This window comes from Magnolia sinica, chromosome 17, assembly GCF_029962835.1.
Source record: "Magnolia sinica isolate HGM2019 chromosome 17, MsV1, whole genome shotgun sequence".
NCBI classification, from domain to species: domain Eukaryota; kingdom Viridiplantae; phylum Streptophyta; class Magnoliopsida; order Magnoliales; family Magnoliaceae; genus Magnolia; species Magnolia sinica.
The window spans coordinates 50,888,694-50,960,782 of NC_080589.1; the positions used below are offsets into that span (position 1 = coordinate 50,888,694).

At 41.6% G+C, this 72,089-nt stretch overlaps 1 protein-coding gene across 1 annotated transcript; it reads left to right on the top strand.

Annotated features, from left to right (window-relative positions):
* Window positions 1-41,274: 41,274 nt before the first annotated feature.
* On the top strand, window positions 41,275-48,002 carry LOC131230506 (MDIS1-interacting receptor like kinase 2-like). The gene is made up of 3 exons (XM_058226420.1): window positions 41,275-41,926; window positions 43,151-44,947; window positions 47,644-48,002. The coding sequence occupies exons 1-3, from the start codon at window positions 41,290-41,292 to the stop codon at window positions 48,000-48,002; spliced, it is 2,793 nt and encodes a 930-aa protein (XP_058082403.1). The 5' UTR covers window positions 41,275-41,289.
* The last annotated feature ends 24,087 nt before the right edge of the window (window positions 48,003-72,089 follow it).

Sequence of the window (72,089 nt, forward strand, 5' to 3'; positions counted from 1 at the left end):
CACCTGAGCAACAATATGACCAGCTCACTACCCACTACTACCGCAAGTATACAATGAGATGAAGCTGCTAATTTAGGCTGAAGATGAAGCTGCAAGGGGCTGAGATCCTCATCAAAGCTATTGTAGCTGAAACTTAGGCTGATTTGTTGCTTTTGGAGATGGAAAAGTTATTGCTTCTTCAGACAAAACACCCCGTACCACCGGGGACTAGTAGCATCTAGTAGCATTGGATTTCCACCTTTTATTAAAATTAAAAAGAAAAAAGAAAAAAAAATTAAAACTAAAATTAAGAAGAAGAAGAAGAAGAAGAAGATACAAGGAGCATTCCATTCTGCACACCATACAAACAAACATGCCCCCATCTAAAATTCTATCCAATCAACTGGGCCTTCTTCTTACCACCCCATGTTCCCGCGTAATCTAGATTAACCAAGCCCCTGATCTCCCAAGGGAGTTCTTCTGTTTTTTTTTTTTTTTTTTTTCTTTTGGTCTACTCCCCCGAGATATTTTCTCCCTAATTCACAAGATCTTGGAGGTACTTCTCATCTGAGTTTATAGCATATGAGCAAGCTGGTTTTCATCGTGTGCTTCTTAAAGAGCTGTCTTATCCTCTTAATTTTAGAAAACTGTGACCAGGGAATCAGTTGTTATTTCTGGTGAATGTTTGAGACTTATATTTCAGAAAGCTGGTTTAACTGGTTTTCTTTAAGAAAACTATGGTTACAAAGGATTTTCTCTCTAGCAAAATTTTCCAATTTCAGTTTAATTTCAAGAACTCATTAAATTATATTAAAGATATCCCGACCCCTAGTGAACAATATCTTGTGTTAAAATAAATGATACAAGAATTGTGCTCATGTTCTTTCCTCTCTCCTCAAGAGCAATCTAGGGAGTTATCTCAGAGGTTGACATGCATGGGCTCGGAGATAAAAGCATAAAAATCTTTTTTGTTTGCATCTCCAAATTAAATATCATCTATAATTTAGATGCTCTTATTGAAATTTATAACTAGGTGTAGAAGTGACGACCGGATTTCTGCATCAACAAGTCTATTAGCTAGTGTACTCTTATATCTCTCCTCTTGGATTATTAGAAAATGCTAGAAAGCACTTATTTTAAGATTGTCTAGGACTCCCTTAGGTGCTACTTTTCGAATTTTTCTTGCTAGTGAGTTAACTTTTCATTTGATTTTCTTTTCTTTAATTTCTTCCATGGCCCAGGGCGTGGGCTCTCCATCCCTAGCCCTGGGCTTAGGCTCTTTACCTTTTCTTTTTCTTTCTTCTTTTTTGTCCTAGGGTGTGAGTGCTTGTTTCAAGCCCAATAGCTTCTTTTTTTTGTTAACTTTTCTTTAAGGGCTTTGCCCCTTGTTTTTTGTTTGTATTCAATTAGGTCCTAGCACTTGGTAATAAGAGAGTCTATTCTTGTCTTCCTTCTGAAAAAAAAAAAAAAACCTTAAACCATCTCTCTTAGATAAATAAACTCATTCTTTTACTTTTCATATATAATACATTAGTATACATATGGAAAATGATTACGATTCCTAGAAGGTATATTTTTTATTTGGCTTGAAACCCTTCAGTTAGAAGATAAACGTCACACAAGAAAACATCTTTATTCTTTCAAATACTTTATTATGTATGGATTTCAATCACCAACACTAAAATACTACATTTCTATAAACATTGATTCTACACACTGAATTATGTAAATATCATAACAAGAAAAACACCTTCTCCATGGTCGATGATTTTCATACAACAAACACAGTAATAATGTTCATGCCACCACATGTCCACAAACTTCATCCACCCAACTATACCTTCAGATCCATCAGTTGACGTAATGTAACTGCATCTCGAATCCACGAGGAAAAAAAGCAGGAAATAGAAAGAAATTCTAATAAATTCGAATTTGATTAATCAATGAATAAAAATGAGTTCACAACCCTTTAAATAGGGGTACCAAGCAATGGGAAAGAAATCAGAATCAAACTACAACTAAAACTCCTAGAATTTGTGACTTACTATAAATAGTAAACTTACTATTTATAGACGGTCGTGATGTCTACTAGTGCGCAAGGTTTTCGGCCAAAAATAGTAAGTGTCCTATTTGGCTTCACCAAATTGTTCTCCTAATTATTATAGCACAAGGTTTTCACGTTGGGCGCAACTCCTAAAGCCCAATGGATGAAGAGTTATAATCAAACTAAAACTTACTATTTATAGTAAAAACGGAATTAAAACAGGGAAACGACCGTCGATCTAGCGGTATTTCGCAAATCTGTCTTGGGTAACCTGACGTAGCAGGGTTGGTTGGCTAAAGTAGCTCGTTCTACCCCAAAATCATATATTTTACGTCTGATAACTCATTCCGGATTGCAAGATACGCCCAATTTAAGGTCTGATGGTCTAGATCATTTCCGTCATCGATCGGTCTTTTCTCGATCTATCTTGGCCATGAAATTGTCTGCGACCAGCTCTACATCAGTCTCCTCCACTTCAAAAGAACTTGTTCATGAGTTCTCGTCTTGCTTTGGTTCATGATACTCGGTCAGGTCCGCAACGTTGAAAGTCCATGAGATCGCCATGTCATCTGGAAGATCAACAACATAAGCATTGTCATTGATCTTTCGGATGATTGGGACCGGTCTAATCTTTTTATTCTTCAACTTTTTATACATTCCGGTCGAAAATCTTTCTTTGCACAAATGGACCATTACTTGGTCGCCCACCTCGAACATTTTTTGTCGCTGATGCTTGTCCGCTTGCTCCTTGTACTTTTCGTTCGAGGCATGTTGCATGGTCTATACCTTCGCATGAATGCCCATGATCCTGTCTGTCATATGTTCTGCTGCAATGCTCATGCTTGGGAGCTTGGGTAGAGGGACCAAGTCTAGTGTGTGGCGAGGTACTCGTCCATAAATAACCTGGAATGGGGATTTCCTTGTCGAGTGGTTCACCATGTTGTTGAATGCAAACTCTGCGTGAGATAAGATCAAATCTCACTACTTTGATTTTTCTCTTGAAATACATCAAAGGAGGTTTCCCAACGTGCGATTCACAACCTCAGTCTACCTGTCAGTCTGTGGGTGGTAGGCGCCGCTGAACTGATGTCGTGTATCGAATCGAGTCCACAGAGTCCAATAAAGTGGCTTATGAACTTCGTATCACGATCGAAGTAATAGTCTTGGGAACCCCGTGTAGCCATACAATTTCTTTGAAGAATAGATTCGCCACGTGTATTGCATCGAGAGTCTTCTTGCATAGAATAAAGTGCACCATCTTGAAAAACGATCTACTACCACGAACACCGAATCCATACGCATTGTGTTCGTGGGAGACCAAGCACAAAGTCCATAGATAAATCCTTCCAAGGGCCGTCAAGCACGGGTAATGGGGTGTAGAGGCCCGTATTATGAGATTGTCCCTTAGAGGTCTGATAAATATAACAACGTTGTACGACTTTTCCATATTACGTACCAAATGCAGCCAGTAATACCATTTTTTCACAAGAGCTTGCATCTTGTCTCGCCCAAGGTGTCCACTGAGGCCACCTCCATGTAGCTCTTGGATTCTCTATTCCCTTAACGAACTGTTTGGGATGCACAGTCAATTTTCCTTGAAAAGGAACCCATCTTGCATATGTAAGTCGCCCGGGTGACCTTCTTGGCATCTAACTCATACGTCCTTGGAGTCGTCGTCATCAGCATATATGTCTTTGAGGCACTTGAACCTGACAACCTCATTGCTCATAGTGACTAACAAAGTTGCACGGCGACTCAGTGCATCAGTTACTTTGTTCTGTTGCCCCGACTTGTGTTTTAGTACGAACGTGAATTCCTACAAAAATGAGATCCATCTAGCATGCACACGGTTAATGTTAGCTTGACTATTAATGAATTTGAGAGCTTGATGGTCCGTGTAAAGTATGAATTCCCTTTGAATCAAATAATGTCACCAGTGTCGCAGTGCCTGGACCACCGCGTATAATTCAATCTCATATGTAGACCACTTCTTGCGTGCATCGCTAAGTTTCTCACTGTAAAAGGTACCGGCCTACCTTCTTGAGATAAAACTCCCCCAATTCCGACATATGAGGCATCACATTTGACTTCAAACAGTTTGTCGAATTTGAGAAATACAAGAACCGGGGTCATGGATAATCTGCGCTTGATTTCGGTAAAGCTCATGTCGGCTTCGTCAGTCCATTGAAACTGCCCTTTCTTCATGCAATCTGTGGTTGGTGACATAATGGTACTAAAATTTTTCACGAACCGACGATAGAATGTCGCCAGTCCATGAAAACTTCGCACTTCGTGAATATTTGTGGGAACCGGCCATTCTCTGATTGCTTTTACCTTTTCCTCATCTACTCGAATGCCCGTGGATGTTACGACAAAACCCAGAAACAACAGACTATCAGTCATGAAGCTGCACTTTTTTTAATTGAGATATAGTTTATTTTTATTGAGTACTTAAAGGACCTTCTTGAGGTGTTCCATATGGGTGGTTTCGTCTTCACCGTATATCAAAATATCATCGAAATAAACCACAACGAACCGCCCAATGAAAGGTTTCAAAACTTGGTTCATCAATCTCATAAATGTGTTAGGCGCGTTCGAAAAACCGAAGGGCATGACCATCCATTCGTACACAATCCTTCCTTAGTCTTAAAGGCCGTTTTCCACTCATCACCCGGTCGTATTCGAATCTGATGGTAGCCGCTCCTTAGGTCCAATTTAGAGAATATTTTTGCGTCGTCCAACATGTCTAGCATATCGTCCAACCGTAGTATAGGAAACCTGTATTTTATGGTGATTTTATTGATGGCTCGGATGTCGACACATATGCGCCAACTCTCATCTTTCTTTGGAGTTAATAAAGCTGGTACAACACATGGACTCATGCTTTCTCGAATAAGACCCTTACAGATCAACTCTTCTACTTGTTCCTGCAGAATTTCACACTCATTCGAACTCATTCGATAATGAAGACGATTAGGTAAACTAGACCTAGGGACAAAGTCGATATGGTGTTGGATATCCCGCATGGGTGGTAACCCATCGGGAAGGTCATTAGGCCGAATTTCTTTGAATTCATGTAGCAGGGGCCTTAGTCTTTCAGGGATGATAGTAGGCTCTAGTTCTTCCCCTTTTACAATTAATGCATAAGTCTGTCCTAATTCTTTGGATTCTTCCACGAAGTCCCGTATGGTTAAGAGAAAATGGCCCTCTACTTTAGAAGTTTCAGGTGGTCCCTCTGGATCCATAGGGGTCAATATGGTCTTCCGGCTATCCTTGACGAAGATATATATGTTATCTCACCCTTTATGAGTGGCGTCACGGTCAGATTGCCAAAGCTGACCGAGTAGTATGTAACATGCTTCCATGTCAACCACATCGCATACTACTTCATCCTTATAATGTTTGTCAATTGAAAAGGATATGGTGCACCGTTCAGTTACCTTTGTTTCGCTAACCTTCTTGATCTAACCGATTGTATATGGAGAGGGATGACGCTTCGTTTTCAATTGTAATTTTTCCACCATGACCTTGGAGACGATGTTCTCGCTGCTCCCACTGTCAATGATCACGTCACAAACCTTTCGATTCACCGTACACCTAGTGCGGAAGATGTTATGCCGCTGTGGATGCACTTCTTTTCTTGGCGCATATAATAGTTGCCTCACGATGAGCGACTCGCCGTGATCTTTTTGAACCCAACCTTAATCATTTGCCTCGTCCTCGGTGGTATGCTCTTGTTTTTCAATATCTCGATCTTTATAAGCGTTATCAACACTATCATCATTGATGGTGAGATTTGCTACTTTTCTGAGGATAAGTATTTGATAGGTGGCCCGGTTGGCCAAACGATAGCAGTTATCGGGCCTTGGCCGAACATAGGGGTTCGAAATTTTACTTGGACCAGCAGTCGATACGCCTCTTTGGGGTCTAGCTTGCCCTCTTCTCTGATATCGGTTTTCAGACATTAGGAGGTTGAGTGCGTGCTCCTATGGGCTCCTTCCCCTTGGGCTCTGGGGCGGACCTGCCACATGGATCCTTGCAGGGAGGATAGGTCCGTGTGTTAGGGCGTTCAAGTTGCGCTTCTACCCGAGTAGCCAACTTGATTGCATCATTCATCGTCCAGACGGACTGCATTTGACCCGATCCTGGATAGCCATACGCAATCCACCGTTGAATTGGGTGACTTACTATGATATTCAATCTCGACCAAATCGTTACGCGCCGTCAGGCGATAAATTCTTTTGTGTATTCTCTTACCGACCGACTACCCTGCCGACAATTTTGGTATTATTGGAATAATACCTGATCGTAATCGCTATGGAGGAACGGGCACGTAGTAGCTGCTTCATCCACTGCCAGGTGCGGATTGGTGCTTTCATCTGCCTGGTTCGCGTGAGTTGCAGTTGTTCCCACCAAGCTGAAGCTCCTCCTTTCAACTTGTAGGCCACAAGCTTGACCTTCTTTGCTTCAGGGATGTCCATATAATCAAAAAATCGCTCAACTTCAGAAAGCCAATCGAGAAAATCCTCAATGTATAGTTGGCCATTAGAGCTAGGAATATCAACCCGCATCTTGAATTCTCGATCCATTCGATCTACTCGATCGCCGCCATGTCTGGGGTGTTGGAAGATGATGTTGTCAATTTTCTCATCACTGGAGCCCCCTTCCTCAGGAATGACCCTTGGATGTACTGCAGGTACTATCCTGCGATCAGGGTGATTAATTAGCGGTGGAGGATTACCACCAGGAACACAGAGTTGCCTTAGGTTTTCCGCCAAGAGATCTGCTATGCGGTCGATGGAAGCCTGCAGCCCTTACATGGCTTACTGATTCTCTCGTTGCGCTACTTCGAAAGCTGCCGCCGTTAAAGGTAAATTTCCTAGAGCACCGCCCATGGGATTGTTGCCCGACCTGTCATTAGAAGCCATCGATCCGAGGAGAAACCTCGCTTTGATACCAAACTGACGCAAGGGAGGACGTGAGGTCGAGCACCGTCTTCCTCAAGAGGATAACTATTCCGAATCCACGGAACTTCTCTGGACTCCTCACAGAGACTTCTTGAATCCACGAGGAAAGAAAGCAGGAAATAGAAATAAATTCTAATAAATTCGAATTTGATTAATGAATGAATAAAAACGAGTTCACAACCCTTTAAATAGGGGTACCAAGCAATGGGAAAGAAATCAGAATCAAACTACAACTAAAACTCCTAGAATTTGCGACTTACTATAAATAGTAAACTTACTATTTATAGACGGTCGTGATGTCTACTAGTGCGCAAGGTTTTCGGCCAAAAATAGTAAGTGTCCTATTTGGCTTCACCAAACCGTTCTCCTAATTATTCTAAGCTCTTTTCACGTTGGGCGCAACTCCTAAAGCCCGACGGATGAAGAGTTATAATCAAACTAAAACTTACTATTTATAATATCAAAACGAAATTAAAACAGGGAAATAACCGTCGATCCAGGGTTTTTCGCAATTCCGGGCGCAACCCAGCCTAGCAGGTTGGTTGGCTAAAGTAGCTCGTTCTACCCCAAAATCATATATTTTACTTCGATTCCACACACTGAATTATGTACATATCATAACAAGAAATGCAACTTATCTATGCTCGATGATTTTCATACAATAAACACAGTAATAATGTACATGCCACCACATGCCCACAAACTTGGTGATTTTTCATCCATCCAACTATACCTTTAGATCCATCAGCTGACGTAATGTAACTGCATGGAATGGCTGTAGAGAGAAAGAAGGCCCTCTAATAGAAAGCTCCTGAGCCACATGTCGCATGGTTGGCCGAGTGTCTGGATCTGTCCGAATGCATGCAAGAGCCATGGATACCACAAATAAGACTTCCTGTGCAACATCAGCCATCGGATCTGGGAGACGTTGGTCCAACGTCTCTTTTAGCAGTGTATCTTGTCCACTTGATGATGACAAAGAGGAGATGAGCTCCCCAGGATGACTTCCCATCATCACTTCAAGTGCCACAACACCAAAGCTATATACGTCGCATTTTTCAGTCACCCTCATTGTATATGCAAGCTCTACAAGGAAGCATATTGTTAGTCATGTTCTTTTCTCTTTCTAAGCATCAATAGCTAAACTCTTAATCATATATCAAAACTCACTTGGGTTTCTCGAGTTAGGTTTCATATCTTGTAGGTTTTTGTGCTTGCTAAACCTAAGGCATCTCTACAAAGATGTGTTTGAAAGATTTGGGAGGTGAATAAGATGGGACAGGCTTTCGGATGATCATCCTAGGAAAGTCGAGATGGTCAACTCACCAGGCATGCCACATATATACATTAAGTACGTACTTTGTTATTTATTTATTTATTTTTTCTCTCGGAACTATCAATTGTTTTCATGTGGTGGTTCGTATACCTGCACAGAAAGAGGACAAAGGAGACCCTGGCTTGAGCAGGGGACCCTCCGATGCCAAAGTCAGGCCTGGATTCTGGGTCTAAGAGTATTGAGGAGCTTTTTAGAGAGAATTTGTTTCGTACCTCTCAAGGTGACAGGGGTCCTTCTTTTATAGCTGCTGGGGCATTTGTCGCACAAGGATTCTCTTCCTGATATTGAGCGCGGGATCTTCTCCTGGTATCACGGAGATAGGATCGTGCCCATCTTGAGCCTTCATCCGATCCCGTGAGCTTCGGGGTCGGAGATCTTATCCCAAGATATCCGGGATGAGGCCCGACCTAGCGATGGTCGGTCTGGCAAGGTGGTCCGCCCGACGCATGCCTGGAACGCTGATGAGTCGTCCGAGCCGACTCAACCTTTGTCTCGGTTTAGCGAATCATGCCTCGGATTTGACACATCCTTCGGTGACCCGAGGCATTAAGTCCGAGTCTTCGGACTTGTATTTTTTGCCCCCAACAGTAAGCCCCCCCTACTCCGTGTGTTTCATATGACACTTAGGAGTAGCGAGTTTTGAGTCGGTTCATAACCCAGTCCGAGACAGTAGGTGGTCATTTAATGCGTTCCATGTCGCCTCTGACGGGAGGCGGTTCGGTTCCTGACATCGCATGCGCCGTCAGCCGTCAAGTCGCTCATCCCGCCAATGAGGGTTGGACACGTAGCAAGGACATTATTGTCGTCAGTCGACGAGCGCCACGTGTCGAGTGGGGGAATCGATGCAGGCGTCGAATCATTTCCTCATTAATTACTCCCGCCGTATGGCAATCTTATAAATTGGTGGGGGTCCCGCATTTTGAACTTCTATTGCCATTCCTACTTTTCATTCCCTTTGGAGCCTTCTCAGTCTTTCATCTTCTTCCTTTCCTCTCTCTTAACCGTCAGCGCTTCCTTCCGCCATTTTCGTTTTCCTTTCTCCCTCCGGTGAGTTTCTCCTTCCTCTTTATTAGATAATAATGGCGGATAGGGGTTCTCGAAGTCCCCAGGGGGGAGCTTCCGGAGACGAAGGCGAAGCGCAACGTTTTTGGAATGTTGCGGAATCGCCTTCCTTACTGACGGAGATAGCAGTGGATGCCAACGCTGCTTTTCTATCTGAGAGAGTCACTGAAGCTCCGGCGGAGCGCCCTGCTTCTGTTGTTCCTTCTCGTGGTGGGTCGTCTTTATTAACCCGCCCGGGAAGGCCTAACTTCCCAAGGGGCATGGAGGAAGATGAGGAGGAAGAAGATGAAATGTTGATTGCCGAGGGAACCTCCGATCCAGTTCCTGTCGATGAACCGGCGCATGCCGAGTCTGAAGGAGAAGGATCGGGGGAAGATTTAAGCGGTCCGGTTCCCTCAGTTTTAACTGAGGCGGACTTAGACAGAATCCGAATCGGGTATCACATCCCCGAGTCGGTCATCACCTATCTCCCCCGTCCGAATGACTTGCCGGATCACCCTCCTGCTGGGGCGGTCGCCATTTACCAAGTGTCAATGCAATGCGGCTTGCGTCTGCCCCTTCAGGCCATCGTCCGGGGAGTATTGTCTCGCATTCAGATTGCCCCGGGGCAGATAGTCCCGAATGGGTGGAGGAACTTATTCGGGTGTGCGGTGTTGTGGGCCGAGATGGAACAGCCACCGCTTACAGTCGACGAATTTCTCCACCTGTACCAAGTGCGGGTGAATCCGAACTACCCTGGCTTCTACGTCTTCGCTGCTTGGCGAGGCGGAGGCGGTTCCCTGATCACTGACCCTCCCACTTCCAACAAACATTGGAGAGAGCGTTGGTTTTGGGCATGTGGTCGCTGGGAGATGGATGAGTCCGGGCCCTGCGAGGCTCGTGTTCCTCGGACATTCCAGAGGGCAGGTGACTTGGGTTTTCTCTCTCTCCCCTTTTCATTTTTTGTAATATTCTGAGTCTGAAGGACTTGTGTCTGGCAGATATCCCGAAGAAGCGGCCGAAGCTCGGCTCCAGTGCCTCGGCTCGGATCAAAGAGTTGAGGACGTTGGATCCGGCAGATAGGTCTTGGAAGGTGCTTCTACAGCCAGAACGCCTTCATCTTGCAGGTCTAGATTCGGAAGTCACAGGTAATTGAAAATGTATCTTCTGAATTTTTCGAATTTCCCCTGACTTACTTCGTTTTTTTTTTTTTTTTTTTTAGATCTGCCCGAAGCCCGTCCCAATCTCAGGATTGTTCACGAACCGGCTCCCTCAGAAATGACTGGAGCTCGTCCTCCCCTTAGGGCAGTCACGAAGTTGAAGGCTCCTCCGCGGTCAGTTCTTTTGTCGGAGCCTCGGCTGCCGAAGAGGCAAAGGGTGGTGCGGAAGGAGAAAGAGCCAGCGAGTTCTTCTGCCCCTCCCGTCGTCGTAATTCCCGACCCAGAAGAAAGGGCTGATGAGACGGCGGTTGCTGCCTCAGAACCTCAGGCGGCACCCGACTCGGCAAACGTTGAAACGGACGTTCCGAGACGGGAGGAAGAGACCAGGGCCGCGTCTTCCAGAGGGGAAGGTGAGACGAGGACCGCATCCTCCCGAGGGGAGGAGACGAACCAGGAAGGGCCGTCTGTCCTGCAGCAAGTGGTATCGGGGATGGTTCCCTGGGCCTTAGCCCACGGGGGCGAAAGAGAGTTCGTGAGGCTCTATAACGCCCCGTCATCGCAGACCGTCAGACATGCAGCGAGGATGCTTTTCGAACTCGCTTCATGCTAGATTAAGGCCAGCAAGGAGCTATCCTCAACTCACCGGCTGCAGGCCCTTCTGTCAGAAGCCGAAGGGCGACGCGAGGAGGCCGAGATCCGCGTCGGCATCCTGACAGGCGAGGCGGCCCTTGCCCGGCAGGCTGCCGAAGATGCGGGAGCAGAGGCGGCTTCCTCCAGAAGAGCCTTGGATGAAGCGAGAGCGGAGGTTGCTCGGGTACTGGCTCTGCTCTCCGAAGCTGAAGAAGAGAATCGGCGAATTCTCGCAGTTCATGCTTCGTGCGCAGATGACTTAGCTCAGGCTAAGCTTGAGGCGGCAGAGCATATTCGGCAGGCCGACGAGAAGACTCGGGAGGCTGAGAAGGCCAGGGACCAAGCCGTCCAAGCTTTCCTTGAGTCGGCGGAGTTCGAGGACGAGAGGGACCGCTTGTTCCAAAGCGGATATCTGGAATGCGTCAAGGATATAAAGGAATCTTTTCCTGACCTTGACCTTTCAGAAATCGAGGGTGGAGCAGCCTCGGAATCCGAGAACCCGGACGCCGCTGCTGAAGACACTGCTGCTGGGGACGAGGCCGGTGCATGAGGACAGTTATCAGGGCCCTTTGATTTTTTATTTTTATTTTTTACACATTGTATTTGTATGTGCTTTGATGAATGAAAGAAAAACGCTTAGCTTTATTCATTTGACTTGGCTTTAATCTTTCTTAGTTCAGAGTCTTTAAACATTGAGTACCGAGCTAAGGATAGTAGACCTTGAGGTGTTCAGCGTTCCAAGGGTGAGGCAATGGTTGTCCGTTTAGGTCTTCTAGCCGATACGTTCCTGGTCGGATGGTGCCCGAGACGATATAGGGTCCTTCCCAATTGGGTCCCAGCGTACCCGACCCAAATTCCTTGGTGTTGGAAAAAACTTTCCGGAGAACCATATCTCCCATTCGAAACTTTCTAATCTTAACTCGGGTATTGTAGAACCGAGCCACTTGTCGTTGCCGCGCCTCCGTGCGCAGCCGCGCCACTTCCCTTTGTTCGTCCAAAAGGTCGAGTCCGAGTGCAAGGAGTTCTTCATTCTCTTCTGCATTGAATGAGGTGATTCGAGCCGAAGGTAATCCGACTTCAACGGGAGTGACGGCTTCCGAGCCATAAGCTAGTGAAAAGGAAGTTTCTCCTATGGCGGTTCGAGCCGTAGTTCGGTAAGCCCAAAGAATTTTCGGGAGCTCTTCGGCCCATGCTCCTTTGGCCCGCCAAGCTTGGTCCGAAGATGTTGCTTGATAATCTTGTTAACCGCCTCAACTTGTCCGTTGGTTTGAGGGTGATGAGGTGAAGAATAAACGTTTCTGATTCCGAGGTTGTCGCACATCTCGCGAAAGCTCCTATTATCAAATTGCCTTCCATTGTCTGTGACAATGGTACGGGGTACTCCGAATCGGCAGATAATATTTTTCCACACAAACTCGGTGATCTTCTGCTCGGTTATTTTAGCTAATGGCTCCGCCTCGACCCACTTCGTGAAATAGTCCACTGCTACCACAGCAAACTTGGTCCGACCTTTTCCCATAGGGAGCGGGCCTATGATGTCGACACCCCACTGTGCGAAGGGCCAGGGACCAGTCATCGGCGTCAGTGCCTCGGGGGCTTGCCTCGGAATTGCCGCGAATCGTTGACATTTGTCACATTTTTGGACGAGCTGGCGAGCGTCGTGTTGGATAGTGGGCCAGTAATATCCCTGTCGTAGGACCTTATGGGCGAGAGATCGCCCTCCAGAGTGGTTTCCGCAGATTCCTTCATGGATTTCCCGTAATACATAGTTTGCCTCGCTGGGTTTGAGGCACCGCAGCAACGGGGCGTAGTAACCTTTCTTATAGAGGGTTCCGTTGAGTATGGTGTAACGGGAGGCTCGGATCTTAATTCGTCGAGCCTCGGCGCGATCCTCAGGCAACTTTCCTTCGTCAAGGTATTGGCGGATTGGATCGATCCAGGATGGTTCCGAGTTGATTGTATTGACGGCCTCGCTAATTGGTTCATCTATACTCGGCTTATCGACGTATTCGACAGGGACGGACCTGGGTATTTCATCTTCATCGGCTGAGGCGAGCTTTGCTAACAAATCGGCTTTGCTGTTTTCCGTACGAGGGATCCGAGTGACACGACAGAGCTGAAATCCATTGACAAGTTCTTTCGCTTTCTCCATGTATGCTCGTAATTGGTCTTTCCGTGTTTGGTATACACCGGTAACTTGATTGACAACCAACTGAGAGTCGCTGAAAACACTGAGGTGCGTGACCTCCATGCTAGCGGCGAGACGGAGGCCGAGTAACAACGCTTCATATTCCGCCGTATTGTTCGACGCTTGGAATCCAAGTCGTAAGGCATACTGTATATAGGTATGATCGGGGGTTTCCAGCACAACCCCAGCCCCACTTGCCTTCGAGTTGGAAGAACCGTCGACAAACAGTTTCCAGGGAATAGGGCAGGTAAGGGTCGGGGGAGCGGATGTTGTTGGAGCTGCAACATCCTTTGGCATATCGTTGACCGGGAGCTTGGATGGTGGTGTTCCCTCGGCGATAAAATCGGCTACTGCTTGCCCTTTGATTGCTGCCTTCGGTCTGTATTGAATGTCAAATTCACTCAATTCGATGGCCCATTTCGTGAGTCGGCCGGAAGCTTCTGGTTTCTGCAATACCTGGCGAAGCGGAAGATCGGTCATTACGATGATGGTATGGGCATGGAAGTATGGCCTGAGTCGGCGAGAGGAAGTAATTAAAGCCAAGGCCATTTTTTTCAGGCTTGGGTATCTTGTTTCTGCCGGCAATAATGCTTTGCTGACGTAGTAAACCGGCAGTTGCTTTCCTTCGGATTCTCGTATCAAGGCCGAGCTAACCGCTGCCTCGGACACCGCTAGGTAAAGGAGCAAAGACTCCCCCGATTCGGGCTTTGATAAGAGAGGTGCAGAACCGAGACATGATTTTAATTGTTGGAATGCCGCTTCACATTCTTCCGTCCAGTCCATTGTTTGTCTTCCTTTCAACTGTCTGAAGAAAGGGAGACATTTATCCGTGGCTCTGGACAGGAACCGATTAAGTGCTGCGACTCGTCCAGTCAACCTTTGGATGTCCTTTATGGTTTTAGGGGATTCCATATCAATCAAAGCATTTATCTTCTCAGGGTTTGCCTCTATTCCTCGCTGACTAACCAAGAAACCGAGGAACTTTCCAGAGCGCACCCCAAAAGCGCATTTATTCGGATTCAGCTTCATCCGAAACTTTCGTAGGGTGAGAAACATTTCTTCCAAATCATTCACATGATCTGCCGCGTGTATACTTTTGACGAGCATGTCATCAATATATACTTCCATGGTTCGGCCTATCAGCCGAGCAAAGATTTTATTAACTAATCTTTGATAGGTTGCGCCGGCATTCTTCAGACCAAATGGCATCACTCGGTAACAATAAAGGCCTTTGTCGGTGACAAAGGTAGTTTTTGATTTATCTGTCTTATGCATTACAATTTGATTATATCTTGAATAAGCATCCATAAAGCTAAGGAGCTCATGTCCGGCGGTGCTATCCACTAGCTGGTCTATCCTTGGAAGCGGAAAGCTATCCTTTGGGCAGGCTTTATTTAAGTCGGTATAGTCAATACAGACCCGCCACTTCCCGTTGGATTTCTTTACGAGCACGACATTCGCGACCCACTCTGGATAGTATACTTCTTCTATGAAATTAGCCTGGAGGAGTTTGTTGACTTCTTCTCCAATGATAGCGTATCGTTCAGGGCCGAGCGGTCGCCGCTTCTGTCGGATCGATCGATACAATGGATCGATGTTGAGTCGGTGAGTCACCACAGAGGGGTCGATCCCGGGCATATCTTCATGACTCCAAGCGAAGACGTCGGCGTACCTACGGAGCAGGGCTATCAGCTTTTCTTTCAAAGGGGACTGCAGAGACGAGCCAATTCGTACCGTCTTGGATCCATCTGTCTCGACCAAGGGGACCGAGACAAGATCCTCGACCGGCTGTCCTCGTTCATAATTCTCGCCCCGAGGGTCCAATGATTCGATCGTTAATATGTTGGTCGGACTTTTGTCGGCGGCTCCTTTTACAGCTATCATGTAACATCGCCTCGCATCCTGCTGGTCTCCTTTGACAATTCCGACTCCCGACTCGGTCGGGAATTTCATTGAAAGATGGTATGTGGATACCACGGCCTGGAGGAGACTCAATGAAGGTCGGCCGAGTATTGCGTTGTATACTGAGGGTTGATCGACGACCAAGAAGTCAACCATCATCGTCGTCTGACATGGGGCACTACCAGCAGTGAGTGGTAACGAGACAATCCCTTCAGGCAGTACCTGTCCTCCGGAAAAACCGATCAACGGGGTCCGAACTGGGCGTAGTGTGGACCGTTCGATCCCCATTTTGTCGAACGCCTGGGTAAACAACACGTCTGCAGATGACCCCGTATCGACAAGTATCCGGAACACTTTTCGATTAGCGATAGTCAGGGTGACAATCAATGCGTCATCGTGGGGGAGATAGATGCCACGGTCATATTCCTTTGTGAACGAGATTCAATATCTTTCTCTTTTCTACTCCTTTGGTGGTCGATCTATGATCATGAGCTCGGACTGAGGCTGACTAAGTTTTATTGCATGATTCCTTCGTGCATTGTTTGAGTCGCCCCCACCTTGTGGACCGCCGATAATCGTCCGGATTTCTTCCATAGGCTGGCTCTCGGTCGGGCGTGCCTCAGCCGCCCTAGCTTTAACCATATGTTCTCTGAGTCGGCCGTCTTTTATGAGTCGTTCGATCTCTTCTTTTAGGTGACGGCAATCACTTGTGTTATGCCCGTGATCACGGTGATAATGGCAGTATTTATCCTTGTCCCGCCGATTAGGATTACTCCTGAGCTTACTGGGCCAGTTAACAAAGCCTTCGTTTTTTATTTCCATCAATACCTCTTCCCGAGTTTTGTTCAGGGGAGTATATGTGGAAAATCTTCGATCCGGCCGTTTGCCTGACCTTCGCTCATCACGCGCTTGATCATCCTTGCGCTTCCTTCCTCCGGCCGAGTCGGCTTCCTTTTTGGGCGACTCTTTGGCCAAAGTTTTAGTTTCACGCAGGATTCGCGCTTCCTCGGCATTCGCATACTTATCCGACCGTGCCATAAATTCTGCCAGAGTATCGGGCGGGGTTTTGTCTAGAGATGCCAGGAATGACTTATCTCTAACTCCTTGCATGAGCGCATTGAGAGCCATTTCTTCTGAATGTTTTCGAACCTGAAGGGATTCGAAATTAAAACGCTTGATATAATCTTTCAGTAGCTCTCCCTGCTTTTGAACTACGTTGTTCAGATGTGCAGGGGGCTTCAATTTCTTCTTTCCGCCGATGAAGTTGGTGAGGAAGGCGTCGCTCAGCTCAGCGAATGAACTGATGGACTTTGGTTTCAACTGTTTGAACCACAGTCGAGCTACATCGGTCAATGTAAGAGAAAAGGCCCGACACATTACTGCATCCGAGGCATCGTGGAGCTCCATATAGGTTCTGAAGCATTCAATATGCTCGGTCGGGTCGGTCTTGCCGGTGAAAGGAGTGATTTGAGGTAATCGAAACCTCTCGGGCAACCGGGCCTTCAGTACCGAGTCCACAAAGGGGGACGCCTTCGCTTCGGACCCGGTTGAATATACATTCCGGTCGTGCTTCATGTCCGCCATCTCTTTCGCCATCTCTTCCCGCACTTCTCTTTTAAAATTCTGAATATCGGCTTTCCAAGGTTCACTGCTCTCTGCCGTGCCTTCCATGGAAGGGCGATTGCGCCTTCTTCGCTCTATCTCGTGACGAAGATCAGTCGGGGGTAGGGAAGCGTTGGCTGACTGCGCCGGAGATGGTTCCGGTCCGCCTTGGGGTTGGCTCGACCGGAGAGATTGCGGCGCGGAAGGTTGAGGATCAACCGCCGTAATTGGTACGTGCGCTGTCTCCCCTTGAGGATGCGGGAGCGGATGCATCTGTTGCTGATACATTCGTTTCAACATTTGCTTCATCATATTCATATCGGAGCGAATTTCTTGAACCTCCTTGTCCAACCGCCCATCGTCGCGACCCCGTTGATTGTTGCTTGTTCCGGTCGCCCCTCGTCGGCGGTTGTTAGGTGCGTTCTGGGCTGGGGGACCGGCGATTGTAATCGCATTCTCATTCAAATCTTCTTCTGGGACCGTCCTTCTAGTCATCACCATTGAAATCAGTATAGAAATACGAGATGGCTTTTTGTACAGTTCCCACAGACGGCGCCAAACTGTTGATGCAAATGTTTGGTTCCTCCTCTTGGACCTTCGTGTACCTGCACAAAAAGGGGACAAAGGAGACCCTGGCTTGAGCAGGGGACCCTCCGATGCCAAAGTCAGGCCTGGATTCTGGGTCTAAGAGTATTGAGGAGCTTTTTAGAAAAGATTTTTTCCATCCCTCTCAAGGTGACCGGGGTCCTTCTTTTATAGCTGCTGGGGCATTCTGTCGCACAAGGATTCTCTTCCTGATATTGAGCGCGGGATCTTCTCCTGGTATCACGGAGATAGGATCGTGCCCATCTTGAGCCTTCATCCGATCCCGTGAGCTTCGGGGTCGGAGATCTTATCCCAAGATATCCGGGATGAGGCTCGTCCTAGCGATGGTCGGTCTGGCAAGGTGGTCCGCCCGACACATGCCCGGGACGCTGATGAGTCGTCCGAACCGACTCAACCTTTGTCTCGGTTTAGCCAATCATGCCTCGGACTTGACACATCCTTTTGTGACCCGAGGCATTAAGTCCGAGTTTGCGGACTTGTATTTTTTATCCCCAACAATTACCATTGAAACCTTCCTAAGGTACACATCTATTCATGGTTTTTTGTTTTTTTTTTTGGTTTTTTTCTCTCTTGGAACTATCTATTGTTTTCATGTGGTGGTGGCCTGCCCGATAAGCAGACTGGTATAATCATAGTGTCGGGTCATCTAAATGGTTGAGCCGACCTCTATGTATGCCTCAAATGTCCTAAATACATGAGAAGTTGGCATGTATGAACCAGATTATAATGGTGCGCATATAGGCATCATTGCAGCTACACATTTCATCAGCATGGGTGATATGTGAATTGTTTGACAATATTAAAATGGATTTGGCATAATTACTTGTATCAATATTCTGGACCCACAAACCAAATCTCTCTCTCTCTCTCTCTCTCTCTCTCTCTCTCTCTCTCTCTCTCTAAAAATATGGGAAGCAAAGAAACAACCAATAAACATGTTTCACCAAAGAGTTTCTATGATATTCTTACGAGGTTTTAAGTCTGTAATGGTGGGACTCATAGTTCTAAGATACAAACTACTGATAGGCCCAATTTGGATGGCTCATGCATTAATAATTCTCCTAATTAGAAATACTAACCTTTTTGGTGGCTAGAAGAAAGACGATCAAGGGAAAAAAAGGTAGCGAACCAATTGTGCATATTCAACAAAGAAAGCCGGTAAATTCGATGACTAAGATTTTCCAATCTTAGAACTTTTGTTGTGAGGGGCATTTAGTGTGTCAGTGATCACATTGATGGCTTGGATTGTAAAGCTGTGAAACCCTTCCAAAAAACTCATAGTCCACTATGTACTTTGATATATATCCTAGCTATCCACCATTCTAGGATTTTCCATTCTTAGAACTTCTTTTGTTGTGTGGGGCATTTAGTGTGTAAGACATCACATTGATGGCTTGAATTGTAAAGCTGTGAAACCCCTCCAAAAAACGCCTATCTTTTGCACCATAGTCATTTTACCGTTGATATCGTTTAATACAATCACATATTAGATACTCCTTTTAAAATGTTTGTTGTTTTTTTTCATCCGAGCCCTGTGTCTTTGGGGGAAAACTGTTTATCAACTGATGCCCCGTGTCACTATCACACTGACTTCCTTGTGAGTCTTGCTGCAGATGGTTTTCATGATCATTCACAAGTTTGACTATGTGATTTTATATAGTAGACCGAAAGATGATGTCGATCAAGCACTCGAGTGGCCCAAAAACCAACAAAAAGTTGACCATTAATGGCCATTTGCAACATTTTCTTGTTTTGAGACCCACATGTGGGTTCGATCAGACTCGATTTTTGAGCCTGTACCTTAATATTAGATGGCCAAACTAGTAAATGAGTTGAATTTGTCACAAACATCATAAAAGTAGGCCTCACCTAGATTTGATAACAATTAATACCCTATCACATCTCTCACTCCGCGTTAGATTCATTGGGAGATGATTGTTGTGATCATAAGGTCCACTATGTTCTTTGATATATATATCCTAGCTATTCACCATTTCCCTCATGAATTTAAGGCAAGGCTAAAAAATTATCCAGATACGAAGCTCCGTTGGACCACAGGTTAGGTAAAAGTGCATATTAAATTGAAGATTCTTCAAACAGTCATGGGGCAATAAAATTTTTGGATCAGGGGCAAAATCCAATAGTTAGGTGCAATCCAGTAGGAATAACCTTCTAAATAGTTGGGAATGCCATTTCAACGGTTTGGATGGCCAAAAAAAATATGAAATGTACCATTGATAGTTTCAATGATGATAAGCTACCAAATACTTTTTCTTATCATGGGACTCACCTGTACATTTGATCCACCTGGATTTTGGGCTTACACCCTAATATAAGACGGCAAAGTGGTGGACGGTTTAGATTTGCAACAAGCATCACGAAAGTGTGCTCCACCGAAATTCAATGCATGGAAAGTGACAAACATTGTTGCCTTGTGTCACATCTCACGACTTCATGATATTGAAGAGAAATCTATGCCGTATACAAGTTTGGCCATGTTTTTTTTGCTTAGCTGCCTAAAGATGAGGGAGATCAAGTGCTCAAGTGAGTCACAAAGCCAAAAAGAGTGGATTGTTAAAGGCCACTGTCCAACATTTTGCTGTTGTGAGACCCTCCTGGGCATTGGATGAACCTCAATTTTGAGCCCACACCCTAAAATTAAATGGCCAAACAGGAAGGAGGTTGAATTTATCACGAGCATCACGAAAGTGGGTCCTGTCAAGATTTGATTACAACTGATGTCTTGTCACATATCTGACTCCACCTCAGATTTCAGTGGCAGATGGTCATGGTGATCATGGAGCCCAACATGTTGTTTGAGAAAAATCCAAGCCGTCCACCATTTCCCTCATATGATTTTACAGCTTGGGCTATAAAATGATCCGACTCAAAAGCTCAAGTGGGCCACATGGCATGTAAAAGTGCATATTAAACGTACACCTTTCAAATTGTCATGGGCCATAGAAATATTAGATTATGGACAAAATCAAGTGGTTACATTCGACCCATTGTGAATGCCCTTTTGAATAGTTGGAAATGTCATTTTAACAATTTGTATGGACTAAAACCATAATAAATAAATAAATAAATTAATTAATTAACTATTGATAGTTTCAATGATGGTAAGCTAGTGACTACTTCTTTCTATTGTGGGACTCACTTGTGTATTCAATCTACTTAGATTTTAGACTTACGCCCTAAAATAAGATGCTGAACTGGTGGACGGTTTGGATTTATGACAAGCATCACAAAAGTGGGCCCCACTAAGATTTAACAGATCATGATAACCACTGATGCCTCACCTCGGTGTAACATTTCATTGGACTTGAATTGCATAATGTAGAACACAACATCCTAGTAATGAAGGTATTCGCATGATGGTAGATGTTTGCCGTTCTTTGCAAGAAATTCGAGCCACCTACCATTTCCCTCATATGATTTTAGGGCTTCGTCTTAGAAATGATTTAGATGCAAAGCTCAGGTGGGCAGAATAGCAAATAAAGGTATATTTTGAACATGCGTCATGGGGCTAAAGAAATTTTAGATCAAGTATAAAAATTCAGTGGTTACATTCAGCCCACTGGGAATAACTTTCTGAACATTTGGAAATATCGTTTCAACAGTTTGGATGGCTTAAAAAATGAATCATTAATAATTTCAATGGTAATAAACTACCAACCTACTTTTTCCTGTCATGGGACCTAATTGTGCATCATAACTGCTTGATTTTGGGCCCATGGCTTAAAATGAGATGGTGAAAATGGTGGACCTTTTCCAATCATGCGACTTACCTATGCTTTGAATTTGAGACAAGCATGATTGTGGCATCCACAGCATAGTTCATTGTTAGCATGAAATATCGAGGCTGTCATCGAGAGTGGTTCGATATCATCGATAATTGTCAGGATTTTTCACCGCTGGTCATTGAACAGTTTTGGTCCTGTTTCGATATCATCGAAGGACCTTAGATGATATCGAAGGCTGTCATCGAAGGTTGCTCGATGACATCGATAATTGTCGGAATGTTTCACCCCTGGTCGCTGGACAGTTTTGGTCCTGTTTCGATACCATCGAAGGACTTTAGATGATATCGAAGGCTCTCATCGAGAGACCTTTGATATCATCGAAGAGTTACACACATGCGATTGCGAAAACGCAGATTCTGTGGAAATTGTTTCCTATTTTGATTCTACCTTTTTCTATTCTTATATAAAGGGGTGTATGCGGGATTGAGGGTATTCTAAGGTTTCCTAAAGGTTTTCTAAGAGGGCTTAGGGCTATCAAAAGTGTGTGTGAGAGAAAAAAAAAAAGCTTGTGGAAGGGAGATTCTGCTCGTAGAAGTAATCTACTTCGTAGTCCACGTTTCAGTGCTTCTACGTCCTCGTGATCGGTGAGATCTCTTTATTTTTCATTATTCTCTTATTGTTCATCCACTCCTGTGTGAGTGAAGAAGGTTTGATCCAAGTAGTGTGTGCTTGTTATTGGTTGTAACATTCTACTTTATAGTGGATTGTTGATCTTGATGAGGTCCCGTGGTTTTTACCTCTTTGAGGGTTTTCCATGTAAAATTCCCTGGTGTCGTGTGGTTTATGCTTTAATTTATTTTATTGCTTTATTATCCCATAATTCTGGTTTGTTTTAGGAGGCTAGATCCTAAGGTTTTGTGCAAGGCCCGTAACAAAGTGGTATCAGAGCTAAGTTCATTGAACGGAGTGGGATTGGTTTTGAATTATGGAAGGTGGCTCATCAAGGATGATCAGCCTAAATGGTTTTAACTGGACCATATGGAAGGCTAAGATGAAATTTTTCTTTAAGGGGAGTAAATTGTAACGTCTCGAAAAAAATTCGTACAAGGACCCAAGTACCACCTCAGACAAAAATCACCCAGGACCGAAACCTTTAGAAATTAGGTTAATATTAGCAAGTATTAAACTAGAGTACTTATGAAATTAACACTAATCACTTTAAATATGATCTGTAAGACCCAAAACGTGCGAGAATCATTGACGCTACATTACCCGAAATCTAGAATTCATCCTTAAACCTGGTTGCTCTGGGAGCACACCAAAACTCCGTATCGGACTGCCGTGCGTCGAAAGTCCGATTACCCCAAAACTATACGATTATGACCACATTCTGGACTTGACAACCTCCTCGGAAATCAAGTCCTTGATTGTGTCTAGAAATACACAACTTGAGCCCGAAGCAAAGAGGGTGAGAAACGTGAAAATATTAGAAATAAAATCCAAATTTAAGTAATCTGAGTCGTGTCACTTGCGGGCCAAATATAAGGATTCAAACCGTCAGAATCTGACCCAAATACACCCTCGGATCAGGAGAAATGTCCCTCACATGTCGATGTACTTGTGGCCCTGATCGAGTGACCGTGACCGCTGAACTGAAACTTGTTCGCTACTGCTGATCTGTAAATCCAACCGGGATGAAAACTCAGGCTGACCTAGATCCATGGTCAGGGAGCTTAAGTCTGATCGCACATGGAAAAAGGGCCACCAGAAGTGCTCCGTTTGGACCGGAACGGACCTAAGTATACCTTAGCCCTGGGGCCATTTCCATCAAACCTGGGCCTATATATGGACCTTAAACCCTCTCTCATTCACTCCATACGAATTTGAGAAAAATTCTAGGAGAGAGAAGAGAGTAAAGAGAGAGAAAGTGAGAAAGAACTTGGGAAAGATTCCTGGTATTCTACCCTGCCTCATCCCGTGCTTATTCATCGCTACCGGATCGCTATTCCAGCGAATTTCATTCCACTATTGGGTAAGAAAACCTAACCCTAATCCGTTTTAAGGTTTCTGATAATGTAAGCTATCAAATAGCTAACCTAATTTATCCTATAGGTTGCCAAATCTTCCGTAGACAAAGACTTAGCTTAAAACTGAGTTTGTTACAAGTCTACCGGCGAAAGGTGTGGACTATAAATGTATAGGTTAAGGTTTTCAAGGCTTTCAATGTCGGTTAATGGTTTACTATTGATGTGGGTGCAATTTCACATGCAAAATGCGATGTTTGTGTTGCGTTTCTGATATATATGAACTATATTGAGATTAGTGTATTTCATGTATAGGTAGAAAGTATCGTATACGTATGAAATATGAACATGTGTTTACCATAATTAATTGTCGTGTGTTTGTGCTAGTTGTATGTGTAACAACTTCTTGGCGAAAGGATTTGTCCTAATACGTGCTATTACCAACCTACGTCATGTATGTTAAAATATGTAGTCTAAGTGTTTGTAGAAATGTCTGAATGAATAAACGTGTAATATATTGTACTTTTTATGGGCGTTGAGAAGAGATTCTTAATTACCTTAACGATGTGTATGATTTCCTCCATGTAACTTACATTCTTTGTCTGTTTACTTAGGAATTACATATGTGTAAATTCATGTTTAAGTTGAAATCCATCAAATGCTCATATACTAATATGATTGGAATTGTTGATCTATTACTGTTCTGATTAGCTTGTATGATTATTTGCTATAATTGAATGTGTTTGGGACTACGGAATAGTCCAGGCAATCGGTAATAAGTTCTAATATGGTGGCTGAGGTTGTCTCGCCACATATGACGTGATCGGTGAATCCGAGCCGTACTTAGGATGTCGGTAGTGGTTAGGCCACACGGAGTGCTTACACACTTCATGTCGATTAACTCAACGTGCGCTCGTAGTAATCGAACTCGTCAAGTAACCCGATTGACCCGATGTATGTTCACCATGTATGGACGCTACTGCTTGAATCTAAGTATCAAACTTACTAGTGTAAAGCCCGTTTAACCTTGGTACCATGATCCGCTAAGACTCATGAGCCGAGCATGGTGGTATGGGACACCGTGATCGAGCCGTCGACCTACGCCGGGGTGACGAGCCTCCTCGTAGTGACCGGTGTGCAACCCAGGACTTGTGAGCCGAATACGGTGGTATAGGACACTATATTCGAGTTGTCAGCCTACACCGATAAGGTGACGAGCCCTTTGTAGTGACCTCGAGCGTACACTAAGACTGCGTAGAGGCGACGAGCCCTTACGTAGCAACAAGAGTACACTAGGCCTGCACTAATAAGGTGACGAGCCCTTTGCAGCAACCTAGAACCAATCATCGTATGAGATTTACTAGGATTGACGACTCTAGAATGGATCATTGTTTGGGAATTGATACAAGGGAGGTACCTTAGCTTCCCAATCCTGCTGTATGAAAAGGACTAATAAGAACTTGCTAATTATGCTCATGCACTACATTATGCGTGCGTTTGGCGTAGCAGGTCAAGCACTGTGGCAGTGTTGCATGCGCGATCGTAAGATGAAGTCACTAAGGGAGCGTAGGAGAGGGCATGCATCATTATTCATATCATTCTTGCATTAATCACAGTACTTAGGGATGTTTGCTTGTATTGCGTTATCATTACTGCTTGACTGAATTGATAACATGTTAACCTTTGCTTTATTGTTCCACTGAGTTGATCACTCACTCCCACGTTTTGGGACGATGTTTTGAACACCCACCAGACTCTCTTAGTTGCAGATGATGATGCGACTCAGGAGGCAGAGCCTGATTTCTATGATGATCAGGATGAGTTCTCTTATATGTAGTTCTTCGGGGGTTTCGCTTAGGCCATCCGGATCGACGGGGACACAGGGTTTCTTTTTGTAGTTGAACTATTTTGAACTATTACATGTATATGGTGACTCAGTGATGTATTCATACTCTAGAGACCGATCATGATCTTTCGGTTCATACAGTTTATATACATTTTTTCAGTCTTCCGCTTGCGTTATACGAATTGATCTGGAGTATGAATTACTGTTTTGGTATAATCCCACTCATGATTAATGCACTAACAAAGACAACATTAAATCATCATTAAATATGTTGCATAAGTGATGCGTTGGAAATCGGGAGTTGGACTTTTACTCGACCCCCGATTTTCAGGGCATTACAAAAATCTCGGCTTTTAGGCATATCAGCAAAATCCAAGGATATGTCTGATGATGATTGGAAGAAGTTGGACCGGAAGGCGGTGGGGTATATTAGACAATGGTTGGACGATTTCGTATTCCACCACGTGTCTATGGAGACCTCAGTTACTAGTCTATGGCGGAAACTGTAAGGGCTGTATGAGAGGAAGACAGCCGGTAATAAGATTTTCTTGATATGACGACTTGTGATTCTCAAGTTCAAAGATGGTGGTTCTGTGGCCGAACACATAAATGAGGTCAGCAATATAGTGAATCATCTCTCCGCTATGAAGATGGTCCCGGATGATGAATTGCAGGCTTTGTTATTGCTTAGTTCATTACCTGATAGTTGGGAGACATTGGTGGTGTCTTTAAGTAACTCCGCACCAAACAGAAAGATATTCATGGAACAGGTAACTAATTGTCTCTTCAATGAGGAGACAAGAAGGAAGTCTCAGGAGTCTACACAACAAGAGGTCCTTGTGACACAGAAACGGGGGAGAGAAAATAACAAGAAGGGCGGGAAGGCCCGAGATAAATCAAGAGGCAAGTCAAGTACTACAGAGGATGTTGAATGATAGAATTGTAGCAAGAAGGGCCACTATAAGCATGAATGTTGTAAGAATAAGAATGACAAGAAAGGAAAAAAGAAAGGAGAAAGAAGATGAATCAGATTCTACTGCGGTCGCTTCAGATAGCGACATTGTAGTTATTCTTTAAGTAAATCACGATGTATGTCTCACGGCTACGAGTCAGGACACCGACTGGGTGATAGACTCGGGAGCCTCGTTTCATGCGACTCCACGCCGGGACTTCTTCACAAGCTACAAGTCAGGTGACTTTGGGACCGTGAAGATGGAAAATTCTGGTGTATCGAAGATCGTAGGGGTCGGTGATATTTGTGTGAAGACCGATGTGGGCTGTACATTGGTTCTCAAGGATGTGAGGTATATCCCAGACCTTCGCTTCAACTTGATATTGATGGGAAGGTTGGATGATGATGGCTATGAAAGCCGATTTGTTGGTGGGCACTGGAAGCTCATCAAAGGTTCATTGATTGCAGCCAGAGGAAAGAAGTGTTACACCTTTTACAAGGCAAGTGTCAATGTGTGCAAGGGTAGGTTGAACGTAGCGGAAGATTCAGCTATTGACATGTGGTATAAGCGCTTAGGCCACATGAGTGAGAAAGGGCTTCAGGTACTAGCGAGGAAGTGGCTCCTTCCAGACGTGACAGGTATACCTCTCAAAACCTGTATTGATTATTTATCAGGAAAACATAATAGAGTTTCATTTGTTAAATCTGCTTATCATGTTAATAAAGTGCATGCATTAGATTTGGTTTATTCTGATGTTTGTGGTCCTATGAGGACAAAAACCTTGGGTGGGGCATTGTATTTTGTCACTTTTATAGATGATGCATATTGGAGGGTTTGAGTTTATACTTTGAAATCCAAGGACGAGGTCTTTGGTGTGTTTAAATTGTTTCATGTTATGGTCGAGAGAGAGACATGTAGATCATTGAAGTGCATCCGCACTGACAATGGTGGTGAATACATTGGTGACTTTCATAAGTATTGTAAGTCCCTAGGTATACGACATGAACAGATGGTTCCCAAGACCCCCAGCATAATGGTGTGGCTGAGTGAATGAATCGCACTATTGTAGAGAGAATCAGATACATATTATCGTATGCGAAGTTGCCCAAGGAGAAGTAATACACAGCAGTGTATATGATAAACAGGTCTCAATCAACCCCGTTGAATGGAGAAGTGCACGAGAAGGTGTGGACTAGACAGAATCCGTATACTCATCTTAGGGTGTTTGGATGTAGGGCATCCATTCACGTACTAAAGGACGAGAGGTTGGGCTTTTCCCCAAGATCGTGTAGTATCTGTTCTCGGTGTACAGTGATGAATAGTTCGGTTACAGATTGTAGGATCTGACCGAGAAGAAGCTCGTCAAGAGCATAGATGTAGTTTTCTTTGAAGATTAGTGTATAGAAGACATTGGTAAGCCAGAGAAGAACCAGCCTAGTTCAGGTGAGCTAGATGATATGAATTCGATTATTCCTCCCGTGGTGCGTAATAACGGGGGAGTACAACAAGGTGCAGAGGACGAGGGAGTTCCTTCAGAAGATGGACCAGGGGAGCAGCCCCCACTTGATCCACCTGTTGAGCCACAGGTGAGGAGGTCATCTAGGGATAGACAACCGTCCAAGAGGTACTCGCCGCATGAGTACATTATGCTGACTGATAGGGGAGAGCCAAAAACTATTCTGAGACTGTAGCTGACGAGCATAAGGGGGAGTGGTTGAAAGCTATGCAAGAGGAGATGGAATCCTTGCATAAGAACCACACCTATGACATGGTGAAACTGCCTAAGGGCAAGAAAGCTTTGAGCAACAAGTGAGTGTTCAGAAAGAAGGTTGAGCAGAAGAATTCACAGACGAGGTTCAAGGCCAGACTTGTGGTGAAAGGGTTTGGTCAGAGGAAAGGCATAGACTTCGAGGAGATATTCTCACCAGTGGTGAAGATGACATCCATACGGGTGTTGCTTGGGTTGGCGGCTAGCATGGATCTGGAGATAGAGCAGTTAGATGTTAAAACTGTCTTCCTCCATGGTGACCTGGAAGAAGAGATCTACATGCACCAACCAGAGGGGTTCGAAGTCAAGGGCAAAGAGCATATGGTGTGTAGGCTGAGGAAGAGCTTGTATGGGCTGAAACAAGCTCCACGGCAATGGTACAAGAAGTTTGACTCGTTTATGTTGAAGCATGGGTATGACAGAACGGAGTCGGACCACTGTGTGTTCACGCGCAAGTTCTCAGATGGTGATTTCTTAGTTCTGCTGTTATACGTTGATGACATGCTCATCATGAGAAAAGACATCAAGAAGATCGACAGGCTGAAACAGGAGTTGGGCAAGTCGTTTGCGATGAAAGACTTGGGCCCGGCTAAACAGATCCTAGGAATGGAGATAACCCGTGACAGAAGCAGCAGGAAGCTTTGGCTGTCACAAGAGCGGTATATTGAGAAAGTCCTAGAGCGGTTCAATATGAATACAATGGGGTCCAAGACTCCACCGGATGGTCACTTGATTGAGCGGCGGTGGTGTCCCAGGACGAAGGAGAGGTGGAAGAGATGCAGAAGATACCCTACGCGTCAGCAGTAGGAAATTTGATCTATGTTATGGTGTGCACACGCCTACATATAACATATGCGGTTAGTTTTGTCAGCCGGTATCTTTCTAATCCTAGCAAAGAGCATTGGGCAGCGGTGAAGTGGATATTGTGGTATCTAAGAGGCTCATCGGATGGAGGTAATTCTATCGTACCAGCTTTCATCAATTGATTCATCATAGGGACTACATCTTCATTTTCGAATGCAAACCCCTCATGAGAGTTAAGCGACCTGGGCCTTTTATCACCGAATCTTTCTCTAGGACGATTTGACTCTTCTTTCCTTTTGGTCTTCTTTCCTCTTATTTCCCTTGTGTCATGACTTTTCTTTTCATGATCGACTACATTTGTAATCAACCTATTGGGTCCCCTTCTAGCCATTTCATGGTGAAATGCTGGCATTTTCCTGGTCATCAATTCCAAAGCGTGAGCTTTTGTGGCTAAATCACGGAAAGTTTTGATATCGGCACTGGTAAGACCGAATGTGATTCCTGTCTCCATAGAGTTCAAGCACATTTTCACCTGCTCTTTCTCTTCCGGTAATTGTCTGCAAGAAGCTCCTAATGTCTTCCACTTGTCTATGAATTTCTCTACGGGCTCCCCTTCTCTCTGTCGTACTGAGGCTAATTCTGTGATATTGACGTCACGCTCTGACGAAAAGAAGTTTGACATGAAGGCATCTTGCATCTGTTCCCAAGTCTGCATTGATTCTGGTGCTAAACTGGAGTACCATCGAAATGCCTTACCTGTCAAGGAGGACCCAAATAGACGTAAGCAGTATTGGGGAATAGCAGAGAAATTCCCCATAGATGTGATGAAGTGCATCAAATGTTCATCGGGGGATCCATCTCTACTAAATTTCTAGAACTCATGGTGTTTGAAATTAGCGGGGAAAGGTACATCTTCTACCTCTCTCGAGTACGGCGTTCGGTACTAGAATCTTCCCGTATTGTCATGTTCCCTTTCCATTCTGACAGCCTCTACAGCCACTGTAACACCTGGTCCATTTGGTACTATTTTTCATGCATATGTGCATGATGATCGATGTCCTTAGCTAGACCTGGATTGGTCGTTCATAGCCATTCATTGTAGCCATCACAGGAGGCGTCACAATCTGAGCCACATTATGCGCAAGGGTGGCTAACGCTTCTCAGAGGCTCTTGTATTCCTCCATTAGTGTTCTTTGCGCTTGTGCCATTTCAGTCATACACTCATCAGTAATCGGCAATGGATTCTGACTTGTTCCGGCCATACATATGGCAGCCTTTCTATTCCCTAATGAAGCTGTCGTTGGGGTAGAATGGGAATATATCGATATAATGGGGCTCACAAACAGAGGAGTTTCATTTGATTTTCTTATACTTCCAAAGTAGTCAGTTGATTGAGGTGATGCCGGAGTTGGCGAGCTTGTCAGCAATGACTTAACTTTCTGTCCCCTTGTCCATCGGGTTCCTACAGTAGATAAAGCTGGGAAATCGCGCGATGTTGGCAGAGGAATGGTTTTCCTGGGATATATTACCAGAGGGGCAAGCTCGGGCTTCTTTCTAGCTGCATTTCATGTTACTGGCCCCCTGATTCTTTGTAATGATGGACTCGTCCAAGCAATCGGGACATTTCGGGTTCTTGATCTCCGATGCAAAATGACAATCCAATCATTCCCATCCTCCGGTGCTATCGGTGAAACAGTTACAACTGCAACAGCTACTCGCGATTCCATATGTTTGAATTGGCATAGACTCTTCCTTGCAGTGAAAAGTTGGTTTACCAGCATATTCTATAACAAATCCTGCCGACGTAAAATAGAAGACTGTCTTGTCTGGGATGATTGCCATTAATTGATTGTAGTTTTTCTAAATTATTAAAAACAATGTAAATCAGTACTTAAATAAGATCATACTTTACTTTGGAGATGAAAGGGAGGATGTTCCCGTTGAGAGTCGCCATTTGGCGTCTATATGACGCCAAACAGTGGTGAAAATTCTCTGTATTGTTCCCAAGTTAATATTAAGTAAAATAGAAACTTCCCCATCAAAGTCGCCATTTTGTTTCGACAAGAAACAAATGCATTCGATTTGAGAGAATTATTTTACTCAACAATTAACAAAAGAGGAATGAAGAGAACAATCACAACATTTATTTATTCTTGGTTCATTTGCATCCTTTATCTCCTTTGATTCTAAAGTAAAGCATTTACATAATCCAATACAAATATCAAATATTTAATATTAATTTCTGTAGCCTTTCAGATCGTATCATGATCTTCAACTCAGATTGATTCTGTGCTTCTTAGAAGATACTTTGATCTTTCAACTTAGGTTAAAGTCTCTTATGATCCCTTCAATATCAAATAGTCATCACTTGAGTTGAGCTACTTGTCCATACAATGGACCTCTTATACAAGCAGAGCTGTTGTGCGCCTACAGAGTTGTGCGCCCCACCACTTGTGTGCCCACATGGGTTGTGCGCCGAACTTGTCCCGTCTCCTTGGATTCCTCTACAATGTCCCGTACGGTTAGGAGAGAATGCCCCTCCACTTTAGAAGTTTTGGGTGGCCCCTCTAGGTCCATAGGGCCTAATATGGTTTTCCGGTCGTCCTTGATGAAGATGTTCTTTTATCTCGTCCTCTATGAATGACGTCATGATTGGATTGCCGTGACCGACCAAGTAAAGTGTGATAGGCCTCCATGTCAATAACGTCGTATACGACTTGGTCTTTATAATGTTTGCCAATTGAAAAAGAGTGCATTGTTCAGTTACCTTCGTCTTGCTGACTTTGTTAATTCAACCGATCATATACGGGGAGGGATGACGCTCCATTTTCAGTTGCAATTTCTCCACCATGACCTTAGAGATGATTTTCTCGTTGCTTCCGCTGTCGATGATCACATCACAGACTTTTCAATGCATCGTACACCTTGTTCGGAAGATGTCGTGTCGTTGTGGGTGTACCTTATTCCTTGGTGCATACAATAGTCGGCTCACGATTAGTGACTCAACATGATCTTGTAGAACCCAATATGCTTCGCTGGCTTCGCCATCCGCGGTGTGCTCCAACTCATCATCTTCTAGGTCTTTTTCTGTGTTCTCAGCGCCACCATCATTAATGGTTAGGTTTCCCACTTGTCATTGAGGGCAGGTGTTTAATAAGTGACCCGGTTGGCCATAACTGTAACAATGGTTCAGCCTTGATTGACCATAGGGATTTGGAATCCTGATGGGACCCGTGTGGGTGTTGTACATTGAGGCCTAGATGGACCGCTCCTCGTGTCATGGTTTGTAGTTGTAGGAGATTAAGGATGCCCTCCTATTGGTTCCTTTTCTTTAACCAACGTTGATTCCTGGGGGTCCCATCATGGGGGTCAAGTCGAAGGATAAGGCCGAGTAGGGAATCTTGTAAACTGCATTTTTACCCTACTTGCCAACTGAACCGCTTCATCCATGATCCCAACCGGGTACATCCGAACTCGGTCCCGAATTTTCGATCGTAACCCGCCTACAAATCGTACTACCATTTGTGATTCAAATCTTCAATAAATTATTCCATGTTATCAACCGTTAGAATTCTTCGGTATAATCTGTGATGGTTCGATTCCCCTGTCGACAATTTTGATATTGCTGGAACAATACCTGCTCACAATCACTAGGGAAGAATCATGGTCGAAGAAGGCGTTTCATCTATGGCCATGATGAGATGGGCGCATTGTTCTGTCGGGCACGTGAGAGTTATAATTACTCCCACCATGCAGAAGCACTAGATTTTAATTTGAATGTTACTAATTTCACTTTCTTTTATTCTGGGGACGTCCATGTAATCAAAATACCATTCTACTTTAGCTAACCAATTGAGGAAGTCTTTTATACGTAATAAGCCATTAAAACTAAGAAGTTCGACCTTACTTTGGTAGTCTCTTTCGCAAGATTTATTCGATCATCTCCATGGACGGTTATTGAATAACGATGACACCAACGTCCTCATCGTTGGAGCTCGACTCATCTTAGATAGCCTTAGAAGCGCTCTATGAAAATCGGGGTTTTGCCATATAGCGATCATGGGTGGCTAAGCATCGCCTTGGGCTCGGGTGGAATTAGCATATTCGCAATACAGTCGAGGGTTGCTCGCAACCCTTGCATGGTCAACTAACTCTCCTGGTGGAAAGCTTCCATTATTTCTGATAAGTATGAATCTCTAAATCACTGTCCGTAGGATTTTAATCCATTCCATCGTTAGTTACCATCAGCTCTATGCCGAGTGTGTTTGATCCTTCTTGGCTTCTTTTCTTTGGTCCATTTTAGTCATAAACGAATATATCCTGGATATGGGTGCCTGCATATCAAAGCATCCTGAGCTACCAAATATATATATATATATATATATATATATATATATATATATATATATATATATATATGCACATATATATCTACATATATCTAATGCGTCTCTTTACAACATTAATATATAATTAAAAAATCAAAAATCATAATTAACAAAAATAGTAAATTTCTAAATCTAATAAAAATCTTAATTCTAATAAACCTCTTCTAAACCTAATTTCTAAAAATAAAAATTCAAAAGAATCTTTTGCTAGAAAAGTCCTATCATGATTAAAAGTTATTTTTAAAAAGAAAAAAAAATCTAAAACTCTAAAATTATATATATATATATATATATATATATATATATATATATATATATATATATATATATATAAAATCTGAAAATGTAAATAATAGTAATTTTTTCCTAAATTTTTGTTTTTGAGCTGAAAGTTTGATGAAACAAATGGATGAAAAGAACTCGTCCTCAAGTTCTCGTGTTGCTTCGATTCATGATGCTTGGTCTAGTGCGTCCCCGTTAACGATACACAGATCAAAAGTTATGATCAATTTACGGTCCACCTTCTTTTGGTCCAACTACACTAGGAATGTATCTGTGCCACATCCTACATCAAAGAAGAGTGGCAGATGGCGAAACTAATTTGGGGGTTGTGGGCTACTACAAAACATGTTGAGTATTCAAACCCCAATCTGAGCCACAACCCAAGGACCCATGATCCAATCCCTACCCATTTACTAATTGGGTTTAGAATTTTCTAATAGATGGTCCCACCTCTCAACAAATCATTGGGCCCAAGCACCACTCCATCCCATTTACTTAATGGCTTTTATAGACGTTAGTTTTTATAAGATTGGGGAATTGAAACCTATTGTTAATACTCGCATACATCCCAACAATAGTTTGAGATGGAAATGTCAGTCAGCCATAGCCTAACTCATATGCTTTAATAGCCCTTGTTTTCAGGTTGAAGCCAAAGCATAATCCAGTAATTACACCTAATTAAGATCGAGTTAGAAGCAGGCCTGGCCAGCTGGCCTGTGGGCTGACCAAATTCACAAACCCATTGCCAGCCGTAATTAAGTGTGTGCCCTAAAATAATTTTCCACATCTAGTCTCTAGTCCATTCCTTGGAATTTAGCAGCACTAATTCATTTCCGGGCCCACAGGTTGGAGTCTTGATACTCCTGACAAAAGAATAGACTTGACTGTAGAATTTGATCCATGTGGGATCATACCATCCAATCTTAGGCCCCTCCTTGGAAAATTGGAGTACCTAAAATCAGACTGACTCTAAAGGTAGAATTTTGGTACAAAGCCATCAAATCCGATGCTCAACTTCTTGAAAGCCAGCTACACCCAAATGGGAATATCTCCAAAGTGGGTAGGAATCACATTTCGGATGTGCATTGTGTTTCCCACCAACAACGAATCAACTCGGCACCGGTTCAGAATCAAGCCCAAAACCCAACCTATGACCCACTTATTTGGCTGAAACTAGCCCTCTAAAATTCATCAACCCCAAAGCCTAATTTAACCCGCCCGGACCTAATTCATTTAATTATGACAGGGACGAACTCGATCTGATCTGTTATAACTCTCTTGTAATAGCCACTCAGGTTTTAAAATGATATATGGAAACACCATGCGAAAACTTTCAGGAGGCCCACCCAATGTTTATATGCCAACCCATTCGTAGGTTGATTCCCACATCGATAAAGGTAAACACTAATATCAGGCTGATCCAAAGCTTTTGTCGACCCAAAAAAAGTTGTGGTGGTGGTTGTTCAATCACCACTGTTTCTTTTGGTGTGGCTCATTTTAGATTTGAGTCTGCCTGATTTTTTAAATCATGTCTTAAAATGGGAAAGCACAATGGATTGGATAATCGGTGTGGATATAACTGATACATTACCGTGGGCCTTATAAAGCTCAGGGTAAGAGTGAATCATGTAACATGGATTACAAGCAATTCGTATTGGACGCGGCTTTCCTACGCCCCAACATATAGGGAGACCGTAGCTAGAAGCTCTGTAGGAATCAAGATTCCTTTGGACAGGAAATATCCCATCCGTGGGCAGAGCCTATAGGTTCCATAATGTCTATAAAAAATCCACTGGGTGCATGAATTCGACCGGATCACTTTAGGACATGAGCTAGGCCACAAGTCGAGCCAAAACTCAAGTGGGCCACAAATAGAAAAAGTCATAAAGTAAGCTAGCAAAACTAACAAATAGAGTGAATGTCACAGGTTATCATGGCAGGCCCACGTAGCTACAATTTACTCAAGTGGGCCTTAAATGGAAAACTTTTCAAACAAGCTCATTGTCAACATCAACTTTAAAATCAATGCCATAATTACATTGGTAAATAATCATTGTTCATTTATGGGTAAATAAATATGTAAATATAAAAAAGAACCTGCCCCTTAGAGCACAGTCAAAAAAACAAAAAAAGGAAATTGAACCTTGTTTTCAAGCTGAAATCAAAGCACAATTCATTAAATACACCTGAGCCAGAGTTAGAAGCAGGCCTGACCAGCTGGTACATGGGCTGTCAAGAGTCACAGTCAGTCCCCGAGCCCACTATATCGAAGATGCAACTTGCCTCTAAACGCGGGCCACGGAGATCACATACGACCTTACGTGCTATAGGGTAGTTGTGAATTCTGTGTTACTCCATTCCTTGTGCCGGCCCATGTTAGGTGGTGATGTTAAAAATCAAGAAGATTCAGAAACTAAAGTAAGCTCCACCGCATGAAATAGTGGGAATAGAAATGCCCAAGTTGAAATGCCCACTACTTGATGTTTATATGCCATCCAAAACCGTAATTAGTAAGTTGATTCCCATATAGATGAAGGAAAACACCAATATCAGCCTGATCCGAAACTTCTATGGCCCACAAGAAGTTTTCGATAATGATTGTTCAATCACCATTGCTTCTTGTGATGTGGCCCAATTGAGATTTGAATACGCCATATTTTTTAAAATACATTCTAAAATGAGCAAGTGCAATGGATAAACGAAGTGGCGGGCCTCATAGAGCTCAGGATAGGAGTACATTCACATAACTTCGTATTACAGTCCATTAACATTTCATGCCACTTTCCTGTGTCCCAGCATATACTGGAGCCCCTTAGGCAAAAGCTCTATTCATCAATTTCACCGGATCAGGATTACATTAGGACATGATCAGAATCATGAGGCAGATACAAAAACTCAAGTGAGCCACATGATAGGAAATGGTCCTAACAAGAACCTGCAAAACTGATGGACGGAATGGATGTCACACATAGACCGTTGCAGGCCGCATATAGCTAGCACCTACTTGAACATCCAGTAGGCAGGGATGGTGTTAATTCACATCCATTCACGTCCTAAATTCAGAGCAGCCTGTAGTCAGGTCGCTTCCCTGATTCAGCGCTGGCCTGTGCCACGTCCTATGTCAAAGAAGAGTGGCAGATGGTGGAACTAATTTGGCGCAGTGGGCTGCTACAAAACATGCTGAGCATTCAAACCCCAATCTGAGCCACAAACCAAGGACCCATGATCCAATCCCTACCAATTTACTAATTGGGTTTAGAATTTTCTAATAGATGGTCCCACCTCTCAACAAATCATTGGGCCCAAGCACCAGTACTCCATCCCATTTACTTAAGGGCTTTTATTACATAGACGTTAGTTTTTATAAGATTTGGAAATTGAAACCTTTTGTTAATACTCAGTAGCCTAATGCCTGAGCCTAGTATAACCCTAGCACGAGCACAAGCCCAAGCCTTAAAGACTGGTTGGTACTGGTCCAACCTAGCTTGAAAATTGATCAAATACCTATTCCATGATGGATGACCATTATTTGTTACATGTACGCAATGTGGACATGGGTCACAATATGAAGCCCATGCCTATCTCAAGGGAGTGACTGTCCTAACCCTCTAATTGAGAACATAATACTATAATTACCTCCTATCACATTTATACAATGCCCTAACATGGATGTAGCATAGACCAAATCCTCGTCCATCTAACCATCTCAATTACTTGATTGGTGGACTCTTTCTCATTGAACAATTGTTAGCATTTTCATGTTATCTACAACATGGAGGCCATATTAGATGGTTATATTTGTCCAAAGTCTCAGTTCTTTGCGGCTCCATCAATTCAGTAACTCCCCACAGATGAACTGTCTAGATCACTATTGTATGTAAGGGATGCTACTCTAAATGAACACTGCCAAAGCAATCTGCCCCACACATTGAAGAGGTGATTGACAAGACATGCATTCAGGGTCTGCAAACAAGCTCTGGTTGGTTCATGAGCTGTGCCCACTGCTCCACTCATGAAGTGCATTGCTTTGAATATAGGTCCCTGGTCATGTTATTACAACAATCTATTTTTCTCGTGTCCATGGCCCACTGCATGAGTTAATGGTCATTTTTTTGTGCCAATGGATCTTCGTACTGGCCTTCCTGGTTACATATATTACACAAGTGTCAAGAATCATCTCTACAACCTCTTGTTGTGCAAATTAAACACCATGTTCTCAAAGTACAAACACATCCACAGTTTAAGTAGAGTGGCAAACGGTGGAACTAGTTTGGAGTCAGTAGCCTGATACAAAACAGACTGACCATTCAAACCCCAATCTGAGTCACAACCCATGGACCCATGATCCAATACTTACCCATTTACTAATTCAGTTTAGAAATTTCTAACACACGGTCCAACCAGTCAGAAAATCATTAGGCCCACTACTTCACCCCCATTTACTTAAAGGCTGTTATTATATACTTGTTAGTTTTTATGAGATTTGGGAATTGAAATTTTCTATCACTCACGCTACATACTAGAAACAGTTTGAGATGGGAATGAGTTTGCCATAGCCTGACTTTCTTACTTTAACAGGCCTTGTTTTCTCGCTAAAGTAGAAGCACGACCCAATAAATACACTTGAGCTCGAGTTAAAAGCAAGCCTTGCAAACTGGTTCGTGGGCTGACGCGAATTGCAGGCCCATTGCTAGCCCTAATTTAGGTTTCATTTAATCTTATATCGTACAAAAATATATATATAAAAGCTTTGAATACGTTTTGATTTGATGAGTACAAACAAATCAATAAAATAAATCATTAGGCCCACTCCTTCACCCCCATATACTTGTTAGTTTTTATGAGATTTGGGAATTGAAATTTTCTATCACTCACGCTACATACTAGAAGTACAGTTTGAGATGGGAATGAGTTTGCCATAGCCTGACTTGCTTACTTTAACGGGCCTTGTTTTCTGGCTAAAATGAAGCACAACCCAAAAAATACACTTGAGCTCAAGTTAAAAGCAAGCCTGGCAAGCTGGTTCATGGGCTGACGAGAGTTGCAGGCCCATTGCTAACCCTAATTTAGGTATCATTTAATCTTAAATTGTGCAAAATCAAAAAGCTTTGAATACATTTTGACTTGATGAGCACAAACAAGTCAATAAAATATCTATGTCTATATCTAGTCCCACGCCCACTCCTTGGAATTTGGCAGGATCTATCAATAAAAAGAGAGATAACTTGAAAAGTAAAATCTAGGCCTAAACCCATCCATTCTTAGGCCCCACTCATTGGAATCTTGATGTTCCTGACGAAAGAGTAAACTTCATATTAGAATTTGAGATCAAACCATTCAGTCCTGGGCCCGCTTCCTTGGAATATCACAACACCCAATAAAAATAAGACTTGTCCCTAAAGATAAAATTTTAACATAACAACATCTAATTCGATGCTCATCTACGTGGAATTCAGCAACACCCAATAAAATAATATAAAAATTAAAAAAAAAAATGGAAAAAAAGAATGAAAAAGAAAAGGAGACTTGACTGCAATAGTAGAATCTATTAAAATTCCCTACCTAAAAATGATATGAAAAAATGGATGGATTGGAATAATAGAAATGGACTTCCCCTTAAGCCATTATAACAGAAATCCCCTTTAACCTTAAGATTTGTGGGGGCTATGTGATGTCTGTGGTATGTCCACTCCATTCATTATGCAAGCCATGTTAGATTCTGATGTAAAAAATCAGGAAAATAAAAAACACAATTGAGCCAGAACATCGGAAATAGAGGACTGAAACGTCCACGCTCTACTTTCCAAAGGCCGACACAATGTTTATATGCCATCCAACCCACTTATAAGTTGATCCCCACGTGGATGAAGGTAAACACCAACATCATCCTGTTCCAAAACTTTTGTGGTCCTAAGTTTTTTATAGTGGTTGCTCAATCACCATTGTTTCTTTTGATGTGGCCCATTTGGGATTTGAGCATGCCTAATTTTTAAATCAAGTCTAAAATAGGAGAGCACAATGGATAAACGGAGGGGATATAATTCCTACATCACTGTGGGCCTCAGAGAGCTTAGGTTCTCATTGGACGGGGCTTTCCTACGCCCTAGCATACAGGGAGCACTTAGGCAGGTATGTGGGAATTGACATTCTTTAGAACATGAAAAATATACTCCTTAGGCAGAACCATACAGAGAGCCTCTAAGCTCACTGCAATGTCCATTAAAAATTCACCCCGTGCATCAATTTACGTGAGCTCAGCCATAAGATAAATCCAAAACTCCAGTGAGCTGCACGATAGGATAAGACATGAGCCTAAGACATGAGCAAGCAAAACTAATGGACAAAGTGGATGTCACATGCATATCATGTCATAAAATGAGTTGGCAAAACTGATGGATGGTCTGGATAAAACACGAACATGTCTATTGGCCCCAAAGAGCTTGGGCCACATCCTGCCATGTGATACACAGATTAACTACCGCCAGGTTGATTACCGAGACTGCTAGGAAGTGACGTCACCAAGTTCCGTGAGTCCTACCATGTTGTATGTGTTGTATCCACACCGTCCATCAATTTCTATATATCATTTTAGGTTATGAGTCAAAGAATGAGTTAGATGCAAAAAAACAGTGGAGAGAGTAACATCCTCCTTTAAATTCTTCCTAAGATCCACCATGATGTTTATTTGAGATCCAACCCGTGCATAAGTTAAGAAAGACATTACCAGCGAATGGGCAGTGGCCGGTGGTCGGTGCTCTGTGGGCCCCACCATGATGTATGTATTTCATCCATGCCGTCCATCTATTTTTCCATATCATTTTATATTATGAGACCAAAAATGAGATACGTACCAATCTCAAATGGACCACATTAAAGGAAACAGTGTTGAATGAGTGTCTACTATTAAAAAGCATTCGGAGGCCATAAAAGTTTTGGATCAATCTGATCTTTGTTTTCTCCCTTCATCTGCAGGGTCTGTATGGCCTAATCAACAGATTGGATGTCAAATAAGCAGTACGGTGGGCCTTAGGAAGATTTTAATGGTGGATATTCAATCGCTATTGTCTTCCTTTGGTGTGGTACACATGAGATCTATATCCCTCTCATTTTTAGGATCAATCCTAAAATGATCTACAGAAATGAATGAATGGAATGGTTGCAACACATACATCATGGTGAGGCCCATAGATCAACGACCATCAGCCACCGGGCTGGTGGCAGGGGAGTAGCCAATCTGTTTCCGTCATCAGCGGGGCCACACTTATTTCGATGAAATTCATGTGCCGGATGCGGATTTCGGTACTCAACCTGTCAGTAGCTAAGCGGATTTGCTACTGACAGGTTGAGTTGCGAAACTCGTGATGGATGTGTTGTATCCACACCGTCCATCCATTTGGAGAGATCATTTTACGCTGTTATCTAAATAATGAGTCAGATCCAAAGCTGTAGTGGACCCCACCATAGAAAACAGTGGAGATAGTGATGGCTATCGTTGAAACCTTCCTAAGGTCCACCATGATGTTTATTATTTGAGATCCAACCTGTTCATAAGTTAAAAAAGACATTAGATAAAGGAAAAAACAAATTTAAGCTTGGTCGGAAACTTTTGTGACCATTAGAAGTTTTCAATGGTATGCGTTTCTATCCACTTTTTCTGTAGTGGGGTGCACTTGAGATTTTGATCTGACTCATTCTTTGTCTCATCCCCTAAAATGATCTCCCCAAATGGATGGATGGTGTGGATATAAAATCTACATCACGGTGGGGGCCCACAGAACATGGTGACGTCACTACAATTGCGAGTCTCACTACTCAACCTGTCAGTAGCTAATCCGCTTCCTCACGTGCCGTGTGCAACAGGCAATCGGCTTCGGTCTAAATCGCCTGCTTGCATGTGTACGAATTTATTTATTTAATATCTCGTAACAATAAGACAAGCTATGCTTCACCTAAGTAGCATCAACCTTCTCCTATAAATACCCATCCATCGTAAGTTGGTAGCATCCTATAAGCAACAGCAACCATGGCCATACACAAATCTCTCCCTTTTAATTTTCTACTCATTTTGTTAGCCTTTCTTTCTTTCCAAGCAATATCACCATCATCCACACTCTCAGAAGTAGAGGCTCTCATGAAATGGAAAGCCAGCCTCTTGGCAGCAGAAGCTCTCCATTCATGGTCTCTTCCTTCTGCTAATTCTACCACCAACATAATCTCTCCATGCAACTGGACTGGGATCTCATGCAACATCCTTAGAAGTGTAACAGGGATAAGCCTACCGAGTCTGGGTTTGGAAGGTACGCTCGATAACTTGAGTTTCCCGTCATTTCCAAACCTCCTTCATCTTGATCTTAGTGACAACACCCTTACCGGAACCATTCCAGCCCATCTTGACACTCTTTACAAACTCACGTCCCTGAATCTGTCTGCAAATGAAATAAGTGGATCAATACCTCTGGAAATAGGGAATCTTGTGAATTTAAATGAGCTTGACTTGTCCATTAACCATCTAGATGGTTCCATCCCTTCCACCTTAAGAAATCTGAAAAAGCTTTCCATCTTGTACCTGGACCAAAATCGAATCTCTGGCTCCATTCCTTCACAAATCGGGAATCTACAAGCTCTGGTTGAGTTGACATTGTTCCAAAATAATCTGACTGGTCCGATCCCTCCTGCTTTGGGTAATTTGCCCATGCTCAAAATTTTGTATTCATCCAGAAATCAAATTTCAGGCACAATCCCTAGAGAGTTAGGGAATCTCAAGAATTTGGTCAAGTTGACGTTGTACCGAAACAATTTGACTGGTCAGATCCCTCCAGAAATAGGGAATCTGGTTAATCTCATGATGCTTGACTTGTCCATTAACCATTTAAATGGTTCCATCCCTTCCACTATAGGAAATCTGACAAAGCTTTCCATCTTGTACCTGGACCAAAATCAAATCTCTGGCTCCATTCCTTCACAAATCGGAAATCTACAAGATCTAGCTCAGTTGTCATTGTCCGTAAACATTCTGACTGGTCGGATCCCTCCTGCTTTAGGTAATTTGAGCAACCTTACAATTCTGTATCTCTACGACAACCAAATTTCTGGCTCAATTCCACCTGAATTAGGGAATCTGGTTAATCTCAAAGAGCTTGACATGTCCACTAACCTTCTAACAGGTTCTATCCCTTCCACTTTAGGAAACTTGTCCATGCTCACTCTTCTTCATCTGTTTGAAAATCAATTCTCTGGTTTTATTCCTCTAGAACTTGGGAATTTAAAGAGTCTCAATGACTTATCATTGCGCAGTAACAATCTGACTGGTCCCATGCCTCCTGCTTTAGGTAATTTGAGCAACCTTACAATTTTGTATCTCTACGACAACCAAATTTCTGGTTCAATTCCACCTGAAGTAGGGAATCTGGTTAATCTCAAAGAACTTGACATGTCCACTAACCTTCTAACAGGTTCTATCCCTTCCACTTTCGGAAACTTATCTATGTCCACTCTTCTTCATATGTTTGAAAATCAATTCTCTGGTTTTATTCCTCCAGAAATAGGGAATTTAAAGAGTCTCAATGAGTTAGCATTGTACAGTAACAATCTGACAGGTCCCATACCTGCTGCTTTAGGTAATTTGAGCAACCTTACAATTTTGTATCTCTACGAAAACCAAGTTTCTGGTTCAATACCACCTGAAATAGGAAATCTGGTTAATCTCAAGGAGCTTGGCTTGTCCACTAACCTTCTAACGGGTTCTATCCCTTCGATTTTAGGAAACTTGACCAAGTTAACTCTCCTCTACCTCTTTGGGAATCAAATTTCTGGTTCTATTCCTCCAGAAATGGGGAATCTGGTTAATCTCATGCATCTTGATATGTCCTATAACCTTCTAACAGGTTCTATCCCTTCCACTTTAGGGAACTTGACCAAGCTGTCTATTTTGTACCTTTCTGACTGTCAATTATCTGGTTCCTTGCCTCAAGAAATGACAAACATGACAGATCTTTCTCGGCTCTACTTGGATGGCAACAACTTCTCTGGCCATTTACCTCAGTTATGCCACGGTGGATCTCTTGAAGCCTTCACTGCTTTCGACAACCATTTCACCGGTGAGATCCCAAGAACCTTCAGAAACTGCACTAACTTAAGGAGAGTGCGACTCAATGGAAACCGACTAGCTGCAAATGTATCGGAAGCCTTTGGTGTATACCCTCACCTCATATTCATGGAAGTCAGTGACAACATGTTGTTTGGTGAACTCTCACCACATTGGGGAGAATGCCAAAACTTAACAAAGTTACAACTCTCCGGGAACAATATCACTGGTAGAATTCCTCCTCAGTTTGGGCAGTTGGGGCAGCTAAGAGTGCTTGATCTTTCTTCAAACCATTTAGTAGGAGAGATTCCAAAGGCATTTGGGAGGCTGGCTTCTTTGTTCAACTTGACTTTAAATGATAACCAGCTTTCTGGTCAGTTACCACAAGAGGTTGGAAACCTATCCAATTTGGAGATTCTGGATCTGTCAATGAATCGCCTAAGTGGTCCAATACCACCTCAATTAGAGAATTGCTCCAAACTCCGTTTTCTGAAATTGAGTGAAAATGTTTTGAATGGAAGCATTCCTTTTCAGATTGGTAACCTAGTATACTTACAGAGCTTACTAGATCTAAGTCATAACTCCCTCAATGGAAAGATACCTCCACAACTCGCGAAATTGGTTAGTCTGGAAAATTTAAACCTCTCTCACAACATGTTGTCAGGTTCCATTCCGACTTCTTTTGATGGGTTGGTCAGCTTACAATCCATTGATTTTTCATACAATGTTTTGGAGGGTCCTCTTCCTAACATCAAAGCTTTTAAGAAGGCTCCGGCAGATGCATTCATAAAAAACAAAGGCTTATGTGGTGAAGTGCAAAGTTTGCGACCTTGCAATACCTCTTCAATAAGTCATGGTGATGCGAGGAAACGCCACAAAGTTGTGATCCTCATTATTCTTCTCTTCTCAGTATGTATTCTTTTACTTGCAATCGTCGTCATAATTTCTTCCATTTATTATCAAAGAAGAAGAAGAATAGAGAAGGAGGTTCTTGAAAGGAGTAGAGGAAATACATTTTTAACATGGAATTATGATGGGATTTCTACGTTTGAAGACATTATGGAGGCAACAGAGGGTTTTGAAGATAAATACTGCATTGGAACTGGAGGGTATGGGAAAGTTTACAAAGCAAATCTACCAACAGGCCAGGTAGTAGCTGTGAAGAAACTCCATCTACCCGAAGGTGGGAATCAATCTGATCAAAGAAGTTTTACGAATGAGATAAAAGCATTAACGGAAATCCGTCATCGCAACATTGTGAAACTTTATGGCTTTTGTTCCCATGCTCAATTCTCATTTCTAATCTACGAGTACATGGAAAGGGGAAGCTTGGCAAGCATCCTAAGCAACGATGAAGGAGCTGCACAGTTGGATTGGACTGTAAGAGTGAAAATTATTAAAGGTGTGGCCCATGCTTTATCTTACATGCATCATGATTGTACCCTGCCGATTGTCCATCGAGACCTATCAAGCAACAATATTCTGTTGAATTCAGAACTTGAGGCTAGTGTCTCTGACTTTGGAACTGCACGATTGTTGATACCTGATTCCTCAAATTGGACTACACTCGCAGGAACGTACGGATACATCGCTCCAGGTTAGTTGCTAAGTACATTCTCCACACTTTAATAGTTTTATTAGTAATTGTGGTATTTATTTTTCTTAAGCTTTTCTATCTTTTGTTGGCACTTACATATTTTGAAGCTTGTGCATATGTTACCATACTGTTGCTGAATGTGGCAATCCGCGGCAACTAGAATATGAGAAAATTTGTATATGAAAATGTTCACTTTTTCCACTAGGATTCTCAAATCGATGGTTGTAACAGGCCTTGCAAATATATATATATATATATATATATATATATATATATATATATATATATATATATATATATATATATATATATATATATATATAACACACCAGGGATATTATTCCAATCCTTAAATTTATTTAATTAAAAATTAGAGGGTTTGACGTACACTTGCATATCCTTTCAGCCATTGCAAAAACAAGAGCTTGCTTTTTAAGCTCTTTCCAAAAACCCTCATACTCTTTCAAAAGATGGTCCTAAAGCCATCTTATTTGACTTTAACTAAAGGATGGCTAATCAACCGGTCATTATCTCATAAAAAAAATTGCTTATTCCTTTTTTCAAACAAACTCAATGATTATAGCCTACGATATTTCAGTCTAACACCAGCTTACCATCATTGAAACTATCAATAGTCAATTAATTAATTAATTTATTTGTTATGCTTTTAGTCCATACAAATTGTTAAAATGACATTTCCAACTGTTCAAAAGGTCATTCACATTGGGTTGAATGTAACAACTTGATTTTGTCCATAATCTAATTATTTTTATGGCCCCTGACAATTTGAAAGGTGTATGTTCAATATGCACTTTTAAATGCCGTGTGGCCCACCTGAGCTTTTGATTCGGATCATTTTTTTGGCCCAAGCTGTAAAATCACATGAGGGAAATGGTGGACGGCTTCGATTTTTCTCAAATAACATGCATGTTGGGCTCCATGATCACCATGACCATGCATATCCCATTGAAATCAGACGTGGGTTCAGATATGTGACAAAACATGATTTGTTATCAAATCTTGGCGGGATCCACTTTCATGATGCTTGTGATAAATTCGACCTCCTACCTGTTTGGCCATTTAATTTTAGGGTGTTCGTGCAAATTTGAGGTTGATCCAATGCACAGGTGGGTCTCACAACAGCAAAATGTTGGACAGTGGCCTTTAACAATCCACTCTTTTTTGTGCTTTGTGACTCACTTGAGCACCTGATCTCCCTCATCTTTAGGCGGCTAACCCTTTGATTATAGAAACCACTTGTAGTGAGACTCAATAGAGGAGTCGTGAGTTGTGACACTAGGCGACAATGGTTGTTACTTTCCATTTAATTTCGGTGGAGCACACTTTCGTGATGCTTGTTGCAAATCCAAACCGTCCACCACTTTGCCATCTTCTATTAGGGTGTAAGCCCAAAATCCAAGTGGATCAAATGTACAGGAGAGTCCCATGATAAGAAAAAGTATTTGGTAGCTTACCATCATTGAAACTATCAATGGTCCATTTTATATTTTTAGGCCATTCAAACCGTTGAAATGGTATTTCCTGATATTTAGAAGGTTATTCCCAGTGGGTTGAACGTAACTATTGGATTTTGCCCCTGATCCAAAATTTTTATTGCCCCATGACTGTTTGAAGAATATTCAATTTAATATGCACTTTTACCTAACCAGTGGTCCAACGGAGCTTCGTATCTGGATCATTTTTTAGCCTTGCCTTAAATTCATGAGGGAAATGGTGGATAGCTAGGATATATATCAAAGAACATAGTGGACTATGAGTTTTTTGGAAGGGTTTCACAGCTTTATAATTCAAGCCATCAATGTGATGTCTTACACACTAAATGCCCCACACAACAAAAGAAGTTCTAAGATTGGAAAATCCTAGTCATTGAATTTACCAGCGTTCTTTGTTGAATATGCACAATTGGTTCGCTTCCTTTTTACCCTTGATCGTCTGTCTGCTAGCCACCAAAAAGGTTAGTATTTCTAATTAGGAGAATAATTAATGCATGAGCCATTCAAATTGGGGCCTATAAGTAGTTTGGATCTTAAAATTATGAGTCCCACCATTACATACTTAAAACCTCATAGGAATATCGTAGAAACTCTTTGGTGAAACATGTTTATTGGTTGTTTCTTTGCTTCCCATATTTTGAGAGAGAGAGAGAGAGAGAGAGAGAGAGAGAGAGAGAGATCTGCTGATGAAATGTGTAGCTGCAATGATGCCTATATGCGCACCATTACAGTCTGGTTCATACATGCCAACTTCTCATGCATTTGGGACATTTGAGGCATACATAGAGGTCGGCTCAACCATGCAGATGACCCGACACTATGATTATACCAGTCCGCTTATCGGGCAGGCCACCACCACATGAAAACAATAGATAGTTCCGAGAGAGTATAAAAAAAAAAAACCAATAGTACGCACTTAATGTATGTATGTGGCATGCCTGGTGAGTTGACCATCCCGACTTTCCTAGGAAGATCATCCGAAAGCCTGGCCCATCTTATTTACCTCCCAAATCTTCCAAACACATCTTTGTAGAGATGCCTTAGGGTTGGCAAGCACAAAAACCTACAAGATATGAAAGCTAACACGAGAAACTTAGGTGAGTTTTGATATATGATTAAGAGTTTAGCTATTGATGATTAACAAAGAGAAAAGAACATGACTAACAATATTCTTTCTTGTAGAGCTTGCATATACAATGAGGGTGACTGAAAAATGCGATGTATATAGCTTTGGTGTTGTGGCACTTGAAGTGATGATGGGAAGTCATCCTGGGGAGCTCTTCTCCTCTTTGTCATCATCAAGTAGACAAGATACACTGCTAAAAGATATGTTGGACCAACGTCTCTCAGATCCGATGGCTGATGTTGCACAGGAAGTCTTATTTGTGGTATCCATGGCTCTTGCATGCATTCGGCCAGATCCAGACTCTCGGCCAACCATGCGACATGTGGCTCAGGAGCTTTCTATTAGAGGGCCTTCTTTCTCTCTACAGCCATTCCATGCAGTCACATTACGTCAACTGATGAATCTGAAGGTATAGTTGGGTGGATGAAGTTTGTGGACATGTGGCGGCATGAACATTATTACTATGTGTTTGTTGTATGAAAATCATCTAGCATGGAGAAGGTGTTTTTCTTGTTATGATATGTACATAATTCAGTGTGTAGAATCGATGTTAATAGAAATATAGTATTTTAGTGTTGGTGATCGAAATCTATATGTAATAAAGTATTTGAAAGAATAAAGATGTTTTCTTGTGTGATGTTTATCTTCTAACTGAAGGGTTTCAAGCCAAATAAAAAATCTACCTTCTAGGAATTATAATCATTTTCCTTATATATACTGATGTACTGTGAAAAGTAAAAGAATGAGTTTATTTATCTAAGAGAGATTGTCTAAGTTTTTTTTTTCGAAGGCAGGGAAGAAAAGACTCTTTTATTACCAAGTGCTAAGACCTAATTGAACACACACACACACACACATACACACACACACACACACACACACAAAAAGGGCAAAGCCCTTAAAGCAAAGGAATGAGTTTATAACTGAAGGGTTTCAAGCCAAATAAAAAATCTACCTTCTAGGAATTACAATCATTTTCCTTATATATACTAATGTATTATGACAAGTAAAAGAATGAGTTTATTTATCTAAGAGAGATGGTCTTAAGTTTCTTTTTTGAGAAGGCAGGGAAGAAAGACTCTTTTACTACCAAGGGCTAAGACCTAATTGAACACCAAAAAAAAAAAACCAACAATGGGGGCAAAGCCCTTAAAGCAAAGGAAACAAAAAATCCCACATATTGGGCTTGAAACAAGAACTCACACCCTAGGACAGAAGAAAAAAAAAAGAAAAGGAAAAGAGCCTAAACCCTGGGCTATGGATAGAGAGCCCACACCCTGTGCCATGGAAGAAATTAAAGAAAAGAAAAGAAAATGAAAAGTTAACTCAATAGTAAGAAAAATTTGAAAAGTAACACCCGAGGGAGTCCTAGACAATCTTAAAATAAGTTCTTTCTAGCATTTTCTAATAATCCAAGAGGAGAGATATAAGAGTACACTAGCTAATAGACTTGTTGATGCAGAAATTCAGTCGCCCCTTCTAGATCGCCATATACTTGCAAAACCACACCACAATGGGGGACCCTGGCTACCGCAGGGGACCCTCTGATGCCAAAGTTAGAACATGCACACTGGGTCTAATAGAACTTGTGAGTTTTTTGTACGTACCTTTCACCATAGATAAGGCCCTTATTTATAGCATTTTGGTGCCAATTATGTAGATGGTAACTTCCCTACTTGGTAAGTGTGTATTATAGAAAGAATCTCCTCCCGAACACGTCATTCGTATCCTCCCAAGATCTTTGGTGAGGATCCCGAGGGGATCTTACCTCAACAACATCTCCAAGTGGTCGACCTCTGATGGGCTAGGAGTTGATGATCGAGTCCGACCTCACAAGTGAGGTGGTCGAAGTCCATGGTCGGTCTTCAATGACCGAGGCTGACTCGAGGTCGGGCTGATTGGTGTCCTGCCACGCCGTTCGAGTAGAATTGTTGATTGCGGTCGTGATCTTCGATCGAGGTCAGGTCGGTATTCAAAGGTTGTCCGCGGGTTACAATGGCGAGATAGCCGAGGTTGAGGTCCCCTCCAGTGGTCGGGACTCGAGTTGTTCGTGGAGGTTGTGCTCGGAAGCATGGACCCAGCTCATCTCCATACTTCGTGTTCTCTCACAGAGGGAGTGGGCTGACTTTCTCTTTTGCGCATTGTGTTCTTCTTCATACAGTTCATCTGGGCAGCGAGGACCGAGCTCTCTGCCTCTTCTATACTTTGTATTCTCGCTCATACAGGTTGTCTTACTTGATTCATTTTCACCCATAACAAGACTCATTGTACATGAACAAGAGTCTGAAGTAGAAATCTCACACCTCCTTATTATAAACTTAAATAAGAGCATTAAAATATACATAATATTTGATTTAGAGATGCCAACAAAAAGGATTTCCAGACTTCTATCTCCTAGCCTATGCATGTCAACCTCTAAGATAACTCCTTAGATGGCTCCTGAGGAGAGAGGAAAGAACATGAGCCCAATTCTTATATCATTTATTTTAACACATGATATTATCCAATAAGGTCAAGATATCTTTGATCATGGTTTTGAAGCACAAGAAGACTCGCTCTATTATGCGATGTGGGGATATCCTAGGCAGCAAAGAGCAAGCCTGTGGAATTGGCACCAATAAGTGCTTGAAAACAAAAATGACTAAAGATTTCAAAACATTAATGATATGGTCTAAGAACGGCTTTCTTTTAAAGAGGTTTAGAATTGAAAATGCGGTTATATTCTCCCTCCCAAATATGTCAAACAAGGGCTGAGAAATAAAACCTGCTCAGCATGTTAGGAACATGACACATGTAACCCTCGATAAGATTTCTAATAGATTGAAGAAGAGGGATAAATAGCTAAATGGGATTTAAGTGAAGCTTTTCCCAAATCCAAAGGATAAAGAGATGGTTAGTTGTGGCTTCTTTAGTTAAAAGAGAAAAGACAAAAAAAAAAAAAAGAACGACGAATCCGCACTCTGGAAATGTGACTAAGATGGTGGTATTGTAACTCAATGCAAAGTTTCTATGAATATATGCCAGTCTATAGGGGCATAATGAGTAACCTATGCCTTCTTTACATGTAACCCTGATGTTAATAGCACTGTGACTATCATTAAGAGAGCCTTATGTTTCTTGGATATATCCAAAAATTACATAAATTGGATAAGCTTCCTCACCTTTGGAAAAGTGGAATTTCTTTTTTATTTTTTCATTAGAAAATTAGAGGCATTCCAAAGAACTTCAATTGGGGTTATTGCAACCATCTTCTCCTTCTTTAGAGTCCTTTATTAAAATTATTAGTTATGAAGTTGGTATATTTTTATGGCTTGTTTGGGGCTTAGAAAAACAAACAAAGAAAAGATTGGGAAATTTTTTTTAAAACTTCTTCTATGAATTATTCTTTAAAAAAGGGCCTGTTTAAGTGCTCGGAAAGTATTTGGGTGGAAAACATTTTTCAAGAAAATGACATTTTTTTTAATTGCGAGTTCACCTTATGGTGGAAAACATTTTCCAGGAAAGCTTTTTTATAAAGAAAAAAAAAAAAAAAAAAAAACTCCTATAAAATATTTCCAACCGTCCCCTAAAAATTTTCAAGAAAGCTTTTGGATTAAAATAGGTGCGAAGGGGATAGTACGAGTAGTTTAAATCATTCATTGTTGATTTGAGATTTCCAAAATGTGAGACAGATAATTGTGCCTATGTTCGTCGATATAGTACAAGTAACTTCATTCTCTTATGATTGAGTATTAATCAAATTATGGTTGTACATCTTAGTAAAAATATGGTTGTGTAAAAGCTTGTTTGGTTCATAAATTAAATAAGAAAAATTTAGGAGTCATTAATCATATTCTTCAAATGACTATATTTGGAGCAAAAAAGCAGGAAAGTGTACAAAACTCAAAACAGTTATGTTGAAAGAGGTTTTCACCACTTCAACGTGCAGAATTTCAATCCAGCTAGAACTTTATTTACTTCGGTTTGTATTTATTTGCTTCGGTTTTAGATCAGAAATCTCTTGATCACCATTTTTATGTATGGTCATTCTGGCGCCCTGGGGAGGTTGAGCATCAAAAGGCAATTGTGAGATTATTGTTTCTTGTCAATCACCACCCAGCTGTTGTCTGTCACTTGTATCTTCCACACCTTCAGCTGGCTGTGGATTAGAAATCTCTTGATTTACTATTCTCATCATTTTGTGTCCCCATCAACCTCTCGCTGCCACTCTCTAAATACCTTTCTTTGTTCAACTCTTCAGCATCCTCAATCCACTGAATTCCAGGATTCCTGGAGATCAATTCCATCACCTCATCTTCTCATCAATCTGTTCACTCACTGGCAAACAATCCTAAGTACTCAATTTTGCAACATCCTCAACCGATCGAAGATCGGAGAGGTCTTCGTCATTTCCATCACCATTGGTTCTGATCACTGGATCCTCATTCCCACAAACAGGGTTGATGTTGTTTGGCAATTCGGCATTTTTGAGAGGTTGTAGACTAAAGAACTCTTGGAGATCATTTCCATTGCCTGGTCTTGTTAATACATTCTCTCCAGAACCCTCTGGATTTTGCGCATCATTCTCCTGTCCACCATCCTTGTGCAGTTCAAAATCCGAACTCTCCTCAAAGTCATTTTTGCTTTGGTGGTTGGTTTCTGCAAGATGGGAGAATCGTCATTTGAAGCAAACACAACTTCTGTTCTGACTACTTCTAGATGAGCAGCCAGACAAGCGTTATCAGCAGGAAAAGACTGAAATGCATCCTAATCATCATCATCTTCTTCTTCTTCTCCACCTTTTTCCACGCTACTAGTGTTGGGATGAGTTGTCACCGGTCCTAAAACATTCTCTTGAGGCTCTTTGTCCATCTGCAATGGTATCTTGATGATTGGAAATGGAGATGAACATGTGGATTTCACCTGAGTTGCATTCTCGCCCTGAGTAGCTTTAATCTCAGATGATATCCTGAAAAGTACCATCCAAGAATGTTAAAATATTTTTTCTCCCTAATCGGAATTAGATACAGTAGATATGTGCGGGATGAATCATGAAAAAGGAGTTTCTTAATACACTCATAGATTATGAGAGCCATAGTAGGATACCGATATTTGTACCTTAGTTCAAAACTCAAACCATCGAAACAGCCTTCCCCACTGTAAATGGAAATTCCCCAAAATTGGATAAATCAAAATGATCCCGACCTCTGCTAAATGGACTTCAATTTGTTTAATTCGAACAATTGAATAATTTCTGTTCTCTCAACGAGATGTCCATTAAGCAGTTCGTATCATCCACTTAGGGTAAATTTTTTGTTACAACAGTCTAAAATGGGATCCGTGAAGGTACATGGGTGCCCATGCATAGAGTGGATTATCACATGTTCCCAAACCACTGAAGCTTTTCTCATCCCGAAAATGAAAACAAATTGAGAAATTGGTCACATGCGAGCAAGGTGCCGCAACTTGTTGAGCCATACTATAAAAATAGGACCTACCATGACGATCACTATGAACAAAAATCAGGTTGTCTGCATCAGCTAGGCCGTACCACAAATCAATGGACAACTGACAATTTGAATCAAAGTACATTAAGGTGTGGCCAACCTAGCGAGCATATCGGCTTGAATTTCCAGAAGCATAATCCTCATGGCAGGGCCTACCATTTTCATGTCGTACACAGGTGGCATGATGGCAGAAAATATCGTATGGTACCACAAGTTGCGGTATCATTGACTGTGCATGATCAGTTCTCAAAGTGTAATTAACAACACCACTGAATTCAACAAGGCATCAGTAGAATATGGGTCATTGTCTCTAAATTATCATAATATACATAAACAAGCCAGTGGATGAAAACAAATGGATAATGCATGAGTAAAACCAATATAATATTATGTTTAGATCCGCGAATTCATAATATATAAGTTTAATATCGTATTCACTTCAACAGCCAGGAGTACAAGATTTGTGCAAACAACAATGGCCCAAAAAGGTCGCATACTCATGAAAATTCATTGCAAGCGACTGAATCAGACTAGATGAATGAGAATTTGAAGAATAGTTTCCTTTAGTAACTTGAAAATAATTCTGCAAAGGCACTTTATTGATGAGAATGTATGTGGGAATTTGGTGAATGATGTATGCTGTGGTAAAAGACTGTTAAGTCTTTCACAGAGGAGACCGAGATCCCTATTGATTCTAAAGAGGGAACAATCATGTTTAGAGCCTAGTTTGGAGATGTGGTGCCTATGGTTAGTCTACCCAAGCCATCGATCCGACGGCCCCCATCATGGATGGAACATATCCCCAAAATCTCCTAAATTGGAAGATCATAGCCATCAAATTTTTGGTCTTTCCTCCATTAAATGTGGGTTTATTCATGAATTTCTTTTTAAACATGTATTTGCATGTCAACAACGGGAAGGTTTTAGAGTTGACCAATTGTGAGGATATTTTGTAAGACCAAATGGCTTGGATAAACCAAATATGGGACCCGAATCCACAAAGTTCTAAACGGGGATGTTTCCTATTTGGAAAGATTAGGGAACTTGACCTCAACATTTACAATTTCATCTCCTTGTGGATTTAGCTTCAAGAATCTTTAAAAGCATGAAAATGCAGGATAAATAAAATAACTTAAATTAGTGTAAGCTTAAAGGATAAAACCCTCACCTTTATCTGTTTGATTGTTCTTTACAAAAGTTAGGTATTCAAACGTTCGAAGGCGCCCTTTAAGGTTTAAATCTTGTCTATATTTGCCTGACTTGAATCGATTAGAGAGTTTGTTAGCTTTAACTAACTTAGTGAGTATAAGAGGATTTGATTCTAAGACCCAAGCTACGTATTTTCTTTGTTGGTGCAGTTCCACTTTGGAAGCACATTCCTCCACCGAGTTAACTCGATTCAAGATGGTGGAAGATTCCACGTCTCTCTGTTGCAAAGAAAACGGAAGGTAAAGGAAGAAGAAGACCCAAAAATAACCTAAGAACCGGAATCCTTACCTTCCAATGTCTATTCGATGCTAAATTGGGCCGCTGTTAGTCTTCCTCTCTGTTTCTCCTTCTTCTTTCCTCTCTCGTCTTTCTTCTTTGTTTTCTTTCCCTTCCTCTGATTTTTTTCCTTAGATAGTGGGAAGGGTGGCTGATTGCACGTCGAGCCTTTATAGGTTGTCTAAACCGACTATCTCCCTATGTACCTTTGTTTACGTACCTTTGTTTACGTATGTGTTTACCCATCTCGATTTCGCATGAGGAAACGGACTGCGTTATGAAGGAAGTGGGCGGTCAGTGTCTTCATGTAGATCTTTCTGATCTATTTTTGTGGGTAGGGTCGGGGTGTTTCTTGGAAGGTTTTGGGTAGTTTAGATCATCCAGATTAGTTGGAATGGTGGCTCACATTTCACAATTGGACCCTACCTGCGTTCTAACACGTCTATTGCTCCAACGTAACATTTTCTGCGTATTGGTGGTGGCATCAGGTGGGGTCCATGCTGGTGTTTGGTGAGCAATCCACTCCCTTCACCGTCTTTGTCCCTTTATGTTAGGACACAGGGTAAAAGGTGGGAAAGTTTCATAAACCAGATGAACCACACCATCTAAATATGTAGAGATTGTTACCCACCACTAAACCACATGCACGAGTGATCGTAGCTTGCTGTGACAATTTGAATGAATTGAGTTATTTTGTGTGAAGTCCACTTTACTATTTGTAATTGTACAATCCACTTTGTTCATTTCATTTGACATGCCCTGTTAGGATTAGGGTCCAAAAATGGGATAGATCTGTTGATAGGGTGGGCCATACTATTCGATCAAGCATCAATGGTGGCCTGTAGTGGCATTGACTATTTACGAATTCGCCATCTATTTCTCAACCGGCGTCCGACGCCCATTATGTCGAAATGCGCCGCCCAAATGTCTTGAAATTTGGCGGGCATTCATCATTTTTCGTGCTCTTTCCTTCGATCCAGTTTAGGCCCCAATCTATGAAGGACGATGAAATGACTAGCTAAAAATAAAGGAACTTGATGGTTAGCACTCTTACTATGTATGTAGGTATATATACGGTCAGTTTCGTAAATGGATAGACATAAAGTGAGTCTCTGGAGGATTAGGAGTAAAGCATGTGTATCGTTAGATTAGAGTGTCTTATTCACATGTGTAGGTTTCTCAGATCGTAATTCTGATGGTGGGTTAAACATATTTATAGGTGATGAATAAGATGAACGGATCAGAATCTTGATCTGATAAGTGTACGGACGAATGTAGAGGTCAAATAGCTAATTTACTATGATATAAGGGCTGAAATTCGATGTGTATGGTTAATTTATGATAATTAGGCATGGTATAAAATTTCACATGAAATAGATCATGGAAACCATGTGATCTAGAATTTAGGGTCTAAGTTAATGACATTTTCGTAATTTTTGTTGATCTGTGAGTTTTGGGCAATCCAATGGTACTACATGGTTCTAGGCATGTTTCTAAGAAATTCTTAAAAGAATATATATCTAAATCATTACGGATAGGGAGTTATTCGTTGTGTCATTCATGAGAAGGAACTTGCGTCAAATCACGTGCTGGATGTTCTTGCCTTAAAATTGACGGTCAGATGACTTGATCTATTAATAGAGATCATTCCTAACAGTTGGGTTTATGTCAAGGCAAGGATGTAGGGGTATGATAACTGGTTTGGTTACTTACAGACGTATTTGTTACATTGAATCTTACGGTAACGCTTGATTACTTTCAATACTCGAGTTTTGATATGTTTGTGGCGTTACAGATTTGACAAGCATTCTTTTCTTTTCTCCTTCAGGTCCAGTACTCTGTCTTTGAGAGAAGGTAGTATATTCTGGCATGAACCATCCTATTCAAATAGATTTGCTCTCTAATTTGGATTCGATCAAACTGTACCGGAGACTTGTGATATTGTCACCAGAACAATGAGAAGTTATGGCGTCGGGCCGTATAATCGAGCTCTGATATGGAGGCAACTCTTGAATGTTCATACTGGAAAGCATTTCACATTTTATGGCAGAATTATCTTTTTAGCACTTTTTATTGCTGGATGCGCCGGTGAGCTCATTAGTATTACTTGGTAGATAATTGTTACCCAGTAGATCACGCTATATAGATCATTCCTCTTCACCTAAAAGATTATCAGAAAGACCAAGGCATTAGTTATTTTAAAGAAACAGATCGTGCCCCCTCTCCAGATCAACTCTGCATAAATATTTCTTCAAAAGATAATATTTCTTGCGTGAAACCTGCCGATACTCTTGAAGGATGGATAGCTTTTGATACTCCTTTGATGAATATGTCTGGATCCTCAAATTTTCTAGAAGAGAATGATGATTCGTTGCAATTCTATCCTCCGCCGCCCTTACAGATATTACGAGATAACCCTCTGCCATCAAAAAGACGAGAAACAGAATGATATCGTCATCCTCTTTGAAGAGATAAACATATCATAATGGAAGATTCATCTTCTTCAGAAAGATAAATATCATCATTGAAGGTTCGCAATTGATCTTGAAACATTTTAGCTTTAGACTAGAAGTAGTAAACATTTTGATCACACCTGATATTGTTGTAATCTGTACCTATTTCAGAAGATTTGTATTTTGTATGTTTGCATGAGATTTTTCATGACTTATTTTATCATATATCAGGCAATTTGCATCTTCGAGAATATTTCAAGTAAAATAGTTGATCATGTATATCTGCAGCATTTTGATGCTACACATAGTTTAAACTCTTGAATAATGGAGCTAATATACTTTCGCTGACTATACCTTAATTGGACATGACCTGACTTGACTGGACTTTACTGAACTTGACTTGATGTTCACACTCCAAGTATAGGGTTGTGATGTAGTAATAATCTCGGTAAGATTGAGGTCGAATCCACAGGGACTGAACCTTGTATGTAATTTGAAAAGAACTTGAACTAGAACTAGAAGAAGATGTAGTCTAAATCAGGAAAATTTAAGAGAATATTGGTGAATTACTTTAACTAAAACTTATAAAATTTAAAGGTGGGGAAACTAGGGTTTACAAGGATCCACTTGTACAGATCAGAGAGATCTATGCTTAATTCAAGAACACAACTAGATTTAGAGTCTCATTTTCATCCAGTTGGAGGATATAACATTAACAATCAAATCTGAACTTCATTTAATCCAGTTTTCAAGAGATGAGAGGTATAAGAATTAGAATTAATTCCATCACAAAACCATGCCCATGAGACAAAACAAACAACAGAACTTAACCAATCTGAGAGAGTTATGAACGTTAGGACGGATTCCATCATCCAACCATGCCAGGAGACGATGGTGAACAATAGGGGTTCCTAAGTTCATAACCTCAATAATGAAGAGAACATGCTCAGAGCTACCGTAGATCCATTGTAATTTAAGTCACAATAAACCATTAAAAACTAAAAGCATTCCTTATAATCAAACTATAATCAAAGAGAGTCCATAAAACATGAATCAAAGCCGTAGAAATCTACCCACCACGCTGCAAGCTTCACCTCTTAGCCCTAGCTAAGAGGTTTAGCCGATCATAACGACGATTAAGCTAAAATCTCTTTAAAAAACATAATTAAACAAACAAAGAAAGAGAAGAAAAACTCTTTTGAAATCAGCCGTACTCCACGCTCTCTTTCTTTGCCTGATCGTTCCTGCACATCCACCTCCTTTGCTGTTCACCCACGTTCGATGCTCATATTCCAAGCTGGCCTCCAGGCTGCACTGGGATCTCCACGTCTAAGGGATGCCTCTCATGGTTCTCTCTTCTCTCCTTTTATAGATACGAGGAGGAGGTCGGTTTGGAGCCGGATGACAGGGCCAAGAAACCTGTTTTGGCTCCATGAATGGGGTAAAAACCCCCCTCTAAAGGTTCTAAACAGTTTGGATCACCCATCTGACCACAAACAGTAGCCCACAACTCCCCGCAATGTTCGAAAAAATCGGACATGCATTTCTGGCGAAAATTCTTGCGCTGACGTGTTCGGTGGGCCCCATAGTGATGTTTTCAGTGAAATACACCCCGTTCATTGGATTCCTGGTGAAATTTTAGTTAGAAAGGAGTGGTTTTATTCAAGTTTTGGTGCTGTCCACTGTATCAAATTAACTCGCCATTCATCCTGCATTTTTCATCGATCTACGTGTGTACACGTGCATGGGGCCAAAAGCTCAACATGGGTAGGGTCTTCCCCACCCCCTGGACACAATGGACGGTCCAGACCATCTGTTTGGATGATGGGTGGGGCCCACTATCAAAACCCAGCTGGACACAGTGTGTCTGCTGGACATTTTCAAAAATTTTAAAAAAAATCAGTCAGCGTGCGCTGACCGATCTTTTGAGTTCCAGTGTCATGTACGTTATGTACATGCACTGTACATGTGGGGTCATATGTGATGCTTGTGAGAAATCCGCTCCGTCCATTCGTTGTACCACATAATTTAAGGGGTTGAGACAAAAATTGAAGCATATCCAGATATTAACTGGGCCTCAGATTGATCTTTTATGGATTGATCTATCTGTTGGACCACTTTCAAAAGGATCCAATGGCTGAAATTTGATGTGTACGGTTAATTTATAGCCCTCAGGTCAGATATAAAGTTTCGAGTCGAACGAATGGTTCTTCAGGACGCTTTTCAGGCCTCTTTAGCATGAATGGATTGATTTTCTCCGATTGCTGGCATGTAAATTCTTCGATCTCGGTACCCTGGGTCCTTCCCTTGTGCACGTTGACCGATTTTTTTGAGTTTCGGTGCACGGCCAGTGTCGTGTACGTTATGTACATGCACTATACATGTGGAGTCATATGTGATGCTTGTGAGAAATCCACTCCGTCCATTCGTTGTACCACATGATTTAAGGGGTTAAGACAAAAATTAAAGCATATCTAAATATCAAGTGGGCCCTAGACTGATCATTTATGGGCTGATCTATCCATTAGACCACTTTTATAATGGCTGAAATTTGACATGTACGGTTAATTTATGGCCCTCATGTCAGATATAAAGTTTCGAGCCAAACGGATAGTGGGAACCCTGTGATCTTGCATTCAGGACGCTTTTCAAGCCTCTTTAACGTGAATGGTTTGATTTTCTCGGATCTCTAGCATGTAAATTCTTCGATCTTAGTTCCCTGAGGTCCGTCCCTTGCCTTGGTGATTTTGGAACATTAAATCCATATATTTAGCACCATTTTTCAGTCCAAGCTCCTAAATTCACCTTGCAGCACAAACACGATTAAAATAGAGTGTTAAACATTATTATGTATATAAAACCAAGTAAAAATTGGGGTCTAATATGCAATATTTGACCCTCAATACTTGACCTGACTTGACTTGACTTTGAATGGGCTTAAAGAGAAATTATAGTTTACCACCGATTTCGGGCTGGGCTCAAAGAGCAATTATAGTTTAAAAATGATGATTGCCAATTTTAAGCAATTATCAATGATAATAGGTCTTATGCGTAATTGGCCATATAGGCTTGGCTAGGCTGCCTTAAATGATAAGCTGCCATCGTTGTTATAATTCTCGTACATAGTTGACTTCTATTCCACTGCCGTAGATGATAAATTGCCATTGCCAATGATATTTTTATGCAACTAGCGGGCTTTATAAGCCTTAATAAAAATAAATTGAAATTGATATATCACCCTTGCTGATGATGTGAAACAAAATCTTATAGTTAGGGTAGTGTATCAGCTTGGCTGTGCTATTAATTTCGATAAATTTAAATAATAAAATGGCCTTTGTGTTGGCAATATAGCAATGGCGATGATGGCTTTTGATGATTTAATTGGTGAAAATCATTGGCGCTTCTCACTGGGGATAATCATTGGCGCTTCTCATTGGCGATAATCATTGGTGCCTCTCATTGGTGATCGGACTTGATATACTTGAAAGCCTTTCGAAACCAAAATTATGGCCATCTCCTGAACTGGCGTATTGTTGATAAACTGGCAGGTATTGCAATGCATATCTGCAACGAATATGCTTTACATTGTGGCTTTATATCTTTTGCCTCACTCACTTCTTTTCATTTGAGTATTTAGGCTGTGACAACTCGATCTCATCAATTACTAACAATTGGTTCATGATACAAAGCACGCTATCATCTTCAAACATGGATGCCCCCTGAATTTTCTTTTGACCGATGGATTCCCTTACTGATTTATCTTTTTGACGATAGACGGAAGTTGGATCTTTCAGACTGACTTCTCTGGCAAAAATCTTTGACGATTCACTTGCAGACATCACATTTATAGTTGCCTTTCTATGTCGTTCATTGTCTTTTTTCAGAACTATTTCCCCTTGTCTTATCATCCTTTGCAATATGTTCTTTATCATGAAGTAATCTTCTGTTTGATGCCTTAGACAGTGATGGTAATGACAGTAATTCTTTTCTTTAGCCATTTCAACCTCTTATGGATATCTTGGTGAGGGTAACCTGATGGTTCTGACAGCCAATAGTTGTTCCATCATTGGAAACACATCCTCTCTATCAAAAGCATATTCTCTATGTGAATCATATGGTCACAACAGTTTATTGTTTTTATAATCCTTTTCTCGGTTTGAATCTTCTCTTCTCCTTGTTTCTTTCTTATCGTGGAAAGTGCTTTTCTTTTTCTCTTGATCGACAGCATTCACTACTGCCTTGTTTGGCCCTCGCTTTTCTGTTCTAACTTGGAATATGGGCATCTTTTTGGTCATTAGCTCCAACGCATGTGCTTTGGTCATCAGGTCTCGAAAAGTCCTTATGTTAGCACTGGTAAGTCCAAATGTGATCCCTGTCTCCATGGAGCTTAGACACATTTTTACCTATTCTCTTTCTTTAGGTAGTTGTTAGCATGATGCTCCAAAGCTTTCCATCCGCTAATGAATTTCTCTGCAGATTCATTTTCCCTCTGCCTTACGGATGTTAACTCTGTAATGCTAACATCACGGTCTAATGAAAAGAAATTTGACATAAATGTGTCCTGTATCTGATCCTAAGTTTGTATTGATTCTGATGCCAAGCCAAAATACCATCGAAATGCCTTACCTGTCAACGAAGACCCAAATAGCCACAGGCAATATTGGGGAATAGTGGAGAAATTACCCATAGACGTGATGAAATGCATCAAATGTTCATATGGGGATCCGCCTCCACTGAATTTTTGAAAGTCCGGATGCTTGAAATTAACTGAAAAAGGTATGTCTTCCACCTCTCTTGGATATGATGTCCGGTATCGAAACCTTCCTGTATTACTACATTCCCTTTCTATTCTAATAGCTTCTGCAACCACCTGTCGCACTTCTTCCTGAGTTATTAGCTCTACTAGAGGAGCGGATCCATGTGATCCCGCCCTCGGCAATTGAGAGCCTTCAGGTTGTTGTCCTTGTTTATTTGTGGTGGCCATCATTAGAGGGACTGCGATCCGAGCCACATTGTGAGCTAGAGTAGCTAAAGCATCTCGAAGATTTCTCCATTCTTCCATCAATGTTCTTTGTGCTTATGCCATGTCAGCCATACGATCTTCAGTAGTTGGTTATGGACTTTGATTGATTCTTGTCATACACACAGTGGCTTCCTCATTGTCTGAAGAGGCACTCGGAGGTGCTGTGAGCCAACATTTGCTAGTTGCGATGGCTTGCCTGGTATTCTTCTGAACTTGTAATGATTTTGTGGAAGATATCTTTATGGTTGTAGTTAATGATACTAGAAGACCTTTTGGAGTGATGAGCGTTTCTGTTTTTCTCAAATGAAATGATTGCATGACTCAGGTAAGACTGCGTCTCACGACACTTCGCATAATCTACCCTGTACTTAGCGGGATGATGCTTCTTATGGAGGTAGATTGAAATTTTCATCTTTTGCATGTTACTATCCTCCATCCTCCCTCGCCATGTTGAGCTACTGGTGAAATAGAGATCATTCCGTCCATTACATAAAATTCCTTACTCTTAATCACAGTGGATTTTGCTTTCTCTAGTACTTTCTTCTTTGTTTAGGTTTGCCATCGATTGTAACTTGCGGTTTTATCTTCTTACCTTCGGACAAAATATAAAATCGCAATTAGTATCCAAGTGATAAAACATTCTATCGTAGAGATGAAGGGGAGGATGTTCCCCTTGAGAGTCGTCATTTTGGCATCGAAAAGACGCCAAACTATAACAAAAGTTTTTGTAACCTTCTCAATGTTATTCTTAAATAAGATAGAAATCCCCAACAGACTTGCCATTTTGTTTCAATAAGAAACAAATGTATTTAATTTGGAAAAATTATCTTATTCAATCATAACAGAGAGTGTATGGGGAATAATCATCATATTTATTTATTCTGAGTTCATTTACATCCTTTGATTTCCCTTGATTCTAAGATAGATTATTGAAATACAAAAATCGTAGAAGTTCGAATATCGAAATTGGATATCAAATCCGGCAGCATTTTAGCTTGAGATTTGATCATCTCATCAAGAGGAATGTTGTGCGGATTCAATCATCTGATCTCTCCTTCATGCTATCATATCCTATACAAAAGAATTCCTATGAATCTTTCTAATCGAGCCCAAACCCACTTTATCCAGAAGCATTTCGGCTCTCAAGTATCCATTCCCGTGTAACAACAGGTGTTGCGCGGGCCATGCTGTTGCGCGGCCCTGCGCAAAGCCTCCTCTATCTTCCTTCTCCCTTTTCCCCTTGATACCTTAAGACTTCTCTTCTTCTTTGGAGCTCTGATTATCTTTAGAATCTTCAATGTGTGCAAATGAGAGGGGAAGTGGGGTATTTATAGGCCTTCACACGTGCGAACCCTCGATATCCGTACCATGGGCCCACTTCTCATCAAATCTCCACAGTCCAAACCATCTTGACTGATGTCCCTTTGTGCAGGTGCGCGCAACCATCCAAAAAATTTGCGCGGTCCCGCTCAATCAATAGGGTTTGCACAGGTCTGCCAAACACTATGAATCTTATTCTTTTCTTCACTTTCTCCTCATATTTCTTCTTCTATTCTTTTTTCTTCTTTCTTCCTTGTCTCTGATATCTACTTATCCCTCAAAATCCTTTCTTTATCATATGATGGAAATTACGTACATTTTTTGTGTACCAACATGAATAAAGTCGCTTCTCCTACCCCAAAATCATATATGATATGTCAAAAAACTCATTCTGGTTCACGGGATACAACTGTTTTAAGGTTCTGACGATCCCGATCACTTCTGCCTCTAATCGGGCCTTCTTTGGTATGTCTTGGCCATGAACATGTCGGCGACCCACTCTACATCAATTTCCAACCTTAAGCTGGCTCAAATCATAGATGGATTGGATATATATCACAAGCACATCACGGTGGGCCCCACGGTAGTTTTCGTTGCACTTGCTCCCTACAAATCCCGATAAATGGGGCCCATTCAGATTTGTTTCTCATTTTCCCACCTTCCAAAGCCAATTTAATTTCTCAGATGGGAAGATCTTCTCCGTCAGTCTTTAGACCTTCTCTTTGGACCTCTTCCTAACCGTCTATTTGTATGTTAGGAATCGAAAAGTTGCAATTCTCATACCCAGGAATTTTCTACAACTAGTCCATCCACAACTGGACAACGGATCAATGATCTGCATTTTAGAATCATGGGCTCACTTCACAATTCTCACATGATGCATGATGCATGTACTTGGTTGACCAATAGTATGTCATTGCAACTGGAGGGGGCTGACCTGATGCTGTTTGTTGTTATCGGACACGTACTCATGTTCACTAACTGGTTAGTCAGAAAACACTTTCGTCCTTTCACTCTTTTCTATTTCTCTTCCAAGTCGGTAATTGTTAGAGTTGCAATTCTCCCATCTTTGTAATACATAGCAATTTATGTTTCCCTATCTTATTTAATTGAAATGACTTATCTAATTACCTAAATTTACATACTGTTATTTAGTTTCTACAGCCCCACATTCCTCATCTTTGTGATATATAGCAATTATGAATTGTGGTAAGATTTAATCACATCCGTGTTTTATCTCAGACATTTTGATATTGATATACACACACAAAGCTACGCACCAGTTTGCACGTCATTACGTGCGAACCTTGCTATCAACCGTCGAATAAGGCAGACAGTGTGGATGAAGGCACTCTTAGCGCCAGCTTGAAAGAGCAAGTTTCCTTCTCTTGTATGCCTTTTCACCCTATTCGCTAACTTTCTGAAGGATGCGGCGGAAGCTTTTTCGCATGAAATTCTTCTGTTGGGATGCTAGGTGGGTTCCACCAAGATGTTAATGATAAATCCGCGCCGTCCATACATTTTTAAAAATAATTTTATGGTATGAACCCAAAACTGAGGTAGATCAAAATCCCAAGTGGGCCACACAGTGTTGATTGAACTCTCACCATTATAAACTTCCTAAGGCTACCAAAATTTTGGATCAAGCTAATATTTATTTATTTTCCATCATCCAGGTTTGTATGACCTAATCTATAGGTTGGATGTCAAATTAATATCACGGTGGGCCTTAAAAAATATTTAACGGTGAGAATCATTATCACCGCTGCTTCCTGTGGTGTGGTCCACTTGAGATTTGGATATGCCTTATTTTTAGGATAATGCCCTGAAATGATAAGGAAAAATGAATGGATGGGTAGATTTCTCAAAAACATTATGGTAGGCCCACCTAGGTTTGCAGTGCGCGAAAGGCTTTCGCAGGAAATTCACATCCGAAAAACTCACACTGCGGATTTCCTGTGAAAGCCCCTTTCGCAGAAATTCCTGCACCGGAAACCTAAGTGGGACCCACCGTGATGTTTTTGAGAAATCCAATCCGTCCATCCACTTTATGAGATCATTTTAAGACATGCATATAAAAATGAGCCGAATCCAATACTCAAGTGGGCCAAAAACGTGAAGATTGAACTTACACAGTTGAAATATTCGTACGTCACAGAAGTTTTGAATCAGGATAATATTTGTGTTCTCAGATAATCCCAGTAGGAATGACATTATGAATGGTATAGATGGCATGTACACATCACTGTCGATAGATTTCTCACAAACATCATGGTGAGCCCCACGTAGATTTCTAGCGAACATAGCAAGATCCTGAACGTCTTAGAGGCAGATTGCGTGCGTCATTAGGGAGGTAGTTACCAATGATGGCGGATTACCTACTAACAGGTTGAGTAGTGAGACCAGCTACTGAAGTGACATCCCCAAGTTATGTGGGCCCGCCATGATGTGTGTGATGTATCCATGCCTTCCATCCACATTCAGAGAGATCATTTTAGGGCAATATCCAAAGAATGAGTTAAATCCAAAGCTCTAATGGACCCCATTACAGAAAATAATGGGGACTGACGTCCACCATAAAAAACTTCTAAAGGCTACGAAAGTTTTAGATCAAGCTAATATTTGTGTTTTCCCTTATTTCATTAATTTTTTATTTTTTATTTTTTATTTATTTTTTTTTTTAAAAAACTTTTGAACAGGTTGGATTCCAAATAAACATTATGGTGAGCCTTAGGATAGTTTCAGCGGTGGGAATAACTCTCCCCACTGTTTTCTGTGATGGGTCCACTATAGATTTTTATCTGCCTCATTCTTTGGCTCATGCCCTAAAATGATATTCAAAATGGATGGACGGTGTGGATACAACACATACATCATAGTGAGGCTGACAGAACTTAGTTACTCAACTTGTCATTATCTAATTTCGTCCTACCTCTACTTGTCTCTATAGGAATCGGGCGGGAGCTTTGAGTGGTCCACATGTATGCGCGGGAGCGGATTAGGTGTTACTAGGGTAACATGGTAGTGGGTGTTTCTCTAACCGTGGGGCACACCTTGATGTATGCATGTGTATCCATGTCGTCCATCAGTTTTTCCAGCTCATATTCGGGTCACGGTAATGAAAGTAAAGCAGGTCCAAATCTAAAATAGACCACACCACAGGAATAAGTGGTGATTGACCTCTAAAAACTTCCTGTGGGCCATAAAGGTTTTGGATCAAGCTGGTATTTTTCTTTTCTCTTCATTTGTGTATGTATGACATTTTCAATGGGTTGGATAGTAAATAAACATTATGGTGAGACCTAGGAAGTTTTTAGTGGTGGCATTGTAATGACCATTGTTTCCTGTGGTATGGCACACCTAAGAGTTGGAGATGGTTCATTTTTGTGACTATAACATAAAATGAATTGAAAAAACTGATTGACGGCATGGATATACAACACATACACAATGCCCTAAAATGATAAGAAAAAATGGATGGACGGTGTGGATTAAACCCATACATCACATGACCACTCAAAGCTCCTGCCCATTCATACATCACGATGGGCCCCACAAAGCTCAGTGATGCAGGAATCCCTAAAGCCCGGCGCTGCAGGCAATCAGCGTCCATTTGCGAGAGTACAACCCTACGTATTACAGTAATATATGTCACATTGGTTGTTTGATTTCGATCATTTCAAACGGATGCGAATTGCCTGTTCCTCCATGAGCAAGGAAGTTCATGTTGGCAGAAGCTTCACCTGGCCCAACATCCGTGAGAAATCAACTTTGTCAATTAGTTTCACCATCACATATTAGGATTTAATTCCAAAATTGAGGTAGATGTCAGACTCTACTAGCTTAAAATGATGAAAAAAGATGGATGGACGGTGTGGATAAGACCATAGAAAAGGTTACCGTGGCCACTCAAAGCTAGCTCCTGTTCAATCGACCTCAGTTTTGGGTTCATATCATAAAATTATTTTTAAAAAGGTATAGACGGCGTGGATTTATTACTAACATCTTAGTGGGACCCATCTAGCATCCCAGCGGGAAAATTTCATGTGAAAAGGCTTCCACTGCATCCTTCGGGGAGTTAGAGAATATGGTGAAAAGGCGTGTGAGAGAAAGAGACTCACTCTTTCAAGCTCGCACTAAAAGCACCTTCATCCAGACCACCTGCCTTGTACTATGGTTGAAGGATCCAACAACAAATATTAAGGTAGCTTTTTAACTCTCAAATTTGCTTTTGAAGATTTTTTTCTAAGGAAAATCATGGTTAGGTAGTTTTTGCGTCCACAATTGCATAGAAGAGATTCGTGCAATAGTAGAGAGGCTTTGTAACTGTAATAGCTTGGGCATTAGAAATCTGAAGGAGGAAAGTGATTTTATAATTATTATTGAAGGGATCCTTGTGGGTTCAAAGCAGACCTAGTATTGGTTGATTGAAATTCAAAAATATACGTCACATAGATCTGGATGGGAAACTTTGGTCGTCAACTCACTTACATTCATCAATTCATCATATCTATTTTGTTGGTGGATCTTTTGAGGTGAGGGGAAATTTACTTTTTTTTAAATTTGAGAGCTATGTTATTTATTGCTTAGTTGGGGAAAATTACTCTTTTTTTAATTTGAGAGCTATGTTATTTATAGCCTAGTTGGTGTTCGTTGGTCTCGTTCAAACCTTCTTATTTCTAGTTTAGACATATCACACAAATTTAATAGTGTGGCCCCACCTTCATAAGAAAAATGGCACATTTATTATCAATTTGCATTATCAAATTTAATGTTAATGGCAGGTGCCGACCTGACATTTAAGAATTTAGCTGCTACCAGCCGAACATAACATGCCACCGTTTAGAGAGACGGTCTCACATGGGGAGCGGATTAGGTGTTGCTGAGGTAATACCTTAGTGGGTGTTACCCTAAACGTGGAGATAACATTGATGATGTGTTGTATATCCATACTGTCCACCCATTTTTCAGCTCATTTTCAGAAATGCTCCAAAATATTAAGTGGATCCATATCCCAAGTGGACCAAGGAAACAGTGGTGAGTGAATGCCCATCATTCAAAACTTCCCACGGCCCACCTTAAGCAGATTGGTAATGTTTATTTTCCATCCAACCCATTAATAAGGTCAAACAGATCTGGATGAAAAGAAAATATAAGGATCAGTTTTATGCAAAATTGTTGCAGCATATAAATAGTGTTTAATATTTATTCACCAGTTTTTCCATGGTGTGGTCTACCGGAGATTCGGATCTAATTAAGTTTTGGGATAACGTACGGAAATGAGCTGAGGTAATGGACGCGGATTAGCTACTTACAGGTTGAGTAGTGAAACTCGCTATCACCAAGTTCTGTGCGTCCCACCATGATGTATGTTCTATATCCACACCGTCAATTCATTTGGAGAGACCATTTTAGTGAAAGATCCAAAGAATCAGTCAAATCCAAAGCTTGAGTAGACCTCACCAAAGAAAACAGTGGAGAGAGTGACGCCTACCATTAAAAACTTCCAAGGGCCACAAAAGTTTTTGATCAAGCTGATATTTGTTTTTTCCCGTATTTAATGTCTGTTTTAAGTTATGGACAGGTTGGATCTCAAATAAACAACATGGTGAACTGTAGGAAGGTTTCAATGGTAGGTGTCACTCTCTCCACTATTTTCTTTGGTGGGGTCCATTATAGCTTTGGATCGGACTTATTCTTTGGTTCATGCCCTAAAATGATATCTCCAAATGAATGGACGGTGTGGATACAACACATACATCATAGTGGGACCTGTAAAACTTGGTGACGTCACTTCAATAGAACGTTTCTCTACTCGACCTGTCAGTAGCCAATACGCGTCCATATAGCTGGTGTCGATACATGTAATCCGAAGACAAGCGCAGACGCTCCTCGAGCTTCGGGTTTTAACAACGGTTCAAAGGAGATCAAAGTCACAGGAGACCTCACAATGAGGTATGTATGATATCCACACCGTTCATCAATTTTTCGAGATCATTTTAGGCATTAGACAAAAAAAGAATCATATCCAAAGCTCGAATGGACCACACAAAAAATAGCATAGTAGCAGGATAATATTTTCACTGTTAAAAACTTCGTATGGCCCACCATAACATTTAATTTCCATCCAATTTGTTCATAGGGTCAAAAATACCTGCATAAAGAGGGAAAAAAAATTTCATGTTGATCCAAAACTTTTGTGATATGCAAAAGGGTTTCTATGGTAGACGTTCAATCCCCAGCTGTTTTTTGTAATGTGGTCACTTTATCATTAGATCTGTCTTATTTTCACCTCAAGCAATAAGACTAGCTCGCTAAATGGATGGACAGTTTGGATATAACACAAACCTCATGACCGGACATACAGAACTTGCTGTCGTCAATACACTAGATATATAGCTGGTGTACCACACACCAACTATATAGCTGGTGTAGGTACGTGTCGTGCCAAGACGAGCGCTGACACTCCTCTGCTCCAAGCTGTACGGGTGGTTCAAAGGAGATCAGTGTTACATAGCCCCACAATGATGTATTTATTATTTCCACACTGTTTATACATTTATGGAGATCATTTTAGAGTATTATCCAAAAAGTAAATCATACCTAAAGATCAATTAGACCACACTATACATAGCAGCGGAGATGATGATTTTCACCATTAAACATTTCATAGGGCCCGCCATAATGTTTATTTTACATCCAATCTTCTCATAAGGTAAAAAATACATGGATGAAGAGGGATAAAAAATTTAATATTGATCCAAAACTTTTGTGAACCCCAAAAGGGTTTCAATGGTAGACATTCAATCCCCCACTGCTTTTTTCAGTATGGTCCACTTGATCGTTAGATATGTCTTATTTTTCGTCTCAGGCCTTACGACTAGCTTACAAAATGGATAGATGGTTTGGATATAATGTATACCTCATGATGGGATCCAACTTGTTGTCGTCAAGACACCAGCTATATATGGGCATTGAGTCAAGTCGGATCGAATTGGGTCCAACTCGACTCGGTCCGAAATTTACATGGCCTGACCTGAACTCGATCCGATTCGGGACTGAGTCCAGGTTATCTGATCTGATCTGATCCGGACCACTGCTGGCCTGATCCGATCCGAGTCCGTCTTGGTTAGGGAAACCGAGTTGGATTAGATTGGGTATGGTTTGGAATGGTCCTGATTTTATTTTTTATTTTTGAAATTTTTTAAATAAAAATGGTGAGTCATCGCTCCAAAATAGTTCAAAATACAGGCTAAAATTACATATATATATATATATATATATATATATAAATGAAACCTACATACCTACATACCTACCTGATGAATGGAGATGATGAGTGGGCCGGGCTGTTGAGTGGCCGGATCAAGATGGCCGGGTGCGGCGCTCGTTTGAGTAGAGACAGATGAAAGTAGTCGGATCGAGATGGCCGGTGATGATAGAGAGCTGTTCGGAGAGAGAGAGAGAGAGAGAGAGAGAGAGAGAGAGAGAGAGAGAGAGATGAGGGAGAGACTGAGAGATGGAGTTGGGGTTCGACCATTTGAGTGCGGGTGCTATTGGGTAGGGTGAAAAGTAAAAGAGATAAAATAAAAACTATATATATAGTTAGGGTAAAAAGAGTGTATACACACACACACACACACACACACACACACACACACACACACACACTTAATAATAGATCTGGATTGGATCGGATCCATTCAGTTGGGATCGATCCGGATTGACCATTCAGTTCGGATCGGTTCGGATTGACTACGATCTGAACTCGATCCGATGAATGGTCAGATCTAACTGATCCTACTAGAACCGCATCGATTCAGGCCTTCGATTTGGTTCGGATCGGATCCGCCGGATTAGGTCAGTTTGTGCTTAGCTTTAGCTATATAGCTGTGTGTGGTACATCAACCAATCAGCTTCCTCAAATTGGGAAGCCGATTGTATAATGAGTAATTCACTACGCTTGGCGTACTGAGAAAACTCTGTGAGGTCCACTATGATTTATGTATTTTATCCATTCCGTCCATACATTTTATTAGATAATTTTAGGGATTGAGCCCTAAAATGAAACATATACAAGATTCAAATGGACCACACCATAGAAAACAATTGAATTGAATTTCTACCATTGAAAATCTATCGGGGCCACCGAAGTTTTGAATCAAGGCTTACATTTGTGTTTTCCCTTCATCCATGTCCGTATGATCTTATGAACAGCTTGGATGGTAAATAAACATCACTATGGGGCCTAACAAGGTTTCAACAGTGGAAATAATTATCCCCACCGTTTCTTGTGGTATTATCCACTTGATCTTTGGATATGATTCAATTTCGGGCTCAACTCCTTAAATTAGATGCAAAAAACGGATGAACGGTGTGGATAAACCACCTATATTTAAGGTGGGCCTAACTGAGTTGACTCAGTACGATAAGAGCTTACTGAGTAACTCAGTACGCAATCCGATTTCCCCGGAGGGGTGTGGGTTGGAAACAGATTGGCTACTCCCCCTGCCACCTGCCGATGGCTGATGGTCGGTGCTCCGTGGGGCCCACCATGATGTATGTGTTTCATCCATGCCGTCCATCTATTTTTTTAAAATCATTTTATTATATGAGACCAAAAATTAGGTATATAAAAATCTCAACTGTACCACATTATAGGAAATAGTGTTGAATGAGCATCGACCATTAAAAACTTTTTGGGGGCATAAAAGTTTTGGATCAAGCTAATCTTT

Coding starts and splice junctions, on each gene's coding strand:
- LOC131230506 (XM_058226420.1), top strand. CDS start 41,290: ATGGCCATACACAAATCTCTCCCTTTTAATTTTCTACTCATTTTGTTA. Junction 41,927..43,150: donor GTTCCAAAATAATCTGACTG/GTCCGATCCCTC, acceptor ACCTTCTAACAG/GTTCTATCCCTTCCACTTTA. Junction 44,948..47,643: donor GTACGGATACATCGCTCCAG/GTTAGTTGCTAA, acceptor TCTTTCTTGTAG/AGCTTGCATATACAATGAGG.